The following is a 72089-nucleotide window of genomic DNA, read 5'->3' as shown; positions in this document are numbered from 1 at the left end:
TAGAACTACTTAAACCTAACTAACTTAAGGACATCTCACAAGACCCAGTCATTACGAGGAAGAGAAAAAAGTTAGCAAATCTTTACACTTAAACTCACTTGTATCATTCATTGCCTTTATTATTGAAAAGGAAAGGAAAGAAGAGTTTTTTTACTAGCATTCCATTTTGCTGTACCAAGGAAGAGAACATTTTTCTGGCAGCTGCTTATCATTTTCTTTCTTTTTGCCAATTGTACTCTTCTCTCTCTCTCTCTCTCTCTCTCTCTCTCTCTCTCTCTCTCTCGTCACACACAGACACACATACACACACACACACACACACACACACACACACACACACACACACATACATACGCGCGCACACACACACACACACACACACACACACACACACACACACACACACACACGCACGTCTCTGGCTGCTGAGGCCAGACTGCTCGCAGTGGTCATGTATAAGTGAGTTGTATGTGTGTGTGTGTGTGTGTGTGTGTGTGTTTTCTATATCCGACGAAGACCTTGTTGGTCGAAAGCTCATTTTCTGATAGTCTATTCGTTGTGCCTATATGCGACTCAGCATCTCCGCTAAATGGTGAGTAGCAATTATCCTTTTCATTTTATTGTCCTTACGTCATTGCTTTGTATTGTGACACACTTTCTAATACGCGTCAAATCTCTGAATATTATTGAAGATTAGTTATGACGAAATTATTACGGAATGTATTAAACAACTGACCTGTGGTTCTTGATGGTAAACGTATTCTTACATATTAGAACGATTTCAGAGGAGAAAATGCTTTATTTGCAGATGTATTGACGATTGGGACACTATAATTTTCTGTTCTGCTCCTTTCTATATCTACTTCAGTACGACTACACTGCTGTGAAGATAAAATTGACTTCATTAAAGATACAAAAAGTTATGTTTACAGGCAGGTTATTTCCCTAATAACTCTCCCTAACGCTCAAGCAGCTTGTTCAACTTGGTTACCCAACCACTACAGAAGCAGTGTTGTAAAACACCTTTTCCAACACAGAATATCAGCATAATTTTTTTATAAGCGTCGCTTATCAGTTAATCTTTAAAATGTATTAATGCTCTGGCATTTATGAATTTGGGCATTTGCTCAAGCATTAACCATGGCCATTTGCCCCAACTTATAGATGCCCAGGCATTTTACACCAGTAGGCGCGAGACTCTTGAAATTATTTGTCTGCTGTTCTTTCCTAACTGTATGTGCCTGTGTACGTGGTGTAACTTTATGTTCAAATGTTGTTGTATGTAATCACAAGTAACAGAGTCGCGAACAGCCCGTGATGTACAAGAGCGGAAACTGTACTACTTCTGAATGTAAACATTAACCGTGTTGATTTCCTCAAATACATGAGATTTAATTACTCTAAACCTAACTTCACAAACCGTAAACGTTAGTATTTAAATACAGAGAGAAGCTGTGTCAAAAAGTTACAGTGAACATCTGTCCCGTATTAAATGTGTATTTTGTTAGAAAATGCAAATTCTGGGTTGTATGAAAAATATACGAATGGTCACTGTTCCCCAATTCTTCGTCACAAAGTTCGTCTTACCTGCACAGTGAAATGCGCTGCTCTGCTTTAATGTTTGAAATAAAACGATGAGCCGAAAGTTCCTGAAAGGAATCACAGCGTGCCGGCCGCGGTGGCCGAGCGGTTCTAGACGCTTCAATCCGGAACCGCGCGACTGCTACGGTCGCAGGTTCGAATCCTGCCTCGGGCATGGATGTGTGTGATGTCCTTAGGTTAGTTAGAGTTCGGCGCAGTGGCTGATGGGAGTAACCATAAATGGAAATGCCTTTACGGTCGCTCCCAGCCGTCACCTCGCCGCATGTCAACTCAGTTTTTTTTACACTGAACAAGTGACTGATAATTTTGAAATGGATACCAACAAACAGATTGCCTGTCACCTGTGTGTTCATTCATCCAAAGATGTAGCAGAAATCGATATACTTGAATGTGTGCATATACACTGTGTACGCCTAAACTGCGAGGAAATAAATCTCTATTTAACGCAGACATAAAGCGTCCGACTGGTACAATCGGTCTGCAGACTGAAGAGCGAGCGAACTAGTCCCCACTCTCTGTACCCAATTAAATCACAGGGAACACCTACAGGCTGCTCCACAAGTTTCAACGGAGTCTTCCTCATCCCACGCATTTTGAATCTGTGGCGACGCATTGAGTAGACGCGCCCGGAGAGTGTTTATATTTCTCCATATGCGGAATACAGAAATTAGTAACTCATATGACAGCTAGACAGGAAACTAATGCTTAGTCACCTTGTACGGCAGTTGTGACCTACATTGGGGAAAGACCTACATTGGGGAAAGGCCACTTCCTTCACCACAGGCGCTCCTGGCTCTTAAGTTTACAGGCAGACTATATTTTATATACATTACTGCTTTCATGTCGTCGGTATTTTTTGTGTGTAGCACTGCTTTGGTGTTTGCAGTTGCAGTGGACGCGGATTAACGCCGTCTGTGCTGGAGTATACCATAGCTTGTAGCGCTGATTTGAATATGACCTGCCCCGCTGGCTGAGAGAAGTAGAGCGAACGGTTTTTGGCCCGTAATCGGTCCCGTTCGTAGCGGACACACCTCTACCCCTGTTACTGTGTGTCTGTGGCGTGTCCCGCGGGCGGAGACTTGAGAATAAATTCGTTGCGAGTGCGTGCTGACCGTTCGACTGGGCTGCCGGTTGTAAACTGGCTAAAGTACTGTTCATGTGCCCTCGCATTTCACATCCGACTCGTTGGGGCGTGGAGAGAACGGGATACCGTGGTCCACAGATGGCAGCGGACAACCTCCAGAGCAGTTCTCTCGTGCAGGCCGCACTTTTTTAAAATTATTATTACTGCAGCGTGTTAAAAACTACGATCTTGTTTTGCATTGCGGCTCGTATTATGCCAGGTTTGGATGCAATATGATGACATGGTGAAAGGAGACTCGATTTCATTTCTGAACCGATCTACGGCTGTCGCTGTCTCTAAAGGCGACAGTCCACAGACTCAACATTATATGAAGATGGTATCTGTTCTTTCGGACATGTCCGAAAGAACAGATACCATCTTCATATAGTTAAGGCTAACCGGCCATTGACCTCCTTCTGTGCGGATGCACACGCATTGTCCGAACTCTTACGGAACTCAGTAAGATTGTCTGCCGCGAGTAATGAGTGTAATGGGCTGGGGCACTTTGTATGTAGTTTGTGGACATTGAGTTGGGAATGTGGGTCTCACGGGGAGCGTGCAAGGGATAAATCCCTGCTGTCGCACTATCCTCTGTGTCCTTGGTGGCTCAGATGGAGCAGGAGATCCCGGGTTCGAGTCCCGGTCGGGGCACACATTTTCAACTGTCCCCGTTGATGTTCGTCAACGCCTGTCGGCAGCTTAGGGTCTTTATTTAACTAGCATTTCATGACTTAACATTAGGCGACACATCACCACAAGTCGCAAGCTACATGTAGTGTGCAACCTAAGACAGTACTACAGAGTTGCTCTTGCCCAGAAAAGTGTGCATGTGCATGTGTCTGTGTTTGCATCAGTCAGTTCGACTGAAACACCAGAATAGTGCACCATGTCTTTGCAAGCGGTAATAGGAGGTTCTTGGTCATAACCTTGAGTAACAGAAGGGAAAAAGGAAAAAAAGAAAACCAGTATGGTGGAAAAGACAATAATTTATTGAATATGGAGAATCTCGCAACAAATATTGTTGAAACTGGTGGTTGGCTACGACGTTTTGTTATGAAATTTTACACGAGTGAGTTTGAAAGACTTTAGGTACTTTCTGGATAATGTTATGCTAATGGTTATACTAGCTGTAGTGAGGCAATACCGGCTTATGTCAGACAGTTAGTGACTTTTTGAAGCGTTAAGTTACAGACAGCAGTCAACATTAATGAACATGTCTTGAATTTTGAACCAACTGTACATAGCACATGTTATCTATGTTTTTGTATAGATAATTTGTAAAATAGTAGCATTCAGAACTGTGCTTATACAGGATGTCTCCTCTAAGAGTCGCCAGCCGCACTTTCTTAGTTGCTTCTGCAAATATTTGAAATTTCGATTTTGCAGTGTGTAGATGGATTCGTCTCAAACAAATACTGCTCATCACTCATTGTCAACGCAAAACGTTTCCCGTTACAAACAATATTTGTTTTAAAGCGAAATTATATATGTCCCTTCAGTAGAGCAGTCCCAAATTAATCTAGTGTGATACTCGGTTTAGCGATATGTATTGACTGGGAGAGTAAAACATAGGAATGCCCAGTACTCCAGCAGCGTCTAACAGAGAAGTAGCGCTGCTGCATGGCGCTAGCAGACAGCGCGGGGCAGGGCGGTAATACAAGAGTGGGGGCATATTCTTCGTTTTGCTGTCCCTGTTAATATCGCTGAAACGAATGTGGCGCTAGACTAATTTGGGACCAGTTCTATCGAACAGTGTCGTTATTCAGCTTGAAACATCATTTTGTTAGTAATGGAAACAAATCGACGTTTTGATACAGAGTGTAGCGTCAGTAGTATCTGTTTGGGCTGGCTGCAACTACGGATTACAAAAAAGGAAATTTTATATATAATGGATTGAGACAAGGAGATCCATTGGCGCCAATATTATTCAACTTGGCCTTGGGAAAAGTAAGCCATGACACGTGACACTTGCCGGACCAGAGAAATGAAGATGGTGGAAGCAGACACAATTCTGGCATTTGCTGGCGATGTCGTGATCCTTGGCGACACTCTAGAGCAGATGTGTGCTGATACTTACCGATTCCTCCAAAATGCAAAGGAAATTGGGCTGGAGGTGAACTAGGACAAAACTAAATATCTTGGATTATCACGTCGTCGAGTTCTCCCTCCTTCCATTGTTGTAGACGGGTATACCTTCGAACGAGTTGAAGAGTTCATGTACCAGGGCTCAATATTAACCAACAAAAGTGAAGTGACGAAAGAAGTACATCACCACATAACAAGTGCTGATCGCGTGTTATTTAGTCTGAACAATCTTTTTAAATCTCGTCTGATATCTCAGAAGAACAAAGTCCATCTGTACACGACACTGGTGAGGCCAGTACGTTTGTACGGTTGTGAAACTTTGGCGACGTCAGCAACGACAGAAGATTCAATATGTGCGTTTGAAAGAAAGATACTTCGGAAGATCTGTGGACCCGTCTACAATAACATGGAAGGTAAATGGGAAAGAAGAAAGAAAGAAAGAAAGAAGAGCTGTACCAGAGGTTTGAAGAGCCACACATTATTGTGTGTATAATAGCCGAGAATTTTGGGACAGAGGCGACTACAATGGTTTGGCCACATCTTATGAGCCGACGGATCCCTTCCTGAGAGAGTCCTCCACTCTCAGCCCACGGGAAAACGCCCGAGAGGATGCCCAAGAACGCGATGGAAGGATCGAATGCCGACGATGCTTCAAGAAGTGGATCCGGTGGCCGGAGACCGAATAAGACGGAGTGCCATCTGCAGCAAATACCTCCTCTATTCTGATTGACAGACATTTCTTTTATTGGGGTTTCTGTGTTTGTAATGTTTTTTTCTTATTTTTCTTCTCCTGTCATATATATGATGGTTGTTCAGAAAATAGGGAACGATCGGTCGCGAAATGGAAACCACGGTGAAAATCCCACGAGGATTTTCACAGACGTTTTGGGCAGTGTCTCTAGTATGCCGATCGATCGCATCAAGACGCTCTTTTCAGTTGTGAACGCACTGTGGGGAGTGCAACACTTAGGGACAATGTTTCACTGCCAAGTACGAGGGTGGTTTGAAAAGTTGCCGGAACGGAATCGAAAAAAGTAATTACATCACAGAAACTTTTTTAATTTTTTGGTTGTAGTCTCCTTGTAGATTAATGCACAAGGTCCAACGATATTCCAGTGCCTTGATCCCATCTCGAAAATGAGTTACCCCCAGGCCTGCAAAATAGTTGTCAACTCCGGCTATCAGTCCTTCGTTTGAACTGAATCTTCGTCCAGCAAGAAAAATTTTTAGTTATGGGAAGAGATAGAAGTCTGACGGAGCCATACCAGCTGAATAAGGCAGGTGTGGCAACTATTCATACCTTAGTTCGTGTAATTTTGCCATGGCGACGGCCCATGTGTGCGGGCTCGATTGTCTTGATGGAAGATGACTTTCTTACTTGCTAAACCTGGCCTTTTTTCGTGTATCTTTTGTTGCAGTTTGTCCAGGAGGTTAGCATAATATTCTCCAGTAATTGTTTACCCAGTGGGGAGGTAATCTAAAAACAGAATCCCCTTCCCATCCCAGAACACGGATGCCATGACTATTCCCGCCGAGGAAATTGTCTTTGCTTACTTTGGTGGCGGAGAATCAGCATGTTTCCACGCGTTGACTGTTGTTTTGTCTCTGGGGCATAGTAGTGCACCCAAGTTTCATCTGTGGTAACAAACCGGCGCAAAAAATCTTACTTGTTTCTCCTAAAATGGGCCAAACATTGTTCTGATATGTCAATTCTCATGCGTTTTTGGTCCAGCGTCAAGAGTCGTGGCACCCATCTTGCAGATAATTTTTTCATTTCTTATTCTTTCGTTAAAATGTGATATATCCTTTCAGATGATATCTGGCAAGCGTGAGCAATTTCACACAATTTCAATCGACAATCCTCCATGATCATTTTACGCACTTTTGGAATGATTTGTGGACTAGTGACATATCTTGGCCGACCACTGCGCGGATCATCATCTAAGCTCTCCCGACCAAATTTAAATTCATGTGTCCACTTGGCAACAGTTGAATATGAAAGAGCAGAGTTCCCCCAGTGTATTCTAGAAATCGGCACGAATGTTCTTTGCTTCCATACCTTTCTTTACGAGGTACTTAATCACTGCTCGAATCTCGATTTTTCCCATCTTCGCAAATCACTACGCGGGAACAACAGAGCCACGTCACCGCCACAGGTCTCTTCCAAGAGCACTGACGTGGTACGTGTTATGCAGGCAACAGTCCAATGAATATCACGTGAACAAATCGTTGCGCTAGCGCTGACCTCACGTGGTGATTTCGCGAACTTTTCAAACCACACTCGTAACACAGCTCGATGAAACTTGCACCACCCATCCCTACAGTATAATACAGAAGGTAACAGACAAATACGCAGTGGGACTAAAAGAAATGGCACTTTTATTCGAAGACAATAATTACACTAAAGTCACCGAGATCCAAGACGGTCCTTTGGACATTAGAAAAGCTGCAGTACGTCTTCCCTACGCATCCCACACTTGTTCATGGTATTCAAATCAGGCGAAACGGACAGACCAATCCATTCGCCAAATATCGTCTTGCGCTGGGTGTTGTGTATACTTCATCATCATTTTCATCATCATCGACTTGCAATACGGCGGCCGAACTCCCCCGAAAAGGGCGTCCCGGCCAACAATGCCATACGATCATTTCATTTCATCAATAAAAATGAAGTCAGGGCCGAATGAACCCCTGAAAAAACGCATATGAGGAAGGAGTAATACCCACGCAAACAAGGTTGGCACTCGGCGCGGTGGCTGATGGGAACGACTGTAAATACATTTCCCGCTGATGGAGCGACTGTAAATGGGAAATGCATTTACAGTCGTTATCATCAGCTCCGCGCCGTGCAGTACAGTGTCACATTGACGTTGTCTGGTGAGAGTACCGTGTTCAAATATTTTTAGTTCAGGAAGCCTATGCAGCGTTATAACACCTGGATCACCAAAACGATCACGTTAGACACTGTTCCTCGGTGCACTGCGTACCCTCATATGGCGAGAGGTGGGAAGAGTGTCAGATCTCCAGTTATTCTCTTCTTCCAAGTACCCCACCATCTGTTATCATTTCTCATTTCCGATTCATCCATCTTTGTTAAGATATTTATTTGTTTTCTAGGCATGGGGAATTTATGCTACATAGGGGTCCGTCTTAAAAACCGCGAATAATGTATTACGCTGTTCGCGAAATATACTGTAGACGGTAACAACTATAAGATACTTAGGTGTAGCCGTCCAGAGCGACCTAAAATGTAGTGACCACGTGAAAGTAATTGTAGGGAAAGCAGATGTCGTGCAGAGATTGTTTGCAGGAATCATAAGGAAATTAATTCATCCACGGAAGAATTTTTGTTACAGAACATTTGTACGACCTTTTCTTGACCATTGTTCAACAGAGATTCTTGAAGAAGTGGACGGTGTTTGCTATCGGAATAGATGAGAAGGAAGGTGCAAGAAAGACATAATAGCAAGGACTGCACAGAGAATAAGGGCTTTATATAAAAAGCAAACGCTGCTAACGTCCAAAAATAAAAACGTGGAGACCAGAACAAGATTAATAGAGAACTAAATATGAAGCACTGCAGTGTATGGTGCAAAACATGTAGGCCTACAGTGGGGGAGGGGAGACTTTGAAATATGGTCCTGCTTCTAGTCAACGACAGTAGATATCAAATAGAAATCTATAGTTGACGGTATGGTGAAATGGAACAATTAGTTGAGCAAGCCTATATATCATTAAGACAGATCTTCATTGGTCATGCTGACATTCTTAGAGTACGTACTCTGCAGTTCTGGGATCTCGAATCCCGTTTTATTCCTAACATCTCGCAGAGTTTTTAAGCATTTTTCGCTGCCACTTAAAACGTAGTCGCAACGTATTTGTGGACTGTACTGGAAACCTCATTATAGGGCAATTAAATCAAAAGATTAGGCTCTGCTGCTACACTATTCCCTTCAAACTAGAAAAAAACTAGTAGCTTCTAATTTGAACTAAAGAAATGACAACCTGATTAAATCGCTGTAGATACGGAACACTGAAGGTCTCCAGAGCCCAGAAAGATACTGTGATCTCCAATTCCGTCTTGTGATGCAAGAGGGCGAGCAAATTTCCTGCACCCGCTGAACTGACACCGCCGGCAACTGAAATATTCATGCCACTCATCCGCCTGCGACACCGCTGAATTATTTACGAGTCGCTCGCTGCACTTTCCGCTGCAAGTCTGACACCTGCTGTCAACGTGATGCCGCAGAGGACACGTTCGCTTCCAAACGTGTAATTGCTTTTGGACACTGGCGTATCAGGCTCGAAGATGGAGCTTCCAAGATCCGGTGATAGTGGCAGTGTAATGAAACCTGTCCTGTGGAAGTCACAGTATACGGCCGTGGTGACACGCGCTGTAATCTTGGACTGTCCATTCCCCTGTCAGTAGCAGTTAACCTGCCGCTTCGTAGGAACCTTGTTGCAACGCACACCTGAAAACACTATAGCCGTATGTCGACGGTACAGCAGACGCTTCAACTGATTTAAAAAGCTGTATCATGCACTAGATTCCGGCTTGCTTATAATCAAATTGGTTCAAATGGCTCTGAGCACTATGGGACTTAACTTCTAAGGTCATCAGTCCCCTAGAACTTAGAACCACTTACACCTAACTGACCTAAGGACATCACACACATCCATGCCCGAGGCAGGATTCGAACCTGCGACCATAGTGGTCGCGCGGTTCCAGACTGTAGCGCCTAGAATCGCTTGGCCACCCTGGCCGGCCTTTATAATCAGTCATACTCCATTGCAGAATATAGAAGTCCTGTATAAACGGACTTGAATGAGAAAAGAAGCAAATTTTTATTGTGGTTAAGACATTTATCTGCTTTCGGGGGTTTCATTCCCGCCATCTAGTTCACCGTTTTTCGTCCTTTCCCTAAATCTTGTAAACACGTTGTATTATATAAATGTAGACAACAGGTCTAAAGTAACAACAAACTCCTTAAATAGATGGTTCCTTTAACCCTTGGATGCATAACAGGGGTCTTTTGGACCTGGCAGCTCTTCCTTTTATCAATAAACTGTCTTCAAATTGTTTACTTCAGTTTATATATTAATTGATTTTCTGCTTCGAAAAACATTATTTAGTGAAAGTTACAGTAATCATTTTCCTTCTTTAACTTATTACGCCTGTGTGTCTAACGCATGACGAAGGGTTCTAAGACCCCTTAGCGAACAAACCATCTTTCGAATAGTTCACCTTTGATCTGAATGGCAGTATGGCACATTATTATTGGCAACATTATTGACAAGAGTTGGCAATTGGGCGCAGCTACCACTTATTTTTGAGAATTCAACATTATTATGTCAGTTGTAGCCCAGAGTTATTTTGATACGTGAGAGTATCTCCATGCGACAAAATTGTTTCAAGTGAGCATAAATTTGCTTTCATCAATAGAATAATTGCTTATTGCAAGGATTCCACTGACCAATTAGAAACGAAAGAGTGTCATCATAAGTCAGCCCAAATAACCAAAATTATGGATCAACAGTTTCTGAATGGCTTGTAGATGAAGTTTCCTCAGAACAGAAAGATGACAGCGAGTCAGACATTGCTAGTATCGAGGATAATCCCTTGGCGAGATGGCACGTACATGCACATGCAAGAGACAGTCAATAAGATGGTCTTAGGGACAGATGTAGTGGATCTAGCAGCCTAAACGCCCTGTGTTTATTTTCAAAACTACACCCCATCTACCAAGAAGGCAGATCTGATGAAAGAAGAATTTTCCTCTGTGAATTGGGGCAAAAAATAATACGTCCTCATAACGTGGAGGAGGTCAAACGCAGACATCCAAAATAATGAGCTACAAGTTTCTGTTGTGGAGTTACTCGGCAAGAGCTGAAGATTGCGGAAACTGCACGATCGCCGAGAATATGATGTTTCATGCAGCCACGTTGATTAGACAGGAAAAGTGGTCAAACAGGCAGCAAAGCACAAAAAATAATTGGCAATAACGTAGTATAATTATTTATAAAGAGTGGTTTTTAATGAGCAGAACTTTTGGTAGGAGCATAAAAAACTAAAATTTTGTTGTTTGATCTCAGAAAAATTATAATGTATCATATTGTATATTGAAATAAAGATCACAGTTTCATATAATATAAAAGCAAGAATTTGTTGGCATTGAATATGGATTCAAGTGTTATGTTTTCTGAAGCAGTTTGTTTGGAGTGTAGCCTTGTGTGGCGGTGAAACGTGGACACTAAACACTTCGGACAAGAAGAGAATAGAAGCTTTTTATACGTGGTGCTAAGAAGAATGCTGAAGATTAGAATGGTACATCGTTTAACTAATGAGGAGGTGCTGGGTAGAATTGGAGAGTAAAGAAACTGTGGCGCAGCTTGACTAAAAGAAAGGATCAGTTGATAGGACACGTTCTGAAACATCAAGGGATCGCCAGTTTAGTACTGGAGGGAAGTATGGCTGGTAAAAATTATAGAGGGAGCCCAAGAGACCGTTACAGCAAAGAGTTTCAAAAGAATGTAGGTTGCATTAGTTATTTGAAAATGAAGAGACTTGCAAAGAGTAGAGCAGCATCGAGAGCTGCATCAAACAATTCGTCGGACTGAAGACCACGACAACTTTCTTATTCAATCTGTGTTACCAAACTCATAACAATTTGATCATATTGATTTAATAAATAGTAGTTTGTGTTTTTTTCTGATGTAGGGAGTCTTATAAACTCTACTCATGCATTTTTCCAGCCACTTATGCACCCAAGGGTTAAAAAGGACATGGCCAATTTCCTTAATCATCCTTGCCCTTTTAGGACTTATGCACCGACACTAATGACCTAGATGCTGATTTTTATTTCCTTCCTCGTATAACACTATTGGCTAGGAAAACTGCCGTGTTGACTGTATTGATTTCGTTAACTCGCGGACATTGGCACCTCCCGTCAAGACGTATGAATGATGTGATGTTACCGCTGTTGCATCTCGATCTATACGAGAACAGATATAACCTCTGTGAGGTGCGACAACGTCTGGTTGTGGCTAACTATATCTGGGCTCAACAGTGAATTTGAGGTTCCGTGTTTTGAGCGCGCGCCAGCGCTGGAGTCGTTAAAGTGGAGCCTACAGATGTGGTCAGTCATGTACTTTCGATCGGAGAAAGAACGGCAATATTAGAGACGAGTTGTGTACTGTGCACAACGGTCGTGTGTCGGGCGAAGTGCGAAGAATTCATAAAATTTTAAGTTTTATTCGAATCTCGTGGGATAATTTTGTTACTATAATTCAACAGTCGTGTACAACAAACGATATGATAATATTAATAGTGACATTTCCGTCAGCTGTGAAGTCATTTACAGAAGACAAGGTAAAGCTGAACTGGGAGAAGATTTATTTGTTTTTCCAGAGAAAAGTAGGAACACACAAGTCATTATTGACTTTCGGACTGAAGAAAGGCAAACCTACATTTAAAGCATGTATGAATTCCACCCAAACAATCCTCATATATATAATGGTAATTGAGAAACAGTCCACGATCGACGAGAGGGGTAATTATCAACGAAGTGGGCAAACAAGGTATCTCAGAGTTAAGAGTTACCACTACTCGTCTGTCTGTGTACAGCATACTGCGAAGAGAGACGACATTTAACCAAGCGCGTTGGCACCGACTGTTCTACCACAATCTTGTAAATTACGTAGATGAGTATCCTGCACGTCGGAATTTGAAACCGTCTATTTTTAGGTCTGCCGCCTACATGAAAATGAAAAGAAATCTTGGAAGAAAAAACAAAGTAATAAACTGAGAGGGAAAGGGTATAAGATGAAAGGAATACAGAGGAAGCATACAAAGTAAACCAACTTGAAGACTATATTATGGAAAGGAAAGTAGATCAGACTTAGATGGGAGAAATACAGCGGGAAGCATTTGACAAAGCACTGAAAGACATCAGCCGAAACAAAGAACCTGTCAGACAGAACTCTGTCAGAAAACGCTATGATGAAACTATTCCACCTGGTATGTAACGTACATGAGACAGGCGAAACACAGTACCCTTCGACTCCAAGAAGACTGTAAAATCATCGAATATCCTAAGAGGGGAGGTGGTAACAGGTGGAAATATTATAGAACCACCAGTAAATATTGACACGAATTATTTGCAGAAGGTGGAAAGGCTGGTAGAAGTCGAGTCTGGAGAAGATTCGTTTCGGTTTCCAGAAAAATCGCCGGCCAGTGTGGCCAAGCGGTTCTAGGCGCTTCAGTCCGGAACCGCGCGACCGCTACGGTCGCAGGTTCGAATCCTGCCTCGGGCATGGGGTATGTGATGTCCTTAGGTTAGTTAGGTTTAGGTAGTTCTAAGTTCTAGGGGACTGATGACCTCACATGTTAAGTCCCATAGTGCTCAGAGACATTTGAACCATTTTTGAACCAGAGAAACCGGTTGTCCCATCACTAATCGTGAGTTGTATCTATATAGCTTAGTCAGTAGGGCAGTTGGCTGCGAAAGGAAAAATTTCCTGGTTCGAGTCCCATTGCGGCATACAGGCCGCGCGGGATTAGCCGAGCGGTCTCAGGCGCTGCGGCTGGTGCCGGCGGAGGTTCGAGTCCTTCCTCGGGCATGGGTGTGTGTGTTTGTCCTTAGGATAATTTAGGTTAAGTAGTGTGTAAGCTTAGGGACTGATGACCTTTAAGTCCCACAAGATTTCACACACATTTGAACACACAGTTCAAATCTGCTAGAAAATTTTAAATCTGAGGACACTCCGCTGCATAGCTTTTGACAACGCACAGCTCACTACTAACAATATATTGAAAATGCGAGAAAAAGGCTGTTGTGCGGTGGAACGGCCCTGTCTAGTTGAGCGGCCTGGACTCCGAGTGGCCGCTGCTTCTCTGGCGACTACTTCGAGCTTCAGCTTAGTCACTGACGAGTGGGGATGGATATCTGCACAGTCCACTGACTTTGCAACTCTCCGCGGCTCTTTATTCCCGATACGCGTATCCGCTGCGTTTCCTACGGCGTTGCTAGGCGAGCAGCACCCCGTTCATCAGGCAGCTCCAAGGAGTGAAGAATCCCTTTGCGCCACACCCAGATGCTGGGGGAAGGCATCGCATGCGTTCTTGAGCTCACAGAACGGCCGTAACTACGTGCGCAGTCCATTCGCTTTTTTCCCCCCAAAGGAATCTCCCTGGCGACCAAAGGGAGGCGTGGGAGCAAAGTAGACACTGGTCGCAAACTGAGATCTGGCCACAGTGTATCGTTCCCTCCGCCCAGGAACCACGAAACGTGTAGGGAATGTGGAGTAGAGGTACAGAGAACAACAATTATTTTTTAAAATTATTATTAATAACACGAGGAAAAGCAGGGAACTGACGTCGAGGAGGATGGAGTGGAAAGTTGCCACTCACAGAGAGTATCGACGCACAGTGTTTTTGGAGAACATTCCCGTGAACAGAGAACAACTGGTTCTAAGAGTTAAAAAAGCGATGATCTACTTCTCATTCCAATAACACACCTACTCTGGGGAGAGTTAAGAAAGAAACTACAAAGGAAACTGGAGAAAAATTATCTGTATTTGGAATTGCAGAAAACTGCACAATGGCGTTCATTAAGGAAGTGCCAAAAATCAGAGATATTTTTCTCGCCGTCAGCAAATACATAGTGAACTGCATGTCCACAAATCCACTGCACAGAGCTGCCCTACTTACGGAATTAGTGCAGCATGGTGTGTAATTTAACACGTCAAACACCGCTGCTATGCATTTGTCTGTTTCCTCATAGGATGTGTTTTCCGCTGCTGACGAAAATTTTAATAGGACTGATGCGACCATAGCATCGTTTCTGAACCATATCGGATGTGAGCGCTGGGTGTTGTACTCCTTCAGAAAGCTACATTGTGCATGTATCACAAAGAATCTGTGTTTTTCTTTGGTGTAGAAGGAAGCAGTTTTATCATTTAAAAGTCTATCACCACAGTGAGTGGAGTGGAAAACTTGCAGGGATAATCTATACCAAGTGCTGAAAATATATTTCCTGCGTTGGTGTATTAACAGCGTTTCATTCCACGTGACAAATAAATTGGGAATCACACTGCTTTATCATTATAGCATGCTTAAGTGCAGAACCATGCAGCCTTAGAAGCGTGTGTTTATGTTTACGATCATTTTTTTTTCCCAGTACCTTCTTGGTATGGAATCCAAACACCACAACAGTTCTATAGACTTGATAGTCCAAGTGATTTACGTAAAATATTTCGAACTCCCCCCATCTGGAACTCTGTTATGCATGGATCAACATTTCTTCTCCTCATTAATCGTCTGTTATATCACAACAATAATCTCAGATGTATCAGGCTTGTATCTACCATACTCCAATAAGAAGTGCTGAACTCCTCAGCATGCAAGCATCTAGAGACATCGATTGTCATTGGATGGCTGATGTGAATAAGACTGGTACAGAACATACATTGCAGAATGGCAGTTAGTATATTGGAATGAGAATACCGGTCTATATCACTAGTGTCGGCCAGGGATGGATGTTTGTGATGTCCTTAGGTTAGTTAGGTTTAAGTAGTTCTAAGTTCTAGGGGACTGATGACCACAGATGTTAAGTCCCATAGTGCTCAGAGCCATTTGCACCATATGAACCTTTCCCTGAGAGCGCTAAGTATACAGCGTTTCTTTTCGTCGGCAACTCTATTGTTTCACGTTTTATTGAAACTGCAATATCGTCCCCCTGTAATACTCGTACCAATGAAAATTATGCGACTCTTGTGTGGCCTTCGCCTTGGAAGCGGTCCGTGTCCTTTTCTTCACACTTTGGGAATTTAACAGAATAAAAGAGCGTGTCCCATGATGAATGACATTCTTTACACATATCGTCAACACAGTACAATCCTAACTGACTAACTGAAAGACCATTCAGGTTTTGAAATGTAACTGTGATGTAATAAGTGCGGCTTTGCAGTTTCTACTTACTTGTATGTAGTTCCAAATAATGATAAGCATGTCTCGTACATGGTTTATAATAGGAGCCAGCTAGGGTAGCGGAAGGAAATAAACCAAAACGCATCGTGTAATACGTAAAACTAGTTGGAATCAGATGGGGTACCAGTCAACAGATGAAACAGCAGTTCGTGAGCAGAGCGCGACGAGGAGCAGAAACTGGCTCTCAGTCGGAGACTACAGGAAGAGGTCGCAAAAGCGTCGAGCCGGGCGGCCGGTGAAACACAGCTGGCCGCAGTATATTTTCGACCCAGCGAACCGGTTATGGAAGAAATCTGTTTTACGAGTAGCCTGCGGCAGTGACGCTAGCGGAGATTCGTTCGTGTTCGCAGTGCTTGGCGTTCTTAGGCCCCGTGTTAACGGAGAGCCTTCCGACATTTTGGAAATGGTAATACCGACTCTTCAGCGTGAATATGTTCCGTAGAGTCGCCTCTTCAAAGCCGTAAACAACCAATTACGCTCTGAATATGGATGCAACGTCTGTGTTCTCTGCGCTAAGCGGAGAAACTCACCATTCAAAATGCTAAATGGATTCATTTGTGTATGGCAGCTGGATCCTTTGGAAAATTGAAAATGTAAATGCCACAATTGACTGCTAATTTACGGCCAGAGAAGTGCCGTCGGGATGTTAGTGTCTTCTTTAGCTGTAACATACGTATCGCCCGAAGTTATGTAATTCTTGAGCGTTAATTGAGTACGCCAGACGCACTGTACAGTCTAATGATGACATACGTTGTCCTCCATATAAGGCATGTGTTGGTACGCCACGCACAAAAAAATGTATAAACTTTCTGATGGTCAGTGACGTAATACAATTCGTTTGAAATATTATTTGAAGACGCTCGTAGCCTCTGACTCCTCAAAGTGTCAGGTTGGCAGTTCTGGCGGAGCCTCTACAGCTTTACAGCGGTGATGAATGTTAAAAGGTGCTGTACCAGTACAGGCGATACAGCATTTTAGCAGTGTAAGCACGTCTGAAAGTTCTGCTTTAAATTTTGGTGTTAGCAGTTCATGTGTTACGCAATCAGTCAAAGATTAGTAACATTTCAAAATGGACTAGAAAACGCATTTTTCTTACCTCTTGCAATTGCAGTAGCGAAAGGTACTCTCCAGATGGTGACAGTTCTAATTATCGTATGGCAGCGAAACTTGGTAGATATGCTAATGCTCGAATGCGAAACTGGCTAAAGATGATAAAAATGTTCCAGTTTTGGTCACTTGTTACCAATCTGGCGCTTTACACTGAATGACATCCACGCTGTCATTTGAGAAGCTATAACGTGAGTGGACAGTATGTCTATCGAGAAGATAGACCTTGCACAGTTAGTGAAACTGTTTTATGCGAACGACAGCAATTACAGTGCTACATTGAGAGAATATCGCCGGCGGAAAGGTCTGAGGAGAGGCGCGATGCCATTGAATGGTTTAAAGAAGGTGGTAACGAAACTGGAAAACACGGGTGTGCATGGCGTGGCATCGGGAAGAGGAAGGCGCTCTATCCCGGTGGAAGTTACTGACGAGGATACTGCTGCTGTAACTGAGCTCGTGCAGGGTCACAAAAAATGTCCATCCCATGGCCGACACTACGGAAAGTTTTACGTTCTATTTTAGACTGGTACCCGTCCTACATTCATACGATGCGGCAACTGGAACCTCATGATCCGCGGCAACGTCCAGAATTTGCTCTTCGCGGATCGAAGTTGGTGACATGTGGCCGGTCAATATTCTATGGAGAGACGAGGCACATTTTACACTATAGGGCGCAGTGAATACACAGAACTTTCGAATTTGGGGTGCTGTTAAACTGCGTGTAGTGCACTCGCCGTTGTCACTGTGTGTTGTGGATTCACAAGGAACTTTACTCTCGGTCCGTTCTTCTGTGAAGAGAGCCTGCCGGGTGTACCATGACGTCTGCACGTTATCAAGACCTTGTACAGCATGCAATTCCTGCTTTGGAAGAGCGTAACTCCTGTTCCTCATTTATATAAATGATGTGCCCTCTAGTATTAGAGGTAATACCAAAATATTTCTGTTTGTTGAGGACACTAGCTTGATAGTAAAGGATGTTGTGTGCAACATTGGCTCTGTTTCAAACAGTGCAGTTCATAAGTTCGTGGCTTGTAGAAAATAAACTAATGCTAAATCACAGTAAGACGCAGTTTTTACATTTTATAACACACAATTCAAGAAAACCCGACGTTTTAATTTCACAGAATGAGCATATGATTAGCGAAACTGAAAAGTTCAAATTTCTAGGTGCTCAGATAGATAGTAAACTGTCGTGGAAAGCTCACGTTCAGGATCTTGTTCAAAGACTTAATGCTGCCATTTTTACTATTCGTACGGTATCTGAAGTAAGTGATCGTTCGACACGAAAATTGGTCTACTTCGCTTATTTTCATTCGCTTATGACGTATGGCATTATATTTTGGGGTAATTCTTCCCATTCTAAAAAAATATTTTTGGCTCAGAAGCGGGCGGTTCGGGCAGTAAGTGGTGTAAGTTCGCGAACCTCTTGTAGACCCCTGTTCACTAGTCTGGATAATCTGACATTGGCCTCTCAATATATAGAGTCGTTTCTTGTTAACAATATCAGCTTATTCCGAAGAATTAGCAGCTTTCACTCAGTTAATACTCGGCGGAAATCCAATCTGCTTTTGGACCGCACTTCCTTAACTCTTGTGCAGAAAGGTGTGCAGTATACTGCTGCTTCCATTTCCAATAAGCTACCACAAGAATTCAAAAATCGTAGCAGTAGCGCTTTCAAATCGAAATTGAAGAGTGTCGTCATGGGTCACTCCTTCTATTCTGTTGATGAGTTCCTTGAAAAATTAAGCTGGTTCGTATATTGTTGGTTGCGTTTACGTAAACTAAAGGCTTGACTTTTTTGGGTTCATAAACATTTTGTTTTATCTGTTTTTACTTTTATGTTGTAGTTTCATGTACTGATACATTCCATGACCTAGGAGATTTGTTCCTCAGTTTGATCCTACAAAACAAGGCGTGTAAATAAATAAATAAATGAATAAAATTAATTTGATTTATCAAATGGATCGAAGCAGAAGTACCATGTACCACTGTGAACACGGCTGTTATCTATAAAGACGGGAGTGTGCACAGCACACTCATCATGAAAATGTAGAAGGAAGGACAACGCCTGGCCACAGATAATCCTACACCCTGGTTCATGCACGCAGTAACCAGAGTGAGAGATCCCAAGTTATGAAAAGAAAAACACTTCCAAAACATCTCAGAAACACTACCAGCGGGTTAACTGAGTAACTCAGCTGTGCAGGGCAGGTAACTGAGTTATGCAGGTAATGCTGGGAGTACTCTACATGCGGCTCATAAAACGCTTATATGGCGCTGTTTACCGCAAGTCTAACTGGACTATCCGTACAGGTCAGAAATGAGCTCAATATACTCACTCTAAACACACCAGCGAGTCCTGTGACGTCATCTCCGAACTCGCCGAGGCTCCCAAGAAAGACGCCGGCCGAAGTGGCCGAGCGGTTCTAGGCGCTACAGTCTGGAACCGCGCGACTGCTACGGTCGCAGGTTCGAATCCTGCCTCGGGCATGGATGTGTGTGATGTCCTTAGGTTAGTTAGGTTTAAGTAGTTCTAAGTTCTAGGGGACTGATGACCTCAGAAGTTAAGTCCTATAGTGCTCAGAGCCATTTTGAACCACAAGAAAGACAGGCTGCAGCGTGTACGACACTGCAGGTCTTACGAGTGCCAGCAGCCGTCTCTGGGGTATGGAACGCGTAACTACGAGGTGCATTCAAGTTCTAAGGCCTCCGATTTTTTTCTAATTAACTACTCACGCGAAATCGATGAAACTGGCGTTACTTCTCGACGTAATCGCCCTGCAGACGTACACATTTTTCATAACGCTGACGCCACGATTCCATGGCAGCGGCGAAGGCTTCTTTAGGAGTCTGTTTTGACCACTGGAACATCGCTGAGGCAGTAGCAGCACGGCTGGTGAATGTGCGGCCACGGAGAGTGTCTTTCATTGTTGGAAAAAGCCAAAAGTCACTAGGAGCCAGGACAGGTGAGTAGGGAGCATGAGGAATCACTTCAAAGTTGTTATCACAAAGAAACTGTTGCGTAACGTTAGCTCGATGTGCGGGTGCGTTTTCTTGGTGAAACAGCACACGCGCAGCCCTTCCCGGACGTTTTTGTTTCAGTGCAGGAAGGAATTTGTTCTTCAAAACATTTTCGTAGGATGCACCTGTTACCGTAGTGCCCTTTGGAGTGCAATGGGTAAGGATTACGCCTTCGCTGTTCCAGAACATGGACACCATCATTTTTTCAGCACTGGCGGTTACCCGAAATTTTTTTGGTGGCGGTGAATCTGTGTGCTTCCATTGAGCTGACTGGCGCTTTGTTTCTGGATTGAAAAATGGCATCCATGTCTCATCCATTGTCACAACCGACGAACAGAAAGTCCCATTCATGCTGTCGTTGCGCGTCAACATTGCTTGCCAACATGCCACACGATCAGCCATGTGGTCGTCCGTCAGCATTCGTGGCACCCACCTGGATGACACTTTTCGCATTTTCAGGTCGTCATGCAGGATTGTGTGCACAGAACCCACAGAAATGCCAACTCAGGAGTCGATCTGTTCAACAGTCATTCGGCGATCCCCCAAAACAATTCTCTCCACTTTCTCGATCATGTCGTCAGACCGGCTTGTGCGAGCCCGAGGTTGTTTCGGCTTGTTGTCACATGATGTTCTGCCTTCATTAAACTGTCGCACCCACGAACGCACTTTCGACGCATCCATAACTCCATCACCACATGTCTCCTTCAACTGTCGATGAATTTCAATTGGTTTCACACCACGCAAATTCAGAAAACGAATGATTGCACGCTGTTCAAGTAAGGAAAACGTCGCCATTTTAAGTATTTAAAATAGTTCTCATTCTCGCCGCTAGCGGTAAAATTCCATCTTCCGTACGGTGCTGCCATCTCTGGGACGTATTGACAATGAATGCGGCCTCATTTTAAAACAATGCACATGTTTCTATCTCTTTCCAGTCCGGAGAAAAAAATGGGAGGCCTTAGAACTTGAATGCACCTCGTATTTCAGACGAGTTTAATAATTCTTGACAGCGCGTTTAACTGAGTGCAGGTTGTCGATAGCACTCGACAAAATTAAGACCTTTAGTGGGTACCTTTTCAATTAAATAGTGATTTCCTGTGGACCTTGCACGGAGCCTAGCGTTCACGTAGTCTGGCGGACAAGGCGACTAGTGTGACGTCACTAGTTCGTTGCAAAAATAACTAGACTCACTGATGGCGCTGCAGTCGCGGGATAATTTGAACCTTCGGCTGGACGCCATTATAGTGGTTGTAGTCTGATGTGTTGTGTAGTACTATTGTTTATGGAGACCCTGATTCAACGTTGTATATTTGTTGGGGCGTACATACAGTATTTGTTACTCGTAATTCTACTGTCTGTACGTTCCAATCAAAAGAAGTACAATGGTGAAGAGTTGTGCAGCGATTAATTGTACAAATAAATCCGAGAAAGGAACGAATATTACATTTCATAGGTATGTGGATATTTTAAGTTATTTTGTATGTCAGTGCACTTGCTTAGTAAATGTTTTTGTAACACGGTATTAGCATAATGTCTGTGCATATATTTGCAGGTTTCCTTTCTCAAAACCACAGCTGCTACAAAAATGGTTATACGCTGTCAGGAGGCAAGATTTCCGACCGACAGAATACCATTTTATATGTTCCGATCATTTTGAAGAAAGTTGTTTCCTTGAAAATTACGTAAATCGCAGAAAGCTGAAAGATGATGCTGTTCCACCCATCTTTCGTTTTCCAGACCATATACAGCAGAAGATAAATTTTTCTTTGTGAACCACATTTTATTTTAACTATAAAAGTTGAGTTGCAAGCAACACGAAATTTGAGTTAGCAGGCTTTTTATCGTTATAAAATGCAACTGAATGTGTGTAATTGTAATCTGATTTCACAACTTCTCTCGATGGAACAGTTGTTGAGTTTTATTTATTATATGAGAAAACCACACATATAAACTGAAGTATACATCTTCAAAGTAAATATTGTGACTAATGCGATACTGGATGCCTGCCTGACGTCTTGTTTGTTGTAGCTGGCTGATGGGTTGTGTTTTCATGGTCTAGGTTAGGTTGAAACTTGATAATTTGGTCGTGAGTTGCCAAAGTACTTCGCCATATATAACGCACTTTTCGTCATAAAATCTAAAGCAAGGTAGAGTCAGAAAATATCTATTAACATAGTGGGCAAATCTTCGAGTATTTTGATGCATTTTGCGTACATCAATCGTAAATGAACTACGAAAAATGCTAGGGGTCCAGTGCATAACTTTTAGATACGGCAGGTTCCATGTACTACGTAACATAAATTCATAAACAGTGACTAGTTGCTGTTTGTTCATAAATTAAAAACTATATTGTAGTAATGTATTTAAATGAGGCATTATGTTTGTGACCTAACTCTAGGGAAGGAATTTTATAACCAAAAGCGATGTATAAACATTCGAAATCCGCGCGTCAGTTTACCACTCTAATGGCCGCCGTCCAGCTATTCAATTTGTCCGCTCTTCACAGTCGACCACTCGTGCGGTTGTGGGGGCCTGGGACCCGTGTATCTCGTTGGCCCCGCGAACTCGCCGTCGCCGTGTGCCCCGTAGACTCCACTCGTGAGTCTCCGCCGCAGCCCACTCGTAACCTGAGTCAGTTGTCGGGTACAGTTGGACTCGACTCGCTCAGAAAGCAACCTTTTTGAAAGACATTCCGCCTTCATTAAAATGTAAATTATTGTTCATTTATTTCACACAGTCATGATTTCGGCTTTATAGCTATTCTCAAGTGCAAGCTGAAATGTCACAAGATGTCCGACCTGCCTGAATGACAGAAGCAAGTTGTATAGCCATATAATGACTGATCGGTTAGCAATGAATATTCTTCTATTTACACATACATTTACATAGATAAAACTTGTTCGAAGACTGCTGTAAATTTATTTTAGAATTTAATATGTATTCAGAGAATGTCTAGCAGTTATGTTGACATATGTATACACACTTACGGGATGTTACCGAGTCTGTAACGATAGTACCACAAAACATAACATGAGGATGAAGTGCAATCTGTAAATGATGATTAATTATTAAAATAAATTACAGAAATGAATGATAAGCTACACAACACGCCGTTAGCCCATAAACGCAAGTTGCCATAACCAAATGAATACAGAAATAGCGCGCATTTTTGCCGCAGGGATGTAACAGTGGCGTTGCTCTGTGCCCAGTTTTCGTATGACGCAGTACATATGTGTTCTGGTAGTGAAGGTGGAGTAAAGAAGAACACAAGCATTTTGTTTGCGTTGGACGAAATTAGTATGAAGTGTGGACTGTAGCGTGCAACTTATTCCAGATATCACTCCTCCTTTAATGTAACGCATTTGCAGTTGTGTTCTTTGCATTAATTAGTTTCCGTCTGACATCCTCCACAGTCGCACGAAACACAGCTTCGTTAACGGCCAACCGATCCCAGCAATCAATCATCTTGTCAATGCTACTTTACAGCAGTAAGATCGTGCAGTCATCTTCCGTACTAATAGTAACTCACGAAAAGCCTTACATCCATGCTTCAGGAGGAGAGAACAAGTCGACGAGTATGAAGCGACCGCAGCGCCACAGTTCATAGACGTCTTACTCGCGGAACTACATCGGGAACGAAAGAAGTCCTTTAGCTCTGCTGCAGCAGCGGCGCCTTGATTGTGAAGTACGCAACCTGAAAATTAGACATGTACACATTTTGTTTCTGATCTCTACTACCCCGCACAGGCTATTTCATACTACTGGATAAATTGGTTAATTTTTCTGCGTGCTTGTACCGTATTGTCGAAAGCAATTAAGTAGCACGTCAAGGTGGGATTAGTGTTGTGAGAATCTGGGAGGTGTACCTGCCTCTAGCCAAATAAAGGGCCTCAGAAATTACAGCTGCAGCAGATTTTACTCGCCATGAACATCACATATCTGCAAGCTACGAGTGGAAAGCCTACTGGAAAACAGAGCAACAATCATCTCAGGGAGGTAGAATTATCTTTGAAACACGTTGTGAACATAAATAATAACTGAAGCAAGAAATAGATGTTATTTGTGTGAAATATTGTGAAGTGTGTAATTTCGTTTTGTGTGCATCCTTTTCATTTCTAGCATGAGTTCCTTGTCGCATGAGACCTTCGACCAGTTCGTATTTTTGCAGTCGATTGTTCTGTTTTTATTATTTATTATGAAATCAGCACTGCATACAAGAAGAGTCAGTTGTCCAAGACACAGCGGAAACTCATTGAAAACTCTGCATACGTATAGCAACCATAGTGCGATTAGAATTACTTGATAGTTATGTCACACGTTGCAGCTGATTTTCTCCAATCAGAGAGCTCAACGTTACGTCAGAACCGTTCGCCGTTGCCAAACTACCACAACAGTTCTTCTCGTTTCTTGTCCGGCTTTCTTTCTTGATGTGTTTGGATCCAGAATCCTGGGTCTTACCCTTATGTTTCGTATTTAATCACACATGATAACCACGCGCGCACAGACAGACACACACACACACACACACACACACACACACGCACACGCAAACGGTGATGCTAACAAAATATGAACCTTTCGTACACAACACTAACCAACTGGATCCTTCCACCCAAGACGCGATTCAGTGTCGTTTATAGAGCTATAATCACAGAGATCGGCTTACGTTAGATAAGCGTCGCACAATATGGCGTGAAGCCAAATTTTTAAAGGCTGTCAATTAATCGTTGCGACTGGGACACGAGAGTCATAAATACAACAGTTATTTTGCAGTGTAGTGGCACGACATAGTGATTAGCGTACAGTCTTCACGTACAGAACGTCGAAGATTCGAATCTCGTCAAATGTAGCGAAATTTTTTTACTTTTCTAAATCAAATCAAATGACTCTGATTATCAATTTTATTCAGTTGGTTGGTTATAATGTAATTGTTTTTATTTCTAATATTTTATCCCATCATCTTCATCATCGTGTTGATTTTTTTATTTGCTCTTGTTTTTCTTCCTATCATTCTTTTTGCATTTGGACTCTCCTTGTGTCGCCTATTCAACCAGGAACACGATGGTCTTCCCTCTCGGCAGTGCCACGTGGCCGCCCGGAGCCTGGCCTTCTCGCGAGCGAACATTCCGTGACCACCGCTGCAAGCAGTCTTGGACAATATCTACATTCGTGCCTAGTCCTCCTGCAGTATCGCAGAAGGAACAACCAGACTCTCGTAGTCCTATTACACGACCTCGTTCAAATTCAGAAAGGTGTTGATAATGGCATCCTTGTCGCCTTCTGGACTAACATCAACTCACCACGCCTGATCTCAAAAGTAACTGACGCCCACGACCGTTACGGCGTGTGTTTAAAGCAAACCTGATTTGCATCTTCATAGTGGCGCTGGTAGCGCCACTCTTACGCGATTGCCGTGATATTTTAATTGACATCATCTTTCAGATATAGAAATACTCCTATCAACTTCCGTTTATGTCGCAGAACTCCTTCTTAGTGTTGCGATTTCTTTTTCGTCAGTGTATATGCGCCCGCAAGTGCGCACGGATAATGCAGGTGATCCCACCTGCCAATGTGCAGAATTACCAGGACGGGTATAAAGTTGTGTTCTCTGTAATCCTCATACCCCGAAGAAGAATTTCATTTTTTAGACAACGTGTACCTTAGATTTGAAGGGAAAAGAACAGGAATACATGAAATTGTTGGCTTCGGAGAAGTCTATGACGAAAACATCACATTCTTAGTCAGGTAGAGAGAAAATCAGGGGCTGTTTTCCAGTACACGAGGATGGTTATAGTAGCATTTAACTACATTTTGCGGATTGTTGAATATTGGAAGATGGAAACATGGTGTAATTAGCATAGAAAGCCAGAAGAAAAAGCAGTAATAACAATAAGGTAAATGAAATCAGTACTGAAATAATTCTGTAGTTATTCTTTATTTCACATTATTTTCCGATAAATATAAAAATTGAAATGTTCAAAATTTCATCTAAAAACTACCAAAATAGTTACCAGTGAATTTATGGAAGAGTCCAAGTAACAAGAAAACATGTTAACAAACTGTAATTATTAATTACAAGTCAACTAGTAGAATATGAGTAGAGGGACACTACTCTGTTATGTGGGATGTTGGTTGATTTGGATAAGCAAACTCTTGTACTACCTCATTAATCCTATTCCTAAACAGTAATTTTTTACAATCTGGAATTTTTTTAATGTGGATCATTAAACTTTTCAAAAACAGTTCGTCGCAGTCATCGCCGTCGTCGTCGAGGTCATCTGTATGGCTTTTCTTGTGGGATTTTGCCAATGAATATTTGAGTTTTTGTTTTTCTGTTTCTAAAACGCTTTTATTATAATGTTTTAGTTGGCGGTTCTTTCCTTTTTTCTCTCGAGGAGACAACTGCGTGGACGAAAGTAATAACGGCTTATTACTTGAACATGTCTCTTCAGCTTCTAGGGAAACGTCGCTTACGCTCTGCGGTGATGAAGCCAACATTTTGAGATCACATGGTTCTGCATCCGTCCTACAGGTCTTGCAGACTTCTGTTGGCAGCTCGTCAGATGTGGATGCTGCAGATTCAGTTGATTCCGAGAGCAAGACGCGGCGCACTTTTCCTGGCTTTCTAACTTTCACAAAGTCCTCCAAAAACATTAACAAATGTAAATAAGGCCATCTTGATGCTGGTTTTCTTCCAAGTTCTACTGCAAACTGGTCTCTGAGATACTTCCATTTCTTTCTTATCACGGTCTCTGAAAACGAATTATTTTTGGTGATTCAGTATTCTAACCTCATGCCAAATATTACAGATGATAAAGGAAAATTAAAATTAAAACTTATATTACTTTACGATTTCTTTTTGGTGACAAGCCACTGGATATCTTTTGGGTCTTGCATACAGTTTTGGAGTGGGTGTATTAATGGCTATCAACGTGCTTGCTGGAACTACATTCTTGCAATGTGGGAGGAACAGCAACAGAAACAAATAATTATGCCAACAAAGGAGACTTTCAGAGAGAAAACGGAAGAACTTTATAATATATGAAACTTTCCAAATACTGTCAGATTCGTGTCCAAAGAATTTAGGATCGATGTTTTCAATTGCAATAATTTCTTCTTCATTGTCCAGCAAGAGTTTCATAACTACCGGTGTCGGTGGGTTTGATAAGCAGAATGATAGTAACACATTTCAAATATCTACACTCCACATGCTACTAAAGGGCAAAATCTGGACGTCCTGGAACTTAGCTTCTTGGCTCAAACGAAATTTGAAGCTCCGTACGTATTTGCAGGCTGTGAGGTGTATCCACTGTTACCCAACTTCGAGAAACCTTATAGTGAGAAGGGATTGGCTACAGAGAAGGAATGTTTCAACAAAAGACTATCCAATTGCCTTTGATTTGGCATCGAAAAGTAGACCCGGAAGATTTTCACCAACACCCAACTGATGTAGACATCAGTCAAGGGAAAAGTCGGTAGCAGGTTGTGGGACGACTGTCAAATAAAAGTTAAACTGTAAGAGATACACAGGCTGATTCCAAAAGAAAGACCAGATTTCAGTTATTTATTACAAACCACGATAGATAGAAACGTGTCACTGGATAGAGGAACGTTTGAAGTTTTATGTTCGCAGCACAGATAATATGCCAGGCACTAAATGTGAGCACCATGCGTTGCTCGAGAAACACGAAAATGATAGTCCATTTCATTCTACACACGACCACCACAGAAAAAAATTGCGAAGTGTGAGGTCTGGTGACCTGGGAGGCCAAAAGCAGTGATCAAGATCTTGTTGTCCACCTCTTTCAATCCAGATTAGTGGAACTGTGTTGTTAAGATAAGTCACACCTCAAAGTGAAAGCTGGGTGGGGCGCCATCATGTATGAAAATTAGAAGAACTGGAATCTTCGTGAAGTTGATGAAAAAACCAGTTTTGTAGCATATCCAGGTGTGACATTCCTCTCACAGTTTTCTCCGCAAAAAAGGAAGGTTCATAAACTTGGTGAACATAAACGGCACCAAACACATTGTTTCGGTGAGCCTTTTCCTGTTCGACGACGACGCAAGGATTTTGCGACCCCAAATTCTTGCATTATGGCGTTTTACTGTACCCGACAGATAGAAGTCGATTTGTCCGAAAAGATGAGTCATTCGGAAAAAGTCACGTCTGACTTAACCTGGAGCATTGAAATGCACAATTTGTACCTTCTATTTTGGTCGTCGGGGCGCAATTGCTTCAGTAAATGGAACTTTTTAGGCTTCATATGCAGGCGTCGTTTCAGAACACACCCCACCTTTGTTTGAGGAAGTTGAAGTTTGAGGCCTTCCTGTCTTGTGGACTTACGAGGGCTCCGTGTGAACTGATACGCTCGACATTTTCATCAGATGCGCTTGGCCGACCAGTACTCTTCCTTTTGCAGATGCCGCCAGCTTCCAAGAATTTTGTACACCGGTCATAAATTTGCTTGTGCAGAGGCGGCTTCTAGCTGATCGTCAGCGGAATGCACATTGCACTTGAACGATGTGTTGACTTCGCGCAAATGCCAACACAGAAAATGATTTCTTCTCTTGTGTGGTTGCCATGTTACTACAAACTAACAACAGCGCACCTATGTCAAGACTTTGAGCCGTCCTCTACCCAGTGGGCTGCGTAATGTGTTTCTGTCTTTTATAGTTTGTAATAAACAACTGAAATCTGTTATTTCTTTTTGAATTATGCGGTAAAATGACAGTCACGAAAAATGCAACACTTCCAATTTCTTAAAGTGTTTTGAATTTCTGTATTTTAAATTTCAGTCATTTTTATGACAATAATCTACTATTTTATAATAAAATATTATGGTACGCTCCCACATAGGTATCTAACAATGAAGAATAAAACGATTATAAATAAATTAAGGCAGAGATACAGAAGTAACACGAATGGATTTGCACTTAAAGCAAATTTTGAAGAGGCTCATGACGAGGTAATGCACCTCGATTTTGGTTTTCTAAACTTCACTTCAGACTTCTTTCTGCGTCTTCAAATGTGTATTACTTTCTCTGACACCAATCAATCATCGAACCTTTCAAGAGTACTCCTGATTAATGCTGCACTGTCCTCTTGAGGAATCATCTACCATACTTTCAGTAGGGCCTCACATAGGACCAGAATGGTCTCTGAATAGAGCTGACAGGCCTTTCTTCCCAGCAGATTCCACACATGTTCAATAGGATTCAAATCAGAGCTTCGAGCAGGCCTTCATCCAACTCCTGCAGTTATCGCGATGTGAGCATGCATTTCTGGTATGTAAAATCATTACCAATAAATATAGCGTAAGGCGCAACATGCTTCAAAAGGATTTTCTCCACGTACCGATGTGTTGTAAGGCTTCCTGCCTCCCTGAAGATGAAATCCGTTCTTGTGGTCTTATTGATTCCTGCCAACACCATCAGAGCACCACAGTGAAAAGGCGTCCTGGATGAAGATGTGCAAGGGCACTGCCTTTTCCCAGCCCTTCTCCACACCATCACTTTACCGTCAGGAGACCGCAGGCTAAATCGCAATTCATCGATGAACGACATTCGTTGCTGTTGTGGTGCACGCTGACGAATTCTAGACCTGTAGAAGGTTTCTTAGCGTGAAGATTGACTGCTTCCAGTCTTCAATGGACGGTTCTAACACATGACATTGACTCCATCGAAGTTAATGGAGTAGATTTCGTGTTTCAGCGGCGGTAGTGTGGTGGTTGCAAAGAACGTGAAGTTGCAAGAAGTGATAATCTCTTGGCAATATTGATCTTCTCGGGCCTGATTCTGGTTTCCTTGCATAGCCCCGAGTTTTCCTGCACTGTCTTACAGTTCTCGAACTCGTGGAAGGTGTAGTTCTCATACTTCCCCACCGTAATGCGCGCTGCGACCATTTTCCACCAATGCAACCTGTCGAGTAGTTAACGTACGATTATAGCACGTTTATGCTGCAGCAACGCAATTCTCGTGTACTCTATCTAAAGTATCCGGACACCCCCAAAACCATACTTTTTCATATTAGGTGCATTGTGCTGCCACCTGCTGCCAGGTACTCCATATCAGCGACCTCAGTAGTCGTTAGATATCGTAAGAGAGCAGAATGGGACGCTCCGCGGAACTCCTGGACTTCGAACGTGGTCAGGTGATTGGATGTCACCTGTGTCATACGCCTGTACACGAGATTTCCACACTCCTAAACGTAAGTAAGTCCGTTGTGTCCGATACGATAGTGAAATGGAAACGTGAAGGGACACATACAGCACAAAAGCGTACAGGCCGACCTCGTCTGTTGACTGACAGAGACCGCCTACAGTTAAAGAGGGTCGTAATGTGTAATAGGCAGATATCTATCCAGACCATCACACAGGAATTCCAAATTGCATCAGGACCCACTGCAAGTATTATGACAGTTTGGCGAGAGGTGAGAAAACTTGGATTTCATGTTCGAGCGGCTGCTCATGAGCCACAGATCACGCCGGTAAACGCCAAACGACGCCTCGCTTGGTGTAACGAGCGTAAACATTGGAAAAACGTTGTGTGGAGTGACGAATCACGGTACACAACGTGGCGATCCGATGGCAGGATGTGGGTAAGGCGAATACCCAGTGAACATCTGCCAGCGTGTGTAGTGCCAACAGTAAAATTCGGAGGTGGCGGTGTTACGGTGTGGTCGTGTTTTTCATAGAGGGGGCTGCAACCCTTGTTGTTTTACGTGGCACTATCAGCACAGGCCTACGTGATGTTTTAAGCACCTGCTTATTACCCACTGCTGAAGACCAATTCGGGGATGGCGATTGCTTCTTTCAACACAATCTAGCGCCTATTCGTAATCCACGGCCTGTGGCGGAGTGGTTACACGACAATAACATCCCTGTAATGGACTGGGCTGCACAGAGTCCTGACCTGAATCCTATAGAACACTTTTGGGATGTTTTGGATTTCTTATGGTTCAAATTGCTCTGAGTACTATGGGACTTAACATCTGAGGTCATCAGTCCCCTAGAACTTAGAACTAACCTAAGGACATCACACACATCCATGCCCGAGGCAGGATTCGAACCTGCGACCTTAACGGTTGCGCGGTTTCAGACTAGAACCGCTCGGCCACCGGGGCCGGCTGATGTTTTGGAACGCCGACTTCGTGCCAGACCTCACCGACCGACATCGATACCTCTCCTCAGTGCAGCACTCCGTGAAAATGAGCTGCCATTCCCCAAGAAAACTTCCAGCACCTGATTGAACATATGCCTGCGAGAGTGGAAACTGTCATCAAGGCTAAGGGTGGGCCAACACCATACTGAATTCCAGCATAACCGATAGAGGGCGCCACGAACTTGTAAGTCATTTTCAGCCAGTTGTCTGGATACTTTTGATCACATCGTGTAGCCTTACTGTAGCCGTCTTTCCACCCGTGCCAGTTGAAGGTAATCCTTCAGGTGCATTATGGAGAGGCGAAGAACAAAAGCGCAAAATTCCCTGTGTAAGTGATTCGTAAAAGCGATGACCAGCTGGCAAACCCTATAGTTTCAAATCTCATTTTAGTACAGTTTGTAAGAGATGATCATCATTTCTGAAGAAAACTTCGACCCCACAGCTCTTTTCACAAAATAGTACATGTCCCTAACGCGCGCGATTGTCGCACCTTCGTGTAGCGTAGGTTCTTTATTTCTTCCTGCTCGCCTAATACACTCGACATGAAGTTCAGGCAAACGCAAATGGTATTTCTACACTCTGCTATTGGTACCGAGGGATGTTTATTTTCTAAAAACTTCTCGAACTTGTTAAGCACAATCGGTTTCTCGATGCTTCTTAACTATTTTCCGCACCTTTGTCTCTACATAACACGAAGCAAATTCGCAAATTTTCACAGGCATACGGAGAAAACCACATGAGCACGACTGATGTGACGGAGAAAGAGACTGCGCAGTGAGATTTGAAATAAGCACTGCATTGGTTAAACATTAATATACCGATTAAGAAAAATTTAGGATTTTTAGTGCTTTAGTCATTCACGCTAGAGTCCGCAGCTCGTGGTTTTGCGGTAGCGTTCTCGCTTCCCGCGCACTCGGGGCCCGGGTTCGATTCACGGCGGGGTCTGGTATTTTCTCTGACTGGAGGTGACTGGAGGTGACTGGGTGTTGTGTGTCTTTCATCATCATTGACTCGCAAGTTACCGAAGTGGCTTCAGCTAAAAAGGATTTGCAGTTTCGGCGGCCGAACATACCGCATGAGGTCTCCCGGCCGACAATGCCGTACGATCATTTCATTCACGCTAGAATAACAACGAATCAACTGATACATAAAAGGGCCTGTTTGCAGTGGCGTGACAACATCTGGTTTAGCTGCATTGTACCCGGAGAGCATTCGATGAGGGTGCCGAGGGGGCTTTTGTTTGCATTATAACTGAGTATAGTAAGACCATGCTGCCGTGAAAACTACAGAAACTGATTACTCATAGAGAAAACTAAAAATGTGAGCTGTAGAAGATTCATACTCTCTGATAAGCATAGAAGTAGCTCATAAACATTTACGTGATTTTTTATGCAAGTTTTCAACCGCACAAACAAATTTCAGAAGTTCATTCCACCAAAAATTCCAAACAGATGCGCGCTAGAAACAAGAAACCTTGACCAGAGGGAAAACTTAACGAAAACTCTCTCTCTCTTTCTTAGTTTACGCCAACAACCATGATGTTGATGATGAGACACTGGGACAAAGGGACAAAAACTTTCATGTTGATGAGACACTGGGATAAACATTTCACACGTCAAGACAAAGATATTCTATCCTAAAGAACCGAATGACCAAATGGCTCTGAGCATTACGGGACTTAACATCTGAGGTCATCAGTCCCCTAGAACTCAGAACTACTTAATTAAACCTAACTAACCTAAAGACATCAACACATCCATGCGCGAGGCAGGATTCGAACCTGCGACCGTAGCGGTCGCGCGGTTCCAGACTTAAGCGCCCAGAACTGCTCGGCCACACCATCCGGCAAGCGAATGAACAGTTGAAGCAGATCAGATATCGTCAGGTGGACAATTGTAATACAATGTTCTAAAGATTAAAAGACAGGATAAAAAAATAATAAATCGGTACTAACCATCAGTTTTCATCTCACTGCTGATTTCAGCCCAGCATTTTTCCACAACGTGCCTCTTGGAGTGGTTTCTCGACTCCCTGTCCCATATTGCCGGCCTCTCGTAAACCAATGCAATTAAAGCTTCCAGGTCGACCATTTTATCGCGCATTATAAACAGTGAGCGCTGAGACGGCCAGCGCAGCACGGCCGGGAACGCGCCACCGTTGTACGTCCGAAGCGGGCGACTGACAGCCGGCGCCAGCCAGCCGATGTCAGTGCTGCCACCTGCACCGCGTGCTGCCGCCCCGTTGTTTGCGCGCACAAAGAAAGCGGGTTGCCTGCGTAGCTGAGGCCAGCGCGAACCGGCGCCGACAATGTCCCCTTGTTATCTAATGAGGCAGCGCACGATGACGGCCCCGACCGAAGCGCCGTTTCGGTGCAGAGGGCGGCCGACGCGCTTCGCTGACAAAATCGAGACGCTATCGGTACAAAAACTGTTCAGTAAAAAAAAATTAGTCTACTCTTTCGTTATTTATAGCCTTCAAATCCCAAAAAAGCAGGTGTTGACAGATGTGAAAATTACCGAACAATCAGTTTAATAAGCCACAGCTGCAAAATACTAACACGAATACTTTGCAGACGAATGGAAAAACTAGTAGAAGCCGACCTCGGGGAAGATCAGTTCGGATTCCGTAGAAATACTGGAACACGTGAGGCAATACTGACCTTACGACTTATCTTAGAAGAAAGATTAAGGAAAGGCAAATCTACGTTTCTAGCATTTGTAGACTTAGAGAAAGCTTTTGACAATGTTGACTGGAATACTCTCTTTCAAATTCTAAAGGTGGCAGGGGTAAAATACAGGGAGCGAAAGGCTATTTACAATTTGTACAGAAACCAGATGGCAGTTATAAGAGTCGAGGGACATGAAAGGGAAGCAGTGGTTGGGAACGGAGTAAGACAGGGTTGTAGCCTCTCCCCGATGTTATTCAATCTGTATATTGAGCAAGCAGTAAAGGAAACAAAAGAAAAATTCGGAGTAGGTATTAAAATCCATGGAGAAGAAATAAAAACTTTGAGGTTTGCCGATGACACTGTAATTCTGTCAGAGACAGCAAAGGACTTGGAAGAGCAGTTGAACGGAATGGACAGTGTCCTGAAAGAAGGATATAAGATGAACATCAACAAAAGCAAAACGAGGATAATGGAATGTAGTCGAATTAAGTCGGGTGATGCTGAGGGAATTAGATTAGGAAATGAGACACTTAAAGTAGTAAAGGAGTTTTGCTATTTGGGGAGCAAAATAACTGATGATGTCGAAGTAGAGAGGATATAAAATGTAGACTGGCAATGGCAAGGAAAGCGTTTCTGAAGAAGAGAAATTTGTTAACATCGAATATTGATTTAAGTGTCAGGAAGTCATTTCTGAAAGTATTTGTATGGAGTGTGGCCATGTATGGAAGTGAAACATGGACGATAAATAGTTTGGACAAGAAGAGAATAGAAGCTTTCGAAATGTGGTGCTACAGAAGAATGCTGAAGATTAGATGGGTAGATCACATAACTAATGAGGAAGTATTGAGTAGGATTGGGGAGAAGAGAAGTTTGTGGCACAACTTGACCAGAAGAAGGGATCGGTTGATAGGACATGTTCTGAGGCATCAAGGGATCACCAATTTAGTATTGGAGGGCAGTGTGGAGGGTAAAAATCGTAGGGGGAGACCAAGAGATGAATACACTAAGCAGATTCAGAAGGATGTAGGTTGCAGTAGGTACTGGGAGATGAAGAAGCTTGCACAGGATAGAGTAGCATGGAGAGCTGCATCAAACCAGTCTCAGGAATGAAGACCACAACAACAACAACAACAAGCGCTGTGAGCACTTTTTCGTCTTTGCTGCTGTGACACCCATCTTCTCTGTTGAACAAGTGCTCATAACTCGTAAGGTATGGATTTTAGAGCCCTTGTTTACTAGACATTTTTCTTGTTTTGAGCCACACTATCACCCCTGAAAGTGCCTAACCCACAAACTCAACAACACCAGTACCATACATGTACATACTGTCAGAGATCTCAAAACCGCTTTCACTTAAAAACTTTCGATTCGTTCGTTTCCGGTACAGGGACCCATACCGCGAACTGGTATATTTATCCTTCTCTATAATCGTAGAAAGTTTGTAACATCATAACAGAATCACCCCGTATATACACTCCTGGAAATTGAAATAAGAACACCGTGAATTCATTGTCCCAGGAAGGGGAAACTTTATTGACACATTCCTGGGGTCAGATACATCACATGATCACACTGACAGAACCACAGGCACATAGACACAGGCAACAGAGCATGCACAATGTCGGCACTAGTACAGTGTATATCCACCTTTCGCAGCAATGCAGGCTGCTATTCTCCCATGGAGACGATCGTAGAGATGCTGGATGTAGTCCTGTGGAACGGCTTGCCATGCCATTTCCACCCGGCGCCTCAGTTGGACCAGCGTTCTTGCTGGACGGGCAGACCGCGTGAGACGACGCTTCATCCAGTCCGAAACATGCTCAATGGGGGACAGATCCGGAGATCTTGCTGGCCAGGGTAGTTGACTTACACCTTCTAGAGCACGTTGGGTGGCACGGGATACATGCGGACGTGCATTGTCCTGTTGGAACAGCAAGTTCCCTTGCCGGTCTAGGAATGGTAGAACGATGACGGTTTGGATGTACCGTGCACTATTCAGTGTCCCCTCGACGATCACCAGTGGTGTACGGCCAGTGTAGGAGATCGCTCCCCACACCATGATGCCGGGTGTTGGCCCTGTGTGCCTCGGTCGTATGCAGTCCTGATTGTGGCGCTCACCTGCACGGCGCCAAACACGCATACGGCCATTATTGGCACCAAGGCAGAAGCGACTCTCATCGCTGAAGACGACACGTCTCCATTCGTCCCTCCATCCACGCCTGTCGCGACACCACTGGAGGCGGGCTGCACGATGTTGGGGCGTGAGCGGAAGACGGCCTAACGGTGTGCGGGACCGTAGCCCAGCTTCATGGAGACGGTTGCGAATGGTCCTCGCCGATACCCCAGGAGCAACAGTGTCCCTAATTTGCTGGGAAGTGGCGGTGCGGTCCCCTACGGCCCTGCGTAGGATCCTACGGTCTTGGCGTGCATCCGTGCGTCGCTGCGGTCCGGTCCCAGGTCGACGGGCACGTGCACCTTCCGCCGACCACTGGCGACAACATCGATGTACTGTGGAGACCTCACGCCCCACGTGTTGAGCAATTCGGCGGTACGTCGACCCGGCCTCCCGCATGCCCACTATACGCCCTCGCTCAAAGTCCGTCAACTGCACATACGGTTCACGTCCACGCTGTCGCGGCATGCTACCAGTGTTAAAGACTGCGATGGAGCTCCGTATGCCACGGCAAACTGGCTGACACTGACGGCGGCGGTGCACAAATGCTGCGCAGCTAGCGCCATTCGACGGCCAACACCGCGGTTCCTGGTGTGTCCGCTGTGCCGTGCGTGTGATCATTGCTTGTACAGCCCTCTCGCAGTGTCCGGAGCAAGTATGGTGGGTCTGACACACCGGTGTCAATGTGTTCTTTTTTCCATTTCCAGGAGTGTACATACATTTTCACGCGCCGGCGCCTCTTATTCTGACGCTTTTTGTAGCGTCGTTGGATGAGATTTCCGGACGTGAGTTCATGTTCAAAATATCATTCTCCTCTAGAAGTCCACGAAGTCTGTAATGGGAATTCCGAACACTGTGTAATTCACAAACGGTTCAAGATATCGAAACAAGTTTCTGGAAAATGATAGCACACAAAAATGGTTCAAATGGCTCTGAGCCCTATGGGACTTAACATCTGAGGTCATCAGTCCCCTAGACTTATAACTACTTTAACCTAAGTACATGACACACATCCATGCCCGAGGCAGGATTCGAACCTGCGACCGTAGCGGCAGCGCGGTTCCGGACTGAAGCGTCTAGAACCGCTCGGCCAGAGCGGCCGGCGGTAGCACACATAGATGAAGAGTATTTTCCCTTGTGGTTTATATCGAAACATTCGAATATTTCGCAATAGAAGTAAATATAGATTTTTCCAATTGAACAATGTTTGTTGTTTGTGTTCCTCAGAACTTGCCACTGATGACGTCTCGCTAAAGGCATAAAAAGAGGGTCACGAAGTCAGGGAGAAGGAAGTCATCGCCTCTTTGCAATAGTGGTGTAATACCGGAACCCAGCGTATTTCTACTAATTAAACCCTGGGACTGAAACTTTGTAGAGAATATTGCGTGTGGTTTATATCGAAACATTCGAATATTTCGCAATATTTGTTCCTATAGCAGTGCAGAGCGGAGGGCAGACCTTTTCACTTCAAGTATCTTATAGGTCATGAAAGATACCATAATGTTTATATAGTTTTAAATCCACCACTGGTTTATTTTCTGAATGAGAACTACTATTCTGAAACAAAAATGAAACAGCATAGTGCTATTTGAAGGAAAGAAAACAAAGTTGATTCTATAGATAATAAGGTTATGAAAGCATACTGCTTATTATTTTGTGAGCCACACACGACTACTAGTCTCAAGGCAACATGCATGTCTGCGCGCGCGCGCACGCACACACACACACACACACACACACACACACACACACACACACACACACACACACGCACTTTTTGGTCACATCAGTGGGATCACCTGTCAGTCGCGTGAATGACCACCTTTTGCAGCGCGGCCAGCTGCGAGACGTGGAGGAGTAGAGTCGGTGAGGTTCCGGAAGGTACCGACATGGACAGGCAGCCATGCCGACTGCAGTGCCGTGGCCAATTGTGTCAGGTGTGTCTCTGTTGAGGTCCCATGGCACACACAGCCGACTGTGTTTAAACCCGAGGGGTTTGGTGGCCAAGGAAATACAGCTAAATCATCCTGGTGCTCTTCGAACATTGCACGTACAGTGCAAGCTGTATGACACGTTGCATTAACCTGCTGGTAGATCCCATCGTGCCGAGGAAAAACAAACTGCATGTCGGGGAGTACATGGTGCCTAAGGTTAGATGCATGCTTACGTTGCTCCGCTGTCCCTTCCAGAATGACGAGATCACCAAGGGAGTGCCGCGAAAGCGTTTTCCAGTCCTTAACGCTCCCTCCTGTCGCCTACACCCTTCCGACGATTCTTCCAGGGTGTTTGTGGGTGTTTGCTTGAAGATGTTTCACGTTTCAGTGGAACATCAAACGTGATTCGTCTAAAAAGACCACCTGCCACCACTCAGCGGACTCGTAGTTTCGCTGTTGGCGTGCACACTGAAGCCTTCGTCGCAGAAGCACAGCCGTCAGCATGGGCGTACGAACGAGGCGCCTTCTGCGGAAATCCGTATACTTCAATATTCGCTTAACCGTCGTCGAGGAGTCACGGTTGGCAGCCCCTTCGCGGTCGGTTTCTCAACATTTGCGCGTCCATTCGGCCGTACACATCTCCGCAGCCGTCGTTCACCCGTCTCATCTGTGGCCCGTGGTGCGTCACAGTTGTCTCAGCACCGTGTTTGCATAGTGTCATTCTGCCGTGCGCGTTACACTTCAACCACGTCGCAACACGAACACTTTGTAAACTAAGCCATTTCGGCAACGGTGGCGCAGTGGTCAGCACACAGGACTAGCATTCGGGAGGATAACGCTTCAAACACGTGTCCGGCCATCGAGATTTAGGTTTTCCGTGATTTCCCTAAATCGCTCCTGGCAAATGCCGGGATGGTTCCTTTGAAAGGGCATAGCCGATTTCCTTCCCCATCGTTGACGCAATCCGAGCTTGTGCTCCGTCTGTAATGACCCCGTTGCCGACAGTACGTTACACCCAATCTTCCATCCTTATTTTTCCGTTTCCCAAATATTTCCACCCAGTGGAAAGCCATTGTTCATGCCCTTTTAGACGTCTGTAAATCGCTTCGTTTCCGCATCACGAGAACGACTGCACTGTTTTTCCGCTTCGTCCAAACAAGCTTCATATGCCCTCCACCACTAGTGCTGCCACGTACCGTCTGTGAGTGGTTATTTGCTCGTTGATGTCGAACGTAGGCGGAAGTCACATTGATGTGACTGGACTGTATGTATTGGTGAATTGCTTTTGTATCTCAGATGACTGAAGCGTAGGGAGAAAATCCTTTACTAGCTTTGCATTCCAGCTTTTCTTTATTAACAACACGTAAGTTACAGGATTCCGTAAGAATCACAGAGGGGAAGTTATATATTTTCGTCTGATTTTCTTACGCGTATTTTGTTTCAGACAATTTTCATCACTGGTGAGCGCTGATAATATTTCTTTTGTTGCCATGTAAAATTTTGCTTCTTTTACCAAATACAGTAGAGTTTACGCAATTTAACTTCATTACCGTGCTAACTGCGATACAGTCTTATTCATGAAGCAGACAGCAGGGGACAAGACACATCAATAGCTTATAAAATGCTCATTGCCATTATTAAAAAATAGCCGTTAAAAATTACATTATTGCATTGAAAAATATGTAGTTACCTCTACCTATGTATACGAGTCTTTCACATATTAATCAAATGGAAAAATAGTCTCCTACTTGCGTGCCGTCATCTGCCAAAAACGCACTTTAAGATCTGGGACCGTTTATGGAATACGATGGGTGTTATAATTCTCTTTCACTGTGTTGAAGTGTACACAGATGGAAATGAGTGCGCTACGTAAAATATATTCCCTTGGGATTAAAGATAGATACCGACTTCCTCCTAAATGTAAATAAAAATTCAGTATGACATAAAAGTTTTCTGAGTAGCGTACCGCGTCATGGTGTAAAAAAAAACTGTACCGGAGATACCGACGTGTCGGCCACTGTTACAGTGGTCTTTTTCTGTGTCTACCAGAAGACCCAGAAGAAGGCCACTGTAACTGTGCCTGAAACGTTGGTTTCTCCAGTACAGTTTTTTACATTATGACGCGGTAGGATACTCAGAAAACTTTTATGTCAACTGACTCTGGCCACGGAAGCGTATGCAATTATGAAAATTCAGTATGTTAGTACATTTCCTACGCAGCAATGCGAGTGTATAATACACCAAACGCTAACTCACCCCGGCGCCTGGTTTTCATTACAAGCTATTGGAATTTCGTTTCGTGGCTTACTTAATTTTGAAATATCATAATAACTGTGACCATTAAAAAAATCTAGGCATTTCACGATTAAGCTGACATTCAAAGCTATAGGTAACGAAAGAATTTTTTTTTACCTGGCTATTTGTGTAAAATAATTTGAAAAAGAACGTGAAGCAGGCACACACTATGGCACACTGCTTATGCCATAGTAGTGTTACACCTACTGGTGGATTAACCAGCGTTCTCTGTGAGCACGTTCACCGCTGCGAGTCGTCATGCACACTACCGGCCATCTTTGTGTTCCCGCACGTACCCTCATATGGTGGGGGTGGGAACACATGATGCATCCAGGAACATTGTCGAACAGAGTGATTTTGGTGGTCAACGTGTTACGGTGTGGGGAGGCATAACATTGCATGGGCATACTGACCTCGTAATCTTTGAATACAGTGTACTCACCGATCAACCTTATTGCGATACAGTACTCTTTCCTTGTGTGCTTCTTTTCAGGGGTGCATTGGCCCTGACTTCATTTTTTATGAATGTCAGGGTACGACTGCATCGAACTGTGCAGGTAGAGGAGCCCCTGGAACGAGAAGATATTTGGCGAATGGAACCAGAAGATATTCATCGAATGGGCTGGTCTGCCCATTCCCCCGACCTAAGTACCATCGACCAAATGTCGGGTGCGTTGGGTAGACATGTTACAGCACGTCCACGTGCACCAACGACCTTCCATTAGTTGTCAACCGTGCTGGAGGAATGGGACGCCCTGTTTACATGAGGTCCTTACCAACCTCGTGGGTACGCAGTCCGTGGTGATGGTGCACCCTATTAAGAAACATGTAAAGTCTAGGAGACCATTATCTTTGAATGAATGTGCCATTACCGTTCATCTCATTTCGTATTTCTTATAGCAACTCATTGTACTAAACTAGCGCATTTCTTTTTATATATGATGATAGTTTCTTCGAGCTACGTTACTTGCCAATGACACATCCTGCGACAGTTACTTTCATCCTTAAGTTTTGCACACCAGTGTAGTTACAAGACGGGCTAACTCAGCTGCAGATTCGGTATAGGATCTGATAGCGTCAACCGCGTCCTGGAGCTGTATACGAGTTTAGCGATTTCTGTTGTTTCTCAACACCACTGACACCTAATATCCGCATCATTCATCTTTGCAATGGTACAAGAATTAAACCGGGGCAATATTTCTGGATTTTCCTTTCTAAAGGAACATTTGAAAACAGAATTACGCATTTCCGTTTTTGCTTTGCTTCCCTCAATTTTTGCTTTGCTTCCCTCAATTTCAGTTCCTGGCTTGACTTTGAGTGTCTGGGCACTAACGTTGGTACGACTAATAGCGTTTACATATAACCAGTATTCCGTTGGGTTTTGTGAAAAATCTTTCGATAATACTGTACTACAGTCTTGACAGCCAAATGCGATTCATTAAGCATGTCTCTATAGCCATGCAGTTTGGTTTACATCATTTACGGACTAGTCTGTATTTCTTTAGCAGTTTTTCATAGTGATTATATACCGTGGATGGTCCCTTCCGTCATGAACTGTTCTGCTAGGTACATACGTATCAAGTGAGTGGTCAACTTTTCTTTTAAACCTGAGCCTCCGCAGAGCTAAATGTTTCGAGTTCCATATTGAGATACGAACCACTGCTCCTTTATCTAGTTAACTGAACTTATAAATCTTCCTACATTTTTTGCACTATGTGATCAAAAGTATCTGAAGAACTATTAGTTGACATTAGTATGGCGTGCGTCCACCCTTTGGCTTTATGATGGCTTGAGCTTTGTTGGGAGCACTTTCAGTGAGGTGTTCGAATGTCTGTAGAGAAATGACAGTCCAAAGATCCTTCCCAGAGGCGTTCCATTGGGTTCGGGTTGGGAGTCTGGACAGGCCAGTCAGTTTCAAGAAATGTTATTGTGCACAGAGCATAGCTTCACAGATGCTCCTTAATGACAGCGTGCTTTGTCGTACTGATTCAGTTATCGTCTCCGAACTTTTCCTTCATTGTACACAGTACACAACGTTGTAAAATGCGTTCATTTCCGTCCGCATTTAGCCTGGTCTTAAGCACGATAAGGGGACTACGCACTAACCGCGACCGAGCGGGGTGGCGCAGTGGTTAGACACTGGACTCGCATTCGGGAGGACGACGGTTCAATCCCGCGTCCGGCCATCCTGATTTAGGTTTTCCGTGATTTCCCTAAATCACTCCAGGCAAATGCCGGGATGGTTCTTCTGAAAGGGCACGGCCGACTTCCTTCCCACTCCTTCCCTAATCCGATGAGACCGATGACCACGCTGTCTGGTCTCCTTCCCCAAACCAACCAACCAACCAACCAACCACTAACCGCGAGAAACATCCCATACCACCGCACAAGCTCCTCCGTACTTGACTGCTGGCACCAGATGGCAGCTGACGCTCTCCAAGCGTTCTGCAAACTCAAACCCTTCCATCGGATTGCTACAGAGTATAGTGTGATTCATCATTAAAAACCATTCGTTTCGAGTCATCCATTGTCAAGTGGCGTCGTTCTTTGCACAAGCACCGTTTAGCTTATGAGAAGCTGCTCGATCATTGTACACCACTCGTTTCAACTCTCTTCGCATAGTCATTGTGCTGGTTCGACTGGTGGTAGCACACTGTAACTTCTGATGCCAGTTCCACTGTAGAAATCCTGAAAGAGATCAGGTCTTTACAACAGCGACACGACTGATGTTTGCAGCTGGGACGTTGCTACTCGTTTATTGCTGCAGGCCACTTTTCTCGTTCCACGCCCCTCGCCACTCTCACAGCGAACTCGCTACACGAGTGCTCTAAGTAACTGGCCCATATGCTGGAGGTAAAAGTAGTTTTCAGAGCCAATGTACGGCAAGCAAGGAAATGGGAACTGCTGAAGAAGCAGCTCTTGGTCGTGACTAAGCCCGTTCGTTCCAGGCTATATTACATTATCTTCCACACAGTATAAATAGCGCTGAAGGATGACATTTTTTCTTTGCAGTTCGTCATTCAGATGGAGGCGTCAAAACTTTGTGGTATCTTGGTGCTATTTTATATGGAGTCGGATGTGTACGCTCTGTGTTTCATTCTGTGCCACTGATTTCCGTACACATCCACAGCAGGAGAAACCAGAATAGACTGCCAGAAGAGTACTAACACGAGCACCATGACTTCAACGGGATCTTACTGCTAACCTGGGGATCAGAGGAAGGTAGTGGCCAAACCTTTATCCGACCCAACGAGGTGGCGCAGTTGTTGGCACTGTGGACACGCATTCTGGAGGAGGACGGTTCAAACCTGCATCCGGCCATCTTCATTTGGGTTTTCCGTGGTTTCCCTAAATGGCTGGAGACAAATGACCCGATGGTTGCTTTGAAAGGGCGCGGTCGATTCCTTCCCCATCTTTGAAACAATCCGAGCTTGTGCTCCATCTCTAATGACCTTGAAGTCGACGGGTGTCAATCCTTCATCTTACTTCCTTCGTTAGCTTTACTCGGATACCGTTACGGGAGTTTCACGTTGTCTCGCATCGCTCAGTGAAGAAATTTCCTGGCAGATTGTAAGGTGTCAGGCAAATCCAACACCTTCCATGAAAACCGACATGATAAGCAAATCCAGTAGTATGTCACATAGCTCCGAATAAATCGTGACATTAACCAAAGTAATAGGAGTAACGAGTGAGCAAATGGAATACCACAGACTAACACAAGAATGCCTAAATGCATGTCATACCTTCCCACTGTGAGACAGACGCAGTTCCGAGGGGAGAAACGAGAACAGAAGCCGAGAGCAGAACCGTGTTAAGCTGGAAGGCCCTACGATAAGGGACGGACACCCACGTCGCCAGCTAACCGCTAGGACCACCCCAGCCGCAAGTTTTAGCGTGAGACTTTTTCGCGTCTCTGTTACGTCAGGACCACCCCCCAGCCCATGTTAAAAGCTAGAGCCCTCCAGAAGAACAGTATAGATCTTATAACGATAACACAAAAAGGGCCACACCCCAGCCGCAAGTTTTAGCGTGAGACTTTTTCGCGTCTCTGTTACATCAGGACCATCCCCCAGCCCATGTTAAAAGCTAGAGCCCTCCGGAAGAACAGTATAGATCTTACGATAACACTAAAAGGACCACACCAGCTGCAAGTTTTAGCGTGAGACTTTTTCGCGTCTCTGTTACGTTGCAAACTTTAAAAACATTGCCCCACCACGAAAAGGATAACGTTTCTCATTGGATAGACAGAATTTTTGTAGGCGGAGCTTAAGGTTAACATTGAGACCCTGATTGGTCAGATGAGAACACAGCCAGATAGTTTTTTTAAACCAACTTCGGTAAATTGTAGTAAGGAGAAGTTAGGAGAGAGTTGCTTCCGAGACGGCGAGGTGAGCATAGCTGTGCTGTCCGCCGCCCCCTGACGAACACCGACAAGGTAATGAACGCACGCGATGCCGCATAACAGCGCATAAAGCTTCACTCAGAACTGCAGAAGTCTCACCTGTTACACCCCCTTTTTGCTTAATACTAGTGTGGATCGTCAATTAAAGCTCATGGTGTTCACATTTGCCACTTGAAATAAAAATCTGAAATGCAATGATTTTTCTGTTATATAGTTATTGAGAAGCCACATCAGCCACTGTAATTTACGACAAGTTAGATAAGTAATTAAAGATAATTGAGGGTCACTGTAGACCATTTTGATAGTTTTCTCTTTTGTGAAACTTAATTTAAACCAAGATTATAGATGTGATATGGCATAGGTCATCCTTCGATCCATTGTAGAACTTGGAAACCCATTCAGGGAATATTCGTTCATATTTTTGTAGAACGCAGTTGGTTTTTACCATCCTGTATTAAAACATTTCCTTTTATCAATAGTGCAATTTATAAACAATGTTTTGTGAGTAGAATAAAATTTCCAATGGTAAACTTAACTGTTATTTCGACGTTATTTTACCAACTAACTAAAAATAGGAAAGCCTTGAACCCCTTCCACTAAATTTAGTTAGTATTAAGATTCTTTTACAGGGAGTGCAGTGGAGTTGACGCTGAGAAATCATTAAGTATTTGGTTGTATCATCGCTAGTCTCACTGAACTCTTGTGAATTCTACATGTCATGTGTGGTCTGGCGTCTCCTTACCAGCAACAGGTCCCAGGTTCAAACTAGTCAATTCCCTAAAAAACACGCTCAGAGCGTCGTTGCGCGAAAGTGGTAGGGAGACACGATATAGAACTGACAGACACCACGCAGAATGTTAGAAGATGAAAACTGAGTGCCGAGCGGAACTGTCGGCTGAGGATGACACGCCGTTCGGACGATACTGTTTTCCGAGGCCTGTTCGGACCGAGTTTACTTTAGAGCATCGAATTACAAAATGTGCCTGGAAAAGGAAGTAAATATGTAATTTCGCGATTGTTTTTGCGAGATGCGTAGCACGGAAAACATCGTAACTGTCATGGTGTGTGTACAGGGCGAATATTAATAAAACGGAAAAACTCCAGGGACAGATTCCTGACTCGAAATGGAGGAAAGAAGGTCCTGTATGAATGTGTGTCCGGAAGTGCAACGTTGCCACGATAGATGGCGCTGACGAATGACAGTTCCTGTGACCAATTGCCGTGGGTTCTTTGTGCGTTGTAGGCTGTGCGATTGACGCAGCGTACTGTAAGCAGCAGAATGGCCTGGTATTCATGTCGGGAACAAACCGATCGTGTTTGTGTACGGCTGAACAGATGGAGCACGGCTATACCAAATAAGTACCCTTACAGACACCAACCATATCACACAACATTTCAAGCTCTTTTCGGGTGTTTGTGTGATTATGGATCCTATCAGACAGACGAATGCGCAGGAACGCGGCATACTGTGCGTACACTAGATTTGGAGGATCGGGTTTTACAGGATATTGAGACGAACGCTTGCAGAAGCTCAAGGCAAGTGGGCCGTCGGTGTAAGACATTCCGGACACGGCCGGCCGGTGTGGCCGTGCGGTTAAAGGCGCTTCAGTCTGGAACCGCGTGATCGCTCCGGTCGCAGGTTCGAATCCTGCCTCGGGCATGGATGTGTGTGGTGTCCTTAGGTTAGTTAGGTTTAAGTAGTTCTAAGTTCTAGGGGACTGATGACCACAGCTGTTAAGTCCCATAGTGCTCAGAGCCATTCCGGACACGGGTCCATAGGACAGTTTTCCTCCATTTCCAGTCAGGAATCCGTCCCTGCCGTTTTTGTCAGATGAAATCCAGTGTCGCTAAAAGCCTGTCGCGTTCTACCTGTAACGACGTCTCTATGTCGTACAGCATTTGTATGACACCGTGGTTGTGAGTCTTCAAGTGTCTCCGTGGTTATGAGATACGCCTGACACTCAGCAACGGGCTTCTACGGAAGTATGGATTAAACGCTTTGAGGACTTTATAAGCACTGTATTCACTACGTTGAATCGTACTATGTAGGAAATAGTAAACAATAAAAGCAGTTTCACAAATAAGATACAATTCAAAAGTCAAAGAGTAAATAGCTTTTTCTAAGAGTAATTCTTGTTCCATATTTCGTACTATATTCTTCAGTTCGATAAATATCTTGTACTACTGTGTTAATTCAAGGTATAATCTAATTCTATTCCAAATTTCTTCCAGATCCGTCCAGCCGTTTCAGCGTGAAGGAGTGACAAAAATGCCCTCTGTCGCATTAATAACAAGTGCCCATGCATATGTCTAATTGGATCATAAATAATCAGACTTTTTTAAAAAAATCGTCATCCTGCAGAATCAATGATTCGTTCTGCTAACCGGCACACTGTTTCATCTTGGAAATCCGTAGTCTATGATAAAAGTCGTTTTTGCGCAATATCCTTTCATGCAGGAGTCCTAGTTTACACGTTTGTGCTGGAGAACGACTGCTACATTTGGAGAGCTGCGGAAAGGTATTGGCGGTTGTGAGCTGCGAGGGAGGGTCGTCAGTCGTGCCTAGGTAGCATTCACCACGAAACGCAGTGTGCTGGGTTCGAGTCCCAGCCGGTGCACAGTTTAAATCTGCTAGGAAGCAGGAACAGCCCTCGCTCCACTGTGGAGTGCAAGATTGTTCTAGAACCTCACAGAAGAGTTTGATAATAGTTTTGAGCCTTAACGCTGAGACCATCACATTAGGGTTCAAATGGCTCTGAGCAGTGTGGGAGTTAACATCTGAGGTCATTAGTCCCATAGAACTTAGAACTAGTTAAACCTGACTAACCTAAGGACATCACACACATCCATGCCCGAGGCAGGATTCAAACCTGCGACCGTAGCGGTCGCGCGGTTCCAGACTGAAGCCACACCGGCCGGCACCATCACATTAAAACTGCCTTCATAGGTGACAGTGCTTTGCAATTACCAGACATTTCAGTCCACAAATCAGTTCGGCGTTTCATATTGTTAACATATAATGTCGGTGCCATCACAAAGGACAAGCCGTGCGAATCTTGTCCATAACGTTCCAGGCTCGGAGGTTTGAGATAAGCGTTACTTACAGGACAAACGTATTTTTTTTTTTTTTAGCCGACCACGATAGGCTAGGGACGGCGGTTATCGCTGAAACAACCGCTTTTCGGTTGTATCAAGTTTTTTCAACTTTAGTTTAACCGGACTGTTAAAGCAGCTCAAAAAATCTTTTTCTGAAATAATGATTTTCGGTTTTTTATTCCTGTTATTTCCTTCAAAAACGTAGAAATCGAACAAAGATTGAAAAATTTTGACTCCCTCAGTTTCGAGGTACGTCCATAGAATCAAAATATTAAATTAAATATACAAACAAAAGAAAATTTCGTCCGTCCACCGTTCGCTGCTTTTCGCGAAAAGTGATAGGTAGTTGACTTACAGTATTCTCCTATTGATTCTGATTTTTTGAAACACCACTCAAAAATCATGTTGTGATCGGGAATCATAGTACTATTTGGACATTACGAATAGTCAGTGTTAAAGGGTGAAAACTGGGGTTCAAGAACTCTAGTTTTCGCGTTAATTTGTCCGTTTTGATGAGCTGTTGTTGTTGTGGTCTTCAGTCCTGAGACTGGTTTGATGCAGCTCTCCATGCTACTCTATCCTGTGCAAGCTTCTTCATCTCCCAGTATCTACTGCAACCTACATCCTTCTGAATCTGCTTAGTGTATTCATCTCTTGGTCTCCCTCTACGATTTTTACCCTCCACACTGCCCTCCAATGCTAAATTTGTGATCCCTTGATGCCTCAAAACATGTCCTACCAACCGATCCCTTCTTCTAGTCAAGTTGTGCCACAAACTTCTCTTCTCCCCAATCCTATTCAATACCTCCTCATTAGTTACGTGATCTACCCACCTTATCTTCAGCATTCTTCTGTAGCACCACATTTCGAAAGCTTCTATTCTCTTCTTGTCCAAACTAGTTATCGTCCATGTTTCACTTCCATACATGGCTACACTCCATACAAATACTTTCAGAAACGACTTCCTGACACTTAAATCTATACTCGATGTTAACAAATTCCTCTTCTTGAGAAACGCTTTCCTTGCCATTGCCAGTCTACATTTTATATCCTCTCTACTTCGACCATCATCGGTTATTTTACTCCCTAAATAGCAAAACTCCTTTACTACTTTAAGTGTCTCATTTCCTAATCTAATTCCCTCAGCATCACCCGACTTAATTTGACTACATTCCATTATCCTCGTTTTGCTTTTGTTGATGTTCATCTTATATCCTCCTTTCAAGACACTGTCCATTCCGTTCAACTGCTCTTCCAAGTCCTTTGCTGTCTCTGACAGAATTACAATGTCATCGGCGAACCTCAAAGTTTTTACTTCTTCTCCATGAATTTTAATACCTACTCCGAATTTTTCTTTTGTTTCCTTTACTGCTTGCTCAATATACAGATTGAATAACATCGGGGAGAGGCTACAACCCTGTCTTACACCTTTCCCAACCACTGCTTCCCTTTCATGCCCCTCGACTCTTATAACTGCCATCTGGTTTCTGTACAAACTGTAAATAGCCTTTCGCTCCCTGTATTTTACCCCTGCCACCTTCAGAATTTGAAAGAGAGTATTCCAGTTAACATTGTCAAAAGCTTTCTCTAAGTCTACAAATGCTAGAAATGTAGGTTTGCCTTTTCTTAATCTTTCTTCTAAGATAAGTCGTAAGGTCAGTATTGCCTCACGTGTTCCAACATTTCTACGGAATCCAAACTGATCTTCCCCGAGGTCGGCTTCTACCAGTTTTTCCATTCGTCTGTAAAGAATTCGCGTTAGTATTTTGCAGCTGTGACTTATTAAACTGATAGTTCGGTAATTTTCACATCTGTCAACACCTGCTTTCTTTGGGATTGGAATTATTATATTCTTCTTGAAGTCTGAGGGTATTTCGCCTGTCTCATACATCGTGCTCACCAGATGGTAGAGTTTTTTCATGACTGGCTCTCCCGAGGCCATCAGTAGTTCAAATGGAATGTTGTCTACTCCCGGGGCCTTGTTTTGACTGAGGTCTTTCAGTGCTCTGTCGAGCTATAAGCAGATAAAGGCTTGTTGTTCAGACACAGAAGCAGATTAGTAGCTTTCTATTTTTTTTGTAACTATGAATGAACCGTTAACTTTTAACTTTTCTCGTTACATTATGTTACAAGTTTGTTATGACATCTCCCGTTTTTAATTTTTAAACCAAATGGAGCATTGTACTACAATGATACCGCACTTCGGTAAGTACTTCCAGATTGGGGAAGGTGCCATTCTGCGATACAAACTGCCGTATAGATCAGATGAGCAGGTCTTGTACACCGCACGTATTCGCGTAGGACACAGGACAACAGCGAGGCTATTGTCTCAGCAGTGCTGTACCAATTGTTATGCTTCGCATTTTGTTGTTCATTTCTGTCGGCATTGTTATTAACACTACGCCGTCCGGCGACACCGCAGTGGTGTCGTGAGCACAGTATCGCGCAGTGGCCGGCGACAGCACTTTAGTATCTTTTGCATTCTGTTGGCTTTTTGTTTAGGTAACAAAAAGTTACACACGTCAACAAGTTTATTTTTATTTTTATCAGTACTTGTGCACTTTCATATTGGCAAACGAAAGAGACGATACGATTATTTACGATGAATGCGCGGACGTCTTGTCTGACGTTCCGGACTACTTGGCCAATTGGGAAGAAGACAATGGATATCGAAAAAATGAAAGTGAAGCAGAATCTTGGGAAGATAGTGAAATACGTGCAAGAAGAATTCGGCGAACGCTACGGTTGCCAACTGATTCGGCAGAATCAGATGAAGAAGACAGTACACAATGGTCAGACTATGATTTACCGAGGACCGGTAATAAATTTGAAGGATCCCGTGGTCCAAACAAATTTCACAAAGATACACAGAGCGTCGAGGATATCGTAGAATTACATGTTGGGAACTATCTATTTGAATATATTAGCAACGAAACCAACAAGTACTACAGTCAAAATTGCAATAGAAGGAAACTGGATTTAAAAAATGCCAAATTTGTCGACGTAACGGGACCGGAACTTAGAAAATGGTTTGGGCTTGCTATCGTTATGGGAATTGTAAAAAAAGCGAGGATCGGTGATTATTGGCCAACGAATCCGTTGATAGACACACTGATATTTCACAAAACGATGGCCGGCAACCGATTGAGACAAATATTATCATTTTTACATTTTTTCGACAGCATCAATAAACCGGATAATGCCGACCGGCTTGTCAAAGTGCAATTCGTAATTGATTATTTTTCCAAAAAGTTTAAAGAAACTTTTAATCCAAGTCAAAACATCTCAGTTGATGAAGGAATGATACCGTGGAGTGGACGGTTAAATTTTAAAGTTTACAATCCGTCGAAAATTACGGCATACTCATTCGGATGCTGTGTGATTCGAGTACGGGATACATTTCCTCAAATGGTTCAAATGGCCCTGAGCGCTATGGAAACTAACGTCCGAGGTCATCAGGCCCCTAGAACTTAGAACTACTTAAACCTGAGTAACCTAAGGACGCCACACACATCCATGCCCAAAGCAGGATTCGAACCTGCGACCGCTGCGGTCGCGCGGTTCCAGACTGAAGCGCCTAGAAACGCTCCCCCGCAACGGCCGGCTACATTTCCTCATTCAGGATATAATCCGGCGTTGGACAGCCTTTACCAAAAACAGTGATGGAACTACTGACACCTTCTGGTGGAAAGTGGCATCATCTCTGCATGGATAATTATCATAACAGTGTAAGACTTGCAGAGAAGTTACTTGAAAACAAAAAAGATTCGGCAACATAGAGGATTTCCGGATAATTAAAGCGCGTAAAAGTCAAAGTGTCTGAAGCTTGTCATCAACGGAAAGGTGACAAGCGGCCGGCGACAAGTCAGGTAAGCCGAATTAGCGCTGCCGGCGCCAAGCGAATAAGTTTGTACGAGACCTGCGGACGCCAAAGTGCTAAAATAGCACTGTTCGCTTTCCCCATTTTCTATAATAACGTAATATTTCAGAGCAATGCACATTCTACGAATAAAAGTTTCTCATTCTGTAAAATACCGATTGTTCAGACCAAAAATACCGATATCGGTTTTAACCGGTCGTTCTTTCCCATCCCTACAATAGGCGATGCCGTTTTTGTAGACTGGAATGCACCCATTCGAATTCCACCCGCGTGCTGGACCAGTGTTGATGAATCACTGCTGCCTCCTGGTGACGCCGGAGCAGGGAGTTGGCTAGCAGGTCGGGCTCCAACATTCCTCTTTTGGCGTCGGCCTCGCAGCCGCTGTGGGAACGCGGTGTATAGGAGTCTGGGAACGGACCCGCCACCATTGTTCCCCGTCCGTCGAGCAGAAAGTGCGTCACGTGAAGAGCGGCTGCAGTACACACCTTGTTTGGGTGCGGAGCCGTGTTCTTTCTACAGAAGCGATAGCGAATGAGGAAGATCAGTAGTCAACCACCATTCAGTTTATGGAACACATTTACCCTGCTGAAGCGTGAATTATACAGGGATACTTATACACAGAGATACAGTCGTAGATAGGCCTAATTCAGAGGACTCCCTAGAGTGCACTTTATTTCATCTTTAGAGCCCGAAACATAAAACTTGGAAGCGTTCATGCAGTATCATAGCATTAAACATGCTCAATGAGGAAGCAGGATATTTTTATACCCCGCTGCGCCACAAGAAGTGACGGCATACTAAAGTGAAGAAATTTTGGACAAAGTCAGATCAAGTTTTGTACATTTTCGCTGCAAAATATTTGTTAGTCAACATCATAAACTTAAAATAAGGATTTGATGCGATAACCAAATCTTTTTTGTGGAACACATCTAACCCTTTATTCTTAGGAAGTAACGAATGCTATCGAGAAGGAATCTCGTATTAAGTCAATTTTTTTATATTTATAGAAGGCTTTTGAAACCGTTCCTCTCAAGCGGCTTCTAATCAAATTGCGTGCGTATGAAGTATCGTCTCAGTTGTGTGACTGGGTTCGTGATTTCCTATCATAAAAGTCATAGTTCGTATTAACTGACAGACAATCATTGACTAAAAACAAATGTCATATCTGGCGTTTCCCCAGGAAGTGTTGGTCCCTCTACTGTTCCTAGTTTATATGAATGATTTGGCACTCTCAGATTGTTTGCTGCTGATGCTGTCATTTACTGTCCCGCAACGTCATCAGATGATCAAAACCAATTGCAAAGTTACTTAGACAAGATATTTGTATGGTGCGAAATGTAGCAACTGACTCGAACAAACGAAAAGTATGAGGTCACCCACATGAGTACTAAAAGAAATCCGATTCCGGTAATACGATAAATCGCAAAAATCTTAAGGCTGTCAAATCAACTGTATGCCGATGAATAACAATTACCAACAATTTAAATTGCAACGATCACATAGCGTTCTGGGGAAGTCGAAGCAAAGGTCGCATTTTATTCGCAGAACACTTAGAATATACAACAAATCCTCCACTACGCGTGTCCGTCCTCTACTAGAGTATTGCTGTGCTGTATGGTATTCTGACCGATTAAGAGTAATAGAGACAATCGAAAAAGTTCAAAGAATGGCTAGTTTTGTACTATCGCGAAAATAGGAGAGAGACTGTCACGGATATGATACGCGAGTTAATATGGCAATCATTTAAACAAAGGTTTTATTCGTTGCGACGAGATCTTTTCACAAAATTGTAATCACTAATTTTCGTCTCCGAATGCGAAATTATTTTGTTGACGCCAGCAACATGGGAGAAATGATCATTGTCACAAATTTAAAAAGGAAAACTGAGCTCGCATTGACTGGAAGTGTTCATTTTTCCCGCGGGCTGTTCTAGAGTGGAACGATAGAGAAATAGTGTGAAAGTGGTTCCATGCAGTTGAGTGTGACTTCCACCTGTCACCTGTGACTTCCAACTTCGATTTTGCCGCAGGGAAATGCACAATTCCAGTTCCGTGTTTTTAATGCGAGCTGCATTAATCATTTCGAAAGTGTCTGTGATCCTAAACCGGGAAAAACGATTAGAGGACAGAACATGAGCATTTTCAATAGGATGAAGCAAATAGATGCTAACTTAAATATAGTTGGGGAAATTTAGTCTCTCTTCCCGACTTAACTTCATCAAAACTATCACAGTAAAAGATGGCAGCAAATCTCTAAATGTGGTAACTCTGTATCATGAGAAAAAGCTAGCATATAACTTAATTAATGCTTTGCATTTTGTGTGTCTATTTACCTTGCTTGTGGAGGACATCAGCGTATTCGCCCTGCCGTATGTTATTAAGTATTGTACTGCTTGAGCTACACCAATAGTGCAGGGGGTAAACATGTAACGTGCGTTAAGATAGCATAAAATATTTGCGTTTCCGACCTTCAACTTAAACGATTTTGCGTCTATTAGCAGCAATAAGATTCTTTTTTTGTTTAAATAATTGGCACGAAATATATTGTCTTATACCGAGCCGATCTAGGGCACTCAGCTCACTATGAAGTTTACAGACTGTAACAAAATTAGCGAAAGTACTCATGTTCTGCTCTTTTGGCGTAATTCGAATGAATAAAACATCAATAAAAGATGCTATCATGCAAGTTATTGCAATATATGCAATGCGGCCAGAAAAACCATGTAATGTGCAGTATGTCTAAATTAATGCAATTATATCGACGAAATCTTTCAAATATGCATTTACTCTCCTGACCATCAAAATATGCAGATATGCATGCAACATGCATTTGCATGGAAATCTTACGACTTTATCGCTTGTGCTGCGTACGACCGTCGCCGCGCCCTTGCTGGAAGCTTCTGTCCGCCTTTGCTTCATATGCTCTTTCCTTCTTGACGCTAGGTGAACATCTTTCCTTCTTTCCTGAGGAGTCCATTATCCCTATTTACTCTGGCCACTTGTCGTCATCTGCCCTTTCTAGATGCCCTAAGCATAGTAGCTTTTTTTGCTTCTGTTATGAGTTATCTCTTGCTGCTCCCATAATTTTGCTTATTGCATTATTGTAACCATGAACCATTTGCGAAATTTCGCAAATTTTCCAAAAGCATAGCTTCGGTGGCAGTATCTCTCTCTCTCTCTCTCTCTCTCTCTCTCTCTCTCTCTCTCTCTCCCTCTCTCCCTCTGACTGTCTGATTGTGAGTGAGTGTGTGTGTGTGTGTGTGTGTGTGTGTGTGTGTATCTATTCAGTCATTTTTCTCGTATCATATTGGATGTTTACGAACGGCAGTAAAACTAGTGCCGTAAAATTTAATTTAATGTCGTGTTTCGTTAGTGTGTCGCTGCAAGTAAAAAGTGTATGCCCGTATAATATTACACAACCACCAACCATTCTCCCCGCATAATATATGAACGTTGTGTATCTCTGACCACGCTGCGAGACTTGTGACTAGAGCAATATACAATAAATCAGCGCAAATGAACAGATAGTGTGTTGCACGAATGACTAGTATGGGCACGTAGCAATAATTTCCAGTATTACAAGTGTGCAATACGCGATAGCCGGTACCACTCAACTGCGACACAGTAGCTTTTTTTTAAATTGTTTTTTATTGAGTCTGTACCGACCGTATGTTAACTCCCAATCTCATTAATGCGTGTATCGTGTTGGCCTTCCGTTTGTTGGTATTTATTCAATCCTTCACACAGTACTTCGACTATTCGTCAGAAAGAAGCATCCTAGATTTTCGGAGATCGAAAAGGTTTCGCAAGGTCAGCATCTTTCTGGTAACAATTCGCATTTCACTTTCCTAAGCGTACCTATTAGATTTTCTTACAACTGTATCTACCTGTTGCAATGCTAGTAACAAGTGTCTGGATTCCTTCGACATCTTCTGTACGGACTTCGACATCTTCTGTACGGAAGACTTGTTAGGAACTGAACAATGAAGCAGTACTGGCGTCTTGGTATGCAGTTTCCTTTACAGGTACACAGCACGTTCTCAGAATCTCTGGCCATTACATTTCATCTCTCTTCGCAGTATTATGCCAGATGCCATGGACTGTACACGCTTGCCACTGTCGCTGCAGTGTAATAGTATAAGATTCTTTGAATTGGCTATTGCACAGTATCCTGCTTTAGCCCACATCTAATGAGAATTTTTATTAGGTAAACGAAGCGGGAAACTGTTTTTCCTTTAGACATCATCGACAGCCAACGAACGGAGAGTCCTGATGACCGTACCTGATAGCGCTTTCTGTGCTGCACACACAGTACTACTTGTGTAAGCCTTGAACTATCGTTGTCCAGTATAACGTATTCGGTTCTTATCGCCACCGAAGTGGGTCAGTGAGAAGTCGACCGGCAGCATTACTGTGATGGAACACAGCTATTCTATGTGTGTTTTTATATCATGAACTGTTGGTTTGAAGTGGCTCGCTACAAACTAACTATTGCAGTCATCGCTCCGGTGTCGACTTACAAGGATGCACCAGTCGGGAGTATTTTCTCATACACAGGATGGGTACAAATTGTACAAATATACGAGGTGTCTGCACGGTTGTTATTACGGACCAGTTGTCGAAAATGTGTGATTTGTTTAACACAATGTTTCGGGACTAAATTAATGTGCCATTACGCACTGTCAAAATAAGAAGCAATTATTCTAATTTGAAGAACTAGGTAAAGGGGTAATGTAGTCCTAAAACACGTTCTGTTAAATACACACATCAAAAAAAGTTATGCATCACCTCGGTTCCGAGAGTCCCGGAACCTGTACAGAAAATTGGAATTGATATCAACATAAAAATCATTTCCGCCCTTTTTATTGCTCATGAAAACCACACACTGCGTGTTGCACCACCGTACAGCGAGACCTTCAGAGGTGGTGATACAGATTGCTGTACACACCGGTACCTCTAATACCCAGTAGCATGTCCTCTTGCATTGATGCATGCCTGTATTCGTCGTGGCATACTATCCACAAGTTCATCAAGGCACTTTTGGTCCAGGTTCTCCCACTCCTCAACGGAGATTCGGCGTAGATCCCTCAGAGTGGTTGGTGGGTCACGTCGTCCATAAACAACCCTTCTCAATCTATCCCAGGGCATTGTCGATAGGGTTCGTGTCTGGAGAACATGCTGGCCACTGTAGTGGAGCGATGTCGTTATCCTGAAGGAAGTCATCCACAAGATGTGCACGATGGGGGCACGAATTGTCGTCCACGAACACGAATACCTCGCCAATATGCTGCCGATATGGTTGCACTACCGGTCGGAGGATGGCATTAACGTATCGTACAGCCGTTATGGCGCCTTCCCTGACCACCAGCGACAGCGACGACGCACGTCGGTCCCACATAGTGCCACCCCAAAGCAGCAGGGAACCTCCACCTTGCTGCACTCGTTGGACAGTGTCTAAGGCGTCTAAGGGATTCAGCCTGACCGGGTTTCCTCCAAACAGGTCTCCGATGATTGTGTGGATGAAGGTATATGCGAGACTCATCGGTGAAGAGTACGTGATGCCAATCCTGAGCGGTCCACTCGGCATGTTGTTTGGCCAATCTGTACCTTGCTGCAAGGTGTCGTGGTTGCGAAGATGGACCTCGCCATGGACGTCGGGAGTGAAGTTGAGCATCATGCAGCCTATTGCGCACAGTTTGAGTCGTAACACGACGTCCTTTGGCTGCACGAAAAGCATTATTCAACATGGTGGCGTTGCTGTCAGGGTCCCTCCGAGCCATAATCCGTAGGTAGCGGTCATCCACTGCAGTAGTAGCCCTTGGCCGGCCAGACGTCTACAGGAAGTTAAAGTCACAAGGCGTCAAATCTTCGTAACTATAGGGCCAAATGGGGACGGCCACGCGAGGCAGTTGAGGGAAACCGAAAGGACGGGTGAGTCGGTCAGCGAGCAGTTACGGTACACTGTGCTGTGGTGTGTGGTGGTGTTCTTCATTGTAACTTGGCCCGGGTCACGTTCCGCGGGGAAGAATCACTGGCGGACATGAAGATGACGTGTGACGACTGTAGCCCAGGAGTTTAGTGTTGTTCACAGCATTGTTTTACGTGTATGGGGAGTGTTCCGCAACACAGGCACTGCTGCCCGAAGGAAATGAAGTAGTTGATGACGGTCAAGTACAGCAGCAGATGACCGCTACGTTACGCAACAGGCAGTTGCAACCACATTTAACACGACTGCAAAGCACCTAGTCTCATGTTCCATAGAGGTACGGCACTGAGTGGGGATGGTCTATCTGCCGGCGACCAGTACGCCATGTTTCGTTGATATTCCCACATTGGGAGCACAGTTTGGTATGGAGCCAATAACATAGGGGCTGGACCAACGAGGATGAGACCAGATTCAGTCTGAGGGATGGGAAAACATAATGCACCCAGGAACATAGCCGAACATGATCGTTCTAGTGGTCCAGGTGCTGTGGTGTCGAGAGGCGTAATGCTCATGGCCGTACTGACCTTCGAATCTTTGAACGCGGTACACTCATCGTTCAAAGTTATTGTGATGCTGTACTCCTTCCCTATCTGCGTCTTTCCAGGTGTGGATTCGGCCATGACTTCGTTTTTACAAAAGGTAATGTGCGCGACCCATTGAACAGCGTAGTTGGAGGAGTTCTTGGAAGCAGAGAATATTCGGCAAATGGACTAGCCAGCCCGTTCCCACGACTTAATTCTCGCAGTTCCAAGGGGTGGTGGCTTACTTTATGGCCACATTTTGAAAATATTGTAATTTGGTCATGTAATTCATATTTCAAGATTCTGAAAAATATTGTTTTTCGTGATTTCTTCTATCAGATTCTACAGTTGTTTTGAATTTTTCAGTAAAACGTAACCCAAAACTTAAGTCTTACAACGGACACATTTGACATCGAGCGGTCGGAACCGCACGAAACCATGCGTAAGACTATCACTTGACTATAAAAACAACATTATAGTCTGTATCATTTCCATGCAAAACCCCGCACTTGGCTCCTAGCGCCATCAGACGGTAGCATGTTGTAGCTGGACTAACATGTGCTCTAGTTGCGAGAGTGATATAGTTGCTGTACGAATCTGCCTCTTAGAGTGTTCGCAGACGGGTTACTGTGTACACTGTCTAGAGTGATATCTCGAAGAGAATTAATCCCACGAATGTGGTCCATATATTAGGGTCAATGTTGCGACGTACTGTATATGGAAACGAAGAGACTTCGCGGAATTACTGTATAATCTAATTCAAAAATGTAATGGGGATGACAGAAATATGACATTCCGCTGGACAGACATATTAATTTTTGAAGGATAGGAAGGACCTGAACCTGAAGGTGACTGTTCAAGCAATACACGACGTTCACCTCCAGAACTGACCAGTCAAAGTGAGTACGAACTGCCTTCACCCAAACTGTCAAGACCTAATTTTAGAATGGTACTGTAGACAGCTTACTAGAGAACAATTATGAAGGCTATTACAATCGTGGCGTCATTTATTGTAGCAAGCCAATGAGACGCTGTAAGTGCACTAAAAGTAAATCAAATTGCAGATTAATTCTAAATTATGTGTGTAGAAAAGGCGAGCAGGAGCTCCTTTCAAAGGAAATAGACTGTCGCAATTACCGGTATAAAAGAGCATGTAAAATCGCAATGTGATAGAGCAAGGGCGTATGAAACTACAGTTCACTGTTGGCATCTACAAATGTATGCACTAGAAGCGTCTAAAATGGTTTGAATGAACAATTTTTAAGCTTCGATTTATTTTAAGACAATTTTAAGGCTGGATATGGCATTTCATCCATGCATATTATTACATTTGTCATACCTAAGGACATAGAAGACAAAAATAGTATACGACAGAAGCACAACAGTTTGTGGAGGAAGTGAATATGTTCATGATAGAGCAGGGTGTGGAGTAAGGGCGTGCCCGGAAAAGTGACCAGACTCGGTTCCAGCATGAAATTCCGTCATCACTAAGACTGTCTTACAGAGGAGAGAAAACTACAGCTAGTCAGCTAGTGTGTTGCATCTGTACTTACTTCTATCCACAGCACACAATTGATGTGGTTTTATCAATGATAAGCAGACTATCAAACAAGTTGTACATACATTTTTAAGAAGCACAAGGCACAACACCGAAATCCTTCAGTGCACTATGGGAACTAATATAAGTACCATCAAGTTTTTAGGATGTATGTGTTTTGCGCTATTGTAATTACTTTAAGCAGAGTGTTTTTGGCACTTGATTAAAAATGTAATGATACACTGACATCATTGAATTACGTATAATTGCCGTCGTGTAGTATTGAATCTTGTCTCTGTTTCTTTCTGTTAAAATGCCACTTCTGGTAGAACGCAACGTTTTCCACGGAAATGACACTGACCACTTTTTTTTTTAATGACCGAGTATTCTAATCTTAGTTTCGTGCGGTTCCGAGCGTTCGAGATCAAAGAGGTCTCTTGTTAGTAGTAAATGTGATTTTTCACAACAAATGTCATATTTTTTTTCAACTTCAGGTCCCTTCTTACACATCTGTAAATCTTCAAAAAGTATCTTGCGGATAAAAGTCAAAGCTAATTGACAAAATGTGTATTTAAGAAAAATGTGTGGTGGTTATGAAATCCACTCTGTGTACAAATTACGAAAAATGTTTAGGTACTGCTAAGATTGTGCTATAATATATTTCTTCAGGTTCTGCACCCTACTTATGCATAAGTACCTGTTTAAAAAGACTTGTTAATAACAGTTATCAACAATCAACGAACTTTTTTATTTTTTTGTGGTGAGCACAAAGTACCTCCCCCCTCTTGGTAGTACGCATTATGGAAAATACTTTGGTATTGCCGGGGTTAAATCCCATCGAGCACGTGTGAGATGCGTTTGGGGAGGCGTGTTGGAGTACCCCCAGACGCACCAACGACCACCCAACAATTGTCAACCGCGCTGGTAGGAGGAATGGAACACTCAGAGGAACGGAACGCCCTGCCAATAGAACTCATTATCAACTTTGTGGCCAGCAAGGGGCCACATTGCAGAGCATGCTCTGCTGTCCGTGCTGATCACGTGCGCTATTAAGAAACATGTCACGCCATTTGTAATGTCCAGAGGATCATCATAAATCGCGGCGACTTCAGTGTAATTATTGCCTTTCAATGCAAGTGTCATTTTTGGTACACAACCTACGACCAGCTTAGAGATAGAAGTGATGACACGTTCTGTAGGACCTGACGATCATTTTGGAGGACAATGCTCAAGCACGTACAGTGCAAGCTGTTACTGATTTGTTTGAGTGATAGGGCTGCTAAGTGCTATACCACCTACTGCACTTCCCTGACTTCCCTCGTAAGTTCAACTCGATTTTTAAACTGAAGGAAACACTTCACAGCATTCGCTTCAGAACTGCTACAAATTCGTCGGGCAATAGACCGACTGTCAATACAACTAGCACTACTAAGAGTATCCTACGACTTCCGCGTCGCTGGCAACGGGCTATACACAATGCTGGTGACTACTTTGAAGGTCAGTAAAATTTGAAACACGTGTTTTTTACGAGCTGTAAATAATAGTTGCCACCCTCATATATGTAGAACGCGCGTTTGTGTGTGTGTGTGTGTGTGTGTGTGTTTTGTGTGTGTGTTTTTTAGATAGGGAGAGAGAAAGACAAAGAGAGAGAGAGAGATAGAAAGAAAGGAGATACTCCCCATACAATTACGTCCTGGCGAGTCGACACCAGAAAGGAGACCGCGTTAATAGACTTGCCGATGACTGCATTAATAGGCGTGCAGGTGGCGATGGCAGAGGACTCTGGCGCGCGCCTTATCCGTGCGGTGGCCACCTGCAGTGGCTCTCAGATTCGCCTCGCGCTGGCGCTAGGCGGCTATGATTACTGGGCGCCGCGTGACGTCACCCAGCCGCCTGGAAGACAGACGTGAGCGCAGCACGTGCAAGCGGTGCCGCGTCGGCGCAGCTGCCACGCGTACTGTTGCAGACGAGCACATACTTTGTAGCGTCGCTCCTTTTTTGGTAGCTTCCTCTGCCAGATGCCTCAGCTCCAGGAACGTGTCATCTGCGGTGAATCATAACACTACGCCTGATAAGAACTCTGACGTGTTACTGTGTGAATAGTCAGCACGTATCATCTTTCTTACCATATTTACTCATTTTTTTAGCTGTACTACGAACAGTGTTTTTCTTCGCGTATGATGAATTTTCCAGAGAGCCAATATCACCTCACAGACACCACAAGCACCGATCGTGCGAAAATCAGCTCCTCGTCTGCTACATCCAGAATGCCGAAGATAACGGAACCAAAATTGATGCCGTGGTTTTGACTTTCGGAAAGCCTTCAGTAAATGTCCACAGTGCCCCTCTCGAATACTGGACCAAGAATATGACAGGATTGAAGATTTCCTAACAATCAGAACTCATTTCCTAACAATCAGAACTCACTGTTTATTCTCATCAGAAGCAAAAGTAGCAGGATGTCAATCCTGCAATGACATGTTATAAGCACGTTACTGTTCATGACTGTAGACATAAATTGTGTGATAGGTAACGTCTTTAGATCTCTGAGGTTTATCAAGGCGGACACACTAGTATTCAAGGATTTCACTTCATCAAAAAATATTACCATAGTCAGGAAGACATATTGATGAGCATCACGTGTTACCGTAACTGGCAGCTGGCACCCAGCATAAGCGAATGCTGCCGGCCGGGGTGGCCGAGCGGTTCAAGTCGCCACAGTCTGGAACCGCGCGACCTCTACGGTCGCAGGTTAGAATCCTGCCTCGGGCATGGTGTGTGTGATGTCCTTAGGTTAGTTAGGTTTAAGTAGTTCTAAGTTCTAGGGGACTGATGACCTCAGAAGTTAAGTCCCATAGTGCTCAGAGCCATTTGATTTTTAAGCGAATTCTACGTTTTTGACGGAGACCGCTTTATACTTTATAGCAGTCTCCAATAGAACAGCATCCACGGAATTCAAAAGATACTTCATGGATGAAACAACATACATGCAAATGTGATAAATGTGCCAGGTATTTAATTATTTACTTACTTATTTTCACCGTCACCGATCAATCGCTTGAATCAGCCACAGTTGTAAAATACTTGGAGATATTCGCTCGTGTCGACATTATGATGAAAGAGTCACATAGATATAACTTTGGGAAAACAGCTGTGGGATTGTGATTCGTTAGAAGTATCCTAATGAACGTCGTGTATAAAACAGTCGTGCAACCAATCTCGAATACTTCGTGACTTTAACCGAGATAAAGAAAGTGTGGACATTGATGCTCAGCAACTTGAATTTGTTGAATGAAGGTCTTTTTGATAATGCAGAATCAGCAGAACCTGCGTAATGTGTATATTTATTTTGAGCCAGACTTCAGCAACGTGATTAAAATATGCATACTGCATAGCATGTATTACACATACGAGTTTTATAATATTCCATCCAAAATATGTCGCGATGCACTAAGCCACAAATATAAGCAAGGTCCAGGAAAAAAAAAAAACCACTCGTAACTTATCGAGTTGAATTAATGAAAGAGATAGGGAATATTCGAGGAAGTATATGTGATTTGGCAGATTTTAGTGGGAGATGCTGCAAGAAATGTCACAGCAGAATTTAACGTTGCAACAAAAGAATTATGGGAACAGTAAAGTCGCCTGCTATTCTACAATGCAGGGTAATAGAGCTACTTTCATTTAATCAGTTCAAAATCGCGTGTAAAGATCTTCAGGCACCCTAGCGGTCTTGTTGTTCCCTATAAGTAAACAGCTCTGCACTGTTTTTTGATATCCTGTCAAAAACAACGTTATTAAAGAGAGACCGTTTACTAATATTCGATTCAAGACGGTAAAGAATCATTTGTGACTCATTAATATATTTCATAAACGCGTCTATGGATATCATAAATGCCAATCAAGGAATTAAATCGCTATATTCTCTGACGATTTTAGGTATTGTTATGATTTTTTTTTTTCAAGGAACCTTTTTCTAGTGTGCGTTTAAGGTGTCAACGGCTTTTCCGGAATGAAGGCAGCTTTCGACGTAAAATTACGTAAATGTCTACATTTTCCACATTCTAGTGTAATTAGTATTTATTTTACGCTGTTGGTAAATTTCGACAATTATGAAATTTTCAAACTGTCGCTAACCACATGACATTGTCATAACAACAGAAATTTATCAACAGCGCAAAATAAGTACTAATTACACTCGAAGGCGAGTAATGTTGTCATTGCACAAATTTTGTTCGTTTGTGACCCTGCCCGAGGAAAAGTAATTGAAAATTATCTCACTGATGATGTTTTGAGTCCAGAACATCATATTCAAGCCACACTGTGAAACGCTCTGTCCTTGTATGTGCTGTTCTTAATGCAGGTCCCAGGGAAGAACTGGGAAACTACGGACAGCACGGCTTGTGAAATAGCTACGGCGGGACATTAGTGAGCTAATGGGAGGACTCCTTGTGGTAATTGGAGTACCGGAGACTATTCACGTCTTCCTAATTAAAGCTCAGTTTGCATCCACCTTCGTTTCTTATTTCGCACAACATAAACCAAGCGGAAATAGCGGGCACCATAAATAATTACTGAAAAGGTTGAAAGCGATGGCGGAGAAGTTACGCCTGAAAAAAGGGTAGCAAAAAGTCTCGATGCTTCCGTACTAAATGGCAGATTGAATTCATTAAGATATTTTTATCTTATCTAGGCATGGAGGTTGAATCTGGATTGTTGTTAAAATAGTGATTGCTTTGTACTGATACTGTCCGAGGAATTCCATATCAGAACGGGTGTGGGACAAGGTGATGTTATTTCACCACTGTTATTTAATCTGGCCCTAGAGAAAGCAATCCGAGAAATGAAAAGAGAAAACAAATGGGTGGCGCTAAATGGTAGAATAGATTTATTGGGTTATGCAGACGACATCGCAGTTCTAGCAGAATCAGAAGACGAGATGGCAGAAACTGTAGAGGACCTAGCGCAAAATGCAACTAAGATCGGGTTACGGATTAATGCGGAAAAGACCGAGGTAATGGAGGTATCAAAATGGTTCAAATGGCTGTGAGCACTGTGGGACTTAAAACATCTGAGGTCATCAGTCCCCTAGACTTAGAACTACTTAAACCTAACTAACCTAAGGACATCACACACATCCATGCCCGGGGCAGGATTCGATCCTGCGACCGTAGCAGCAGCGCGGTTTCGGACTGAAGCGCCTAGTACACGGTCACAACGGCCGGGTGAGGTATCAAGAGAAGACCCTAATGACATCCCATTACAGGTAGGGATATGGAAATATGCTAAAGTGGAAATTTTAAATACCTTGGTACATGGTTCAACAGGCAAAATAATTTAAAACAGAAAATAAACCAACGTATTGTGAACGGGTCTAAAACTTATTTCAGTCTAAAGCAGGTAATGTCATCCAAGAATCTGTCAATTCAGACCAAACTTAAAGCATACAATGCCGTGAAAGTGCCAGTATTGTTGTATGGGACAGAAACTCCATGCACAACAAAGAAGGATGAAGAAAACTTGTTGGTCTTCGAAAGAAAAATTATGAGAAGGATCTTTGGACCTGTCCAGGAAGAGGGCACGTGGAGACGTAGAAAAAAAAACAGGAATTGTATGAGCTGATGAGGCAACCGAACATCATTCAAAAACTGAAAACGCGGAGAATAAGCTTGGCAGGCCACGATGCTAGGATGCCAGGCACCTCTCGGGCAAAAGCCGTACTTAAAGACCTGATGGTATCCGTCCAATCTGAAGACCCAGGAAGCGACTGGAGAATGAGATCAGAAAGACCTTTGCCAACTAGGAGTCCGTGACAACTGGATCCAAAGTGCAAAAGATCGCCGTCTGTGGAGGAGCATTGTGGGGTCGGCGCATGATCTACAGGGTCCTCGACCGCCGATTTGATTGATTGATTGTATTCATACTGCGACCAATTGTTTTACAGCGCTTTTTTTAAAACTTTAATTCTTCCCTTGGCTAATTAGGTAGGGTATTTACAGGCAAATGGTACAAAATATAAAGAGCCTGTAAACAACGATGACCATCTGAGAATGAGCCTGCGCCGGTTCGAAAGTTAGAGAGGAATAAAAGTTTCATAAAAAGATAAAACGATTGGTCGCAGTATCAATACAAAGCAGCCACTATTCTTTGAGACATAATTTCAGATAAGAGTTGTTCAGTGTTGTATCTCATAGGTTTTTGCGAACATGTATCCCTTTGATCATTATGGAACTCTTATTCAGTGACCAGATTGAGCATTACGACCAAACGTATTGATTCACCTTCGACTCGCTCAAGAGCTACAGTTGGTCTCGACGTGGACTCTGCAGCTGCTCGATGTGTGTCCAGAAGTAAACAGCATCAAGTACCAACATACAACTCTTGTTGTATTGCCAGGAGATATTCGTAATCTCCGAATGGACCATCAGCGTATTTCATAGTGTTCCGAATGGACCTACCAGACGGTCAGCTACGACTGCAACCCACTAGTTTTTCAAACCAGCTACTCCCGTTTAGCCTGAAAAGTACTAAGAAGAATTTTATTAAAATTTTGTATTGTGTCTTTTCCTCCAATTGTTGCCTTATCTAAAAATAAGAGTGAAGGTAATAACGGATAAGCCGTTTACGCGAAAATACGTCGTCTGATTTTCTCCTATGGTCGCCAGGTGAAAGATTCTGCACACGTTGAAGATGATGCGGTACATAAACTACTCCTGAAGTACGAGTACACTCCATATGGTACTGTTGAGGCGCAACACACTCAAAGGCGACGTGTCGTATGTTGATACCTGAATATCAGTGCGTTGCAGAATGCGTTGTTCCTGTGGAGAAATCGGAGCGAATGTTTCTAGACCCACCGTTTTTGGTGCTAGAGATACTCTCCCAAGAATGCGACGAAAAACAGCAGCCGAAGTTAAATAGCATCTTTATTTTCTGCCTGGAAACGCTTTCTGATATTGCCCCATGGTCCTTCTTTCATTATCATTTGCATAGTAACGTGAGATGTCTACGCGGGAAAGAACTGACGAATGTAGGTGTTAAGAGGTGAATGAGGTGTTGGTTGGGCAAGGAAACGTTGGGTTCGAGCCTTCATTTGAAGTGAATCGGGTGGGTTCTGGTTGGAAGGAACGATAGTTTTAACCAGTAAGTTTACGGTGTGGGAGCGGAAAGCGATTGAAACTACCGTGGGAAAGAGCATGGATTGTTGGGTGTGGAAGGAAGAAGAGACAACTTGATAGATGGGCGATAACAGACATGTGCTCTTATGAATTTTTCGTATAAACTTCCGCCAAATGAATTTCGACTGGCCATAAACCGCTGCAAACACGCAACTGTATGACCTCACAGTAATCCCATTTATCCCTTTGAACGAAACGCGCGCTGTATGACTAGTTTAAAAATATAAACAAAACTATTCCATCGATCGAATTGACACTTGAATTGCAAGACAAGCTACATGAAACCAAAATTTTGTAAATGTCAACGCCATGTCCCAGATCGAGGACACAGTGTCTTTGATGCACGCGGCGTGCTGGAGGATGCTCCCATGAAGGAAGCTTTAACCAGAATAAAAATGTCCAAATGGATCTGAGCACTATCGGACTTAACTGCTGAGGTCATCAGTCCCCTAGAACTTAGAACTACTTAAACCTAACTAACCTAAGGACATCACACACATCCATGCCCGAGGCACGATTCGAACCTGCGGATGTAGCGGTCGCGCGGTTGCACCTAGAACCGCTCGGCCACCTCGGTCGGCTTTAACCGGAATACAACCGAAGAAAATTTATCGCAGATGTAGAAACTGGCGTAATAAAGGGAAAACACTAAATTCAACTCAAGTTAATATATCAGTATGTTACTCTGCTCTAAGCAAACTGTAAAGAGTATTATATGGAGTCCATTTCTGGTTCTCAGTTTGCACAGAAATAATTTTCTAATTTGTTTAATATCTGAATATCCATACTACTGGCGATCATCAACAGTTAAATTGTATTTCAAAACTGAAATAATTTATGCTATTATACTACGGTGTAAAACTAAGAATTCTATTGTGGTAACATTCCACAGTATCTCTGAAGTATCTCAAGCCAGTGTCTAGAATCTTTGTCACTGTTACATCTTTGCATTGTTTCCTTTATCAGTCTTTCGGTTGGTTGCCAGCTGCCCTCCTAGATTTATTGGAACTGATTTCTTCATTCTTGCATTATGTACAGCACGTTTTAAAACTGCCCTCTCCGGCTGCTCGGGCTATCTTCCCTAGCATTGTTCCTTCTAGGACGTTTGCAAGGAACTCATTGTTGCGTGTTATGTGACGTATTCATTTGTGCCTTCGTTGCTGTAACGTTCTCCTAAAATAACCTATCTTTGCGAGTTCTTTGCAAGACTTACCGGTTGCAGGTTCTGTCTGTTCACTTTAACAAGTTTCTCCAGCACCATACCACAAACGCACCAAGAGGTTTTATTTTATTTTTGCCTATTGTTTCCCTAGGTGTTTGTTTTTATGTCTTCATTACGGCTTCCGTCTTCAGTTATCTTAAAAACTAGTTCCTCGTCCAGGGCGTGGAGGCCCGGGGAATGTCGACCGGCGGCCGTTTCAACCTCTGCCTTGCGATGTCATGCGGACGCAATATGGAGGGAGGGACACGTGATCAGCAGACCGCTCTCGCGGCCGCTATACCGACTTCCCAGACCCTGGAGACGCTACTGTTCAGTCAAGCAACTCTGCAATTGACATCACGATGTTGAGTACTATCCGTACCAGTCCTCCCGCCAAGGATGAATCTGTGGTACTACTGGGAAACGAACCCAGATACTCTGCATGGGAGCCGTTCAGATACGGAGATGTTCTCAGTTATCTTACTTCTTAAGTATGTATATGATCTTGTTTGTTTTGTCTTATTCCCTTTAATTTCAAAGGCTGTTTCTTCTGGTTGTTTGGAGAATACGAGTACGTCTCTCCTTTTTGAGTTTATTTCTATTTTGCACTCGTCCCTTAGTACTGCACTCATAACTTCTGAGATTCTTTCATCTGGAGCTATCACAGCTATGTCACCCGCAAGCCTAACCACCTGTATTCGTTATCAATTTATTCTGATACCTAAACAGTTTTCTTCGCATTCATTTATTGCTTCTTCTTATAGATGTTGAATAGGGATGGGGACATATTGCGTTCTTGTATAACAACTTTAAGAATTCTACCATGTTTTTGCGTATTTCTTATCTTTACTGTCAATGTTTGTTGTTTGTATAGTGCTTTGATCGTCAAGGCCGGCCAAAAAACATTTCGAAGGAAGTCTACGGAGCAATACGTAGCGTGATTGCTCGTGCACACCGCACGGCGCTAAAGCCGTTGTCTGACGGGGCGTGACACGTTGACGAGTACGGGTGACGTCACAGCGTGGAATTACACGTTTCACTTCGCCGCGGAGCTTGAAATAAGGAATATGCTATGCCAGATTTTTGCCTCGTGTAGACGAACGTGGCCACTGAAAAGCGACATCGTTCTACGTTACAGGCAGAAGACAGGAGCCGCCATATTGTATGGCGTTAAACACAGCGTTTGGTGGGTTTATTTGTCATAAAGTACATACTATGTATATAAGGTGTTCCAAAGTATCAGTAAATCGAAAACGCATCGTTTTCGCTACAGTCTGTTATAATAAAATGATAGAAAACTACATATCGGTTGATAAAGGCTTCCTGTACTTGATGTAGTGTTATAATTCGTGTGATACGGAAGTATAGGTTTCAATGTTACGGCGCAATGATCATCTATCAGAAGCGCGTCTTTCTCGTACAATTTTCGCGTTAAATATCAAATAATGACTTTTGTAGATACAGTCTTTACAGATTGTAGACCATATACGGGTGCGCGATTACTGAACCGAAGTTGTAGTGCCGTTGATAACGTTGTGGTTTCTGAGTTGTGAAGAGCAAAGTAGCTGCTTCTGCATCCACCTCTTTCCAATTTTTTTTGTTACCTTTTCTTTTCTGATTTTGGGTCTTTCTTATTCACAGAAGCACTATCTCAAAAGTCGACGTTATTTGTTAAAAATAATGTATTTGCTGCAATTATTGTTCCATAGACTAACGGCTGGAAGGTTTCCCCAGTCGCCAGAAATCTTAACCTGACTGCCAGTCTGTGTCTGAGAAGAAACACAAGTTACTCACTGGAACTTTTTGCTATTATGAAACTCTGTATAATATATATATATATGCTTATCTCTGGGTTATTGGACTGGCTCGTGTTTGTATCTTGCCAATGAATATCTTTTTGAGTGATGTTGAGCACGATCGATAAAATCTACTGTTCCATTCGAAATCTAGTTACGAACGAGTCTCGATTTTAAAATATATGTGATGAATTACGGTATTTCAGAGTGTTGGTAGTAAATGCAACATCGAGAATATGGATATCATGCACACACAAACTGACTTTAGACAGTATACCCTAACTATAGGGTGGTCCATCTGAATTTTCGGATGAGATTATCTCGAAAACTATACATCGGGTAAAAGTAGTGGGTAAGACAAGTTCATAAGCTCAAAGGAGGACTTCAAATGATACTACACGTGACCCCCAGCCCACGCCAGCTTGGGTGGGGCTGGGGCAACTTTTAAATCTTAAATGGAAACCCCCATTTTTTATTTCAGATTCGGATTCTCCATAAAAAGTAGTCAAGTTTTGTCCGAAACATTTTTTTAAACCTATGACAGATGGCGTTGAAATCGAGAAAAATTAAAATTGGGGAAGAACTCCGATTTATTTAAAATGATCCGAGAAGGACGCATCAAATCGATATAAAATGTGCACAAATTCTTTCATTACGCTAAATTAACAATTTTTTTACAAAATGTGTCCTACCTGCCACAGTTTTTGAAGGAGAGAGGCAGAATGGTATTAAAATCTCCACTCTTCTTCAACCATCTCTAACGGAGTGTGGACTCCGAGCCAAATAATGCCAGCAACACCCACTGGAGAGCGCTGAGGGCTCAAATCACATTAACCAGTTCGTTCCGTGTGAGGACGGTTTAGGAATTTGTGGACTGGCCGTAGCGATTTCACTAGACGACACAGAAGCTCGGAAAATGACGAGCAAGGAGGAGGAACGTTTCAACTGCAGAATTATTTTCTGTTGTTTAGGTATTTTTCATAGAAACTAAATTAATTAAGAAACCGAATAAATCATAGATTAGATTAGATTTACTTTCATTCCAATTGATCCGTAGTGAGGAGGTCCTCCAGGATGTGGAACATGTCAGAAAAACAACAATACATGACAAATATTTACAACTAAAACAAATAATCTAATGTACCATTCCACAGGTCCCAAGTGGAATGATCTTCATTTTTTAATGAACACTATATGAAAGAGTCATTTTACAAATACTAATGCACTGAATTTAAAATAAAAAAAGTTTTTTATTTATTTATAATGTAATAAACATGTAATACAACTACTATAATACTTATTTACAATGAACACATTACTGCACTGAAATGGTGCTGAAGTTAGATTGTACTTACACACACACACACACACACACACACACACACACACACACACACATTTACCATGAACACATTACTGCACTGAAATTGTGCAGAAGTTATATTTTAAGTTGGTTTTACTGAGAAATTCATCAATGGAGTAGAAGGAGTTGGCCACCAATAAATCCTTTAGGCTTCTCTTAAAGTGAATTTCATTGGTTGTTAAACTTCTTATGGCTGGTGGCAAGTTATTGAAAATGTGTGGTCCTGAATAATGAAGTGACTTTAAATCCTTGTGAAGATTATTCTTATTTCTAGTATTGATTCCATGAATTGAGATGTTGGTTTGAAAAAGTGATATATATGTTTAATGACAAATTTCATTAAGGAATAAATATATTGGGAAGCAGTAGATATTTTTAATGACAAATTTCATTAAGGAATAAATATATTGGGAAGCAGTAGTTAGTATCCCTAGTTCCCTAAACAGGCTTCTGCAGGATGTTCTTGAGTTCACACCACATATAACTCTTACTGCACGTTTTTGTGCCCGGAAAACTTTAGCTTGGCATGATGAATTACCCCAAAAAATAATCCCATATGACATTATGGAATGAAAGTAAGCATAGTATGCCAGCTTTTTCATTTTTATATTCGCTATGTCTGACAAAATTCGCATTGCAGACAGAGATTTGTTAAGACGCTTCAGCATTTCTGTGGTGTGCTCCTCCCAGTTGAATTTATTATCAAGCTGTAAACCCAAGAATTTAACACTGTCCACTTCTTCTATCTTCTTGTCATCGTATGTTAGACATATACTCATGGGACACCCCTTATAAGTTCTGAACTGCATGTAGTGTGTTTTTTCAAAGTTTAGTGACAAAGAATTGGTTAGGAACCAGTGATTAATGTCCACAAATATTTTATTAGCTGATCTTTCTAAGACTACACTCGATTTGCTATTTATTGCAATGTTTGTATCTTAGGCAAACAAAACGAACTTGGCATCTGGTAATGTT

General features: G+C 43.2%; 1 protein-coding gene across 1 annotated transcript; it reads right to left on the bottom strand.

The window, feature by feature from the left end:
- Positions 1-25841: 25841 nt before the first annotated feature.
- LOC126092775 (uncharacterized) lies at positions 25842-54509 on the bottom strand. Its single transcript, XM_049908502.1, has 3 exons — positions 54404-54509; positions 33040-33315; positions 25842-26677 (listed from the first exon to the last, which is right to left on the bottom strand). Exons 1-3 carry the CDS (start codon positions 54507-54509, stop codon positions 26034-26036), a joined length of 1026 nt encoding a protein of 341 aa, XP_049764459.1. The 3' UTR covers positions 25842-26033.
- Positions 54510-72089: the final 17580 nt, after the last annotated feature.

This window comes from Schistocerca cancellata, chromosome 7 (genome assembly GCF_023864275.1).
Source record: "Schistocerca cancellata isolate TAMUIC-IGC-003103 chromosome 7, iqSchCanc2.1, whole genome shotgun sequence".
In the NCBI taxonomy this organism is placed as follows: domain Eukaryota; kingdom Metazoa; phylum Arthropoda; class Insecta; order Orthoptera; family Acrididae; genus Schistocerca; species Schistocerca cancellata.
This window is presented reverse-complemented; position numbering and strand designations above follow the sequence as displayed.

Excerpts from the sequence above, each read along its gene's own strand:
- LOC126092775 (XM_049908502.1), bottom strand. The coding sequence starts at position 54,509 with ATGGACTCCTCAGGAAAGAAGGAAAGATGTTCACCTAGCGTCAAGAAG. Across the intron at positions 33,316-54,403 it reads GCAAGGGCGCGGCGACGGTC|CACGCGGTGCAGGTGGCAGC; the intron begins GTACGCAGCACA and ends ACGGGGCGGCAG. Across the intron at positions 26,678-33,039 it reads CAGTGAGATGAAAACTGATG|AGACCGTGATAAGAAAGAAA; the intron begins GTTAGTACCGAT and ends ATTCGTTTTCAG.